The sequence below is a fragment of the Kogia breviceps genome, chromosome 8 (genome assembly GCF_026419965.1).
Source record: "Kogia breviceps isolate mKogBre1 chromosome 8, mKogBre1 haplotype 1, whole genome shotgun sequence".
NCBI classification, from domain to species: Eukaryota; Metazoa; Chordata; class Mammalia; order Artiodactyla; family Physeteridae; genus Kogia; species Kogia breviceps.
Window position 1 is genome coordinate 112600117 of NC_081317.1, and position 68824 is coordinate 112668940.

A 68824-nucleotide genomic window follows, 5' to 3' on the forward strand; every position below is an offset into this window, starting at 1 on the left:
TTGGTGAAAAACTTTATCAGTTCATAGAACCTTTTGAAGAAAAATTTGCCCAAGCAGTGTGTTTTTTGCTCGTAGACCTGTATATGTTAACCTACCAAGCTGAGAAAGCTTTACATCTTCTTGCTGTTCTAGAAAAAATGATTTCACAGGGCAACAATAACAAAAATGGAAAGAATGAGACTGGTAATTACGGCAACAAAGATGGGTCTAATCATAAAGCTGAAAGTGGAGCTCTAATAGAAGCTGCAAAGTCAAAGATACTATTTTTGTGTTGAAGTATATGTAGGAGGACAAGGGACTTTACTGGCCAGCCATAGTTTAAAGGTAGTTAAAGCTGTTACAAGTTTGAAGTTTCCCTCCTTTTTTCCTTCTGATTTTCCCCAATCTGATTTTGAATTCTCAAATCTGGTGCACCTTAAATTATAATAATGGTACCATTTTAATTTCTTCAGTTTCTGTTACTAATAATAGTTTGGTTTTTTATAAGCATTGGGATTTTGGGAAGTTTGCATTGTCTTATTCTTATCAACCAGTTATTACTTGTGTTACACCCTCATATGCCTTGCTAATAGGAGATTTACAGATTGAGTTTACTTCTGGTTCCTTAGGATATAATATAACTTGTCAGAATTGTATTTTTAGTGCTTGCATTCTGCCTATGAAAGGAAGTTTTTCTGTTATGATTTTAAAACAACCTTCCTATGTAATGCTGCCTGTAAATATTTCTGAACCATGGTATCATAGTACTAGCATGCAAGCTTGGCTAGAATTATCTGAAGCTTTAGAAAGACCTAAAGGATTCATTGGAATATTAATATGTAGCATATTAGTCTTAGCCGCTTTAACAGCCACAGCCGCTACCGCCGGTTTAGCATTAAGTAAAACTGTACAACAAGCACATTGTTAATCAATTGTCTAAAAATACCAGTATTGCATTAGCATTACAAAGTCATATTGATACTTAACTAAAAACTGGGGTTGATGAGTTAAAAAATGCTCTCATAGGTTTAGGAGACCAAATTATGGCTTTAAAATTGAAAATGCGTTTGATTTGCCATGCTAAATATACTTGGATTTGTGTGACTCAACACGCTTATAATGAAACTGACTGGGATTGGAACAAAGTAAAAATGCACTTTTTAAGTGTATGGACTGATGGACACATTAGTTTGGACATACAAAAACTTAATGCGGAAATACAAGCAATTCAAGAAGCTCATCTACAAGAAGACGGGCCCCAACAATTAATTCAAGGACTCTTGGATGAGCTTCAACGGTTAAACCCAATGCATTGGTTTCAAAATGGACTCACAGGATTGATTACTGTGGGGTCATGTGTATTGTTGATGTTAATTGCATTACCTTGTTTATTACGCTTTATTGTTGGCCGTCTCGCTGCTCTTCGTCAGGAGGTGTATGGGTTGAAATTGCATTATCAAGCTTTAAAAAATAAAAGAGGGGGAAAATGTGGCGAGCATTGTCCTCTGAGGAAGGCGCCATTGAGACCCTCATGGGCCTCGGGGCCCGATTGTACTCTCCTTGGTATGCATCCTGGACTTTATGGTATGAACGTAAAAAAGGAGATGGCCTTTGGCCAAATCGCTCCAGGGACCTGCTCAGTTACTGGGAGTCCCTGGTTGTTCCCTAAAGCTAGGAAAAGCAACCCTGGAGGGGAAATTGGTGCTTTTGAGGGAGAAGCCGAGCAGCCAATCAACCAGCTGATGCCGATAAGGCGTGACTAAGCCGAGAAGCTAATCAACCAGCTGATGCCGATAAGGCGTGACGAAGCAAATTCCCTGCTTTAGGGGTATATATACGGCTACGCTTTGTTGTTAAACTTGCCTTGCAACCATCAGTTGCTTGTGCCCTTCTGATCCCATACCTTGGTGCGTTCAGTTCCCTACCCCCTCTCGTCGACTGTTGCTGCACTTTGAGGACCCGCCGCGGCTGGCGGCATAAAATAAATAAATAAAATAATAAATAAATAAAATAAAAATGCTGAAAACAGCAAAAGCAAATAGTTGAATAAATAGCTCATAGAAAATACTCCAACTACATCAAGTATCAAAGGTCAGAAGCAGACAAGAGACTCAGAGATGACAAGGTCCACTTATTGATAGAAAAAGAGTTACAGACATTGTTAAAATTAAATTAACTGAAGAAGATAAAAGTCCAGTGCCAAAAACAGAGTTGAGTTTCCTAAACCAGAAAACAGAGAAAGAGAGTAAGGAAATCAGGAGATTATCAAGCAGAGTAATCAAGAAATCAAAGGCTAAGATGCAACTCTCTCCCCCCAAATCTCTCTCGCTCTCAAATCCCAAACATTTCCCTATAAGATGTAGAGATAGAAATCATGAAAAAGGACACTAGACAGAAACACACTTCCAGAAAGAATTTTATTAGTCCATACTAGCTGAAGCACACAAATTTATGGCCATGTGGAATTACACAGAAGTATGTAATTTGATTTGAATCACAACAGCTATTACATCAGAATGTTTTCATCAGTAATGATAGCATTAGAGCAGTGCCTACATTGATAAAATTAAGCAGTTTTCTTGTAAAATTTTTTTTCAACCAAAGTCTACATCGATGAGTACAGGAGATGAAGGTTAAATTCATGTTTTAGTTTGTTCTGGGATTTTTTTTTTTTTTTTTTTAGTTTTTAATTTAAATATACTCACTTGAAAATTAACTTGAAAAGCTAACTTTAAATTATAAAAGGATCATTTCTAAACTCAGGATAAAGATGTTCCTGGCAATTCACAAGAATACCAACATATCTTCCTTTTTTGCTTTTTTAAATCATTCCCTTGACAAAGTTAGAGACTATAATCTTCTCAAAATTGACTACCTTCTTTGCTGACACAGAAAAACCGTAACATTATATTTAGCATATTTCTTGATAAGGGAGGTAGACAATGGAATAGTCTACCTCCAAAAAAAGCCAAACAGGTTTAAATACCAAACAGGTTGAATACAAATGCAATGTTAAGAAAAACATGAAATACATTTCTGAGTATTTTATGTCAGAAATAGTACATATCAGATTAGTCCATATTGGTTTTGCTAGAGTCGAAGCACCTTCCTATTTAAGTAGAGAAGCGTTTACACGGAAGTGAAAATAGGGACCTAAAATATAAACTTAAATACATTTTGTGAGCCTTGGTAAAAAAAAATTGGAATCTTTTCAAGTCAGTAAATGCATATGCACAGGCTGAGCCAAAGTCTGTTAAACTTCCACAAAAGCGAAGTTTGCTAAGTACATTTCTAACAAACAACATAAACAAAACTGGGAAGGAAATACTGAACCAATACCAGCATGAAAGTAAACAAACATTTCTAACTTCAGAAATCACCTTCCCAGGAGCTGTGTAGGTGGCAAATCACACGTGGAATGAAAATGAATTTTACCCACTTATGGAAGGAGAAGGAAAAAAGAGTTGAATGTACAACCACTTGATTGGAAAGGATACATGGTTGGAAGAATTCAAAGATGACATACGTTCCATTTTGTAGCTGAATTTCCTTTCATTCGCTCCAGATTTTACTTTATTTATGAGAAATTATAGGAGAGTCACTTAATTGGTGCATCCTTATTCTTCATTGTCAGAGGAGCTACAGGGACATAGCAGAAAGGATGTAATAAATTTGTGAGCATAGCCATGTAGTGGACCCAAATATAGCACAGTGTTTTGGAAAACGGGAGAGAATAGGTCAGGTCTGCCATTCTCCTTTTAGCTGTCCCGAAGACCCACCAACACACAAAGAGGATACACATACTTACCACTCACAGCCCTGGTGTTCAGCCAGGTTTGGTTGTGTTCCGCCTTCTGGTCAGTCTCTAATTTTTATTGTCATCTCACTAGGGTGACCATTGCCATAGTTTCCATAGCCATGATCTTGGCTCTTTGGCATATAAATCTGGGTTGCATAACAACTACGCTTCCCTAGATCTTGTCTGCAAACAGACGTTAGATTTGCCTCTGCCTGGGGGATCCTTCTTGCCTAATAGTGCCCACTGTGGCATTCCTATCGTTTCTTTCTTTCTCAGACATTTATTGAGAATATATTAGGTGGTAGGTGCACTGTCCTAGCCACCAAAGAAACAAAAGCACCCACATCATACCTCATCATACCGTGGAATTAGAGAAAGAACTAGAAGGAACTACCCACAGATTTCTTATCAACACCCTAGACTTATTAGCTTGTTCTATCCTATGTGTTCAATTGCAAAGGCATATTTTGAAATTGGTTTGCTGGCCATTTCTCATGAACATGAGTAAAGAATGAGTGTGATTAATTGAATAACAGTGGGAAGTATTAACTTGTGTGTTCTCCCAACACCCCACCCACCCCCGACTCCAATCCAGTAGGCTAGAGTATTTCCCCTTGGTAGCTTAAGGAAGAGAACCCAGTAGGATGTAAAGAACAAAACAAGCTGATTCTTTACTTTTGAGCTTCAAAAGCTGAGTTCTTATCATATGTAATACATGGCGCCTACATGTCTGGAAACGTAGATAATATTATATTTTTGCAGATTGAAAATGTCCTTAATGATGTTATGCAGAAGTTGCCTAAGTTTCTAGACTTTATGGAAACTCTGGGGATTTAGAAGATTATTGACTAAGCTCGATTCGTCCCCATGCCTTAGGAGAGAGAATTTCCCTGGATGAGGTTGAGGAGAAGTTCAGTTGGAAATAAAATAGTAAGATGCTAAGAAGGGTCTGAGAGATCTGAGCGTAGGGGAGACCTGTGCTTAACTTTCCAGAAGAAGCCAAGAGAGTGGGGCTGGACACAAGTTGTAAGAACCACCAAATCCATGCTTATCATGGGGTGAAGGCAGTGGTGACATGATGCACTGAGGCCAGGAAGACCTAATACTGCTCTGCAGAGCAGCCCTAGCGGACAAGGTAGGATGAACTCAAGACTCTGAACTGAACTTACTGGGGGAAAAAAAACACAAAAAAACAAAAACCAGAACGTATTGAATTTACTCTGAGTTGATCAAGATTTACTTTCTGCCATGAGGTTAGATAGTTGGAGTGTGTGGTTCTCTTGTAGAAAAAATACAGTTAATTTTTTATATACCTGAGTTTTTGATCTGAAATAGCAGATCCACAACATGTAGGAAGAATCACACTACACCTCACAAGGCATTTATAGCTGAATAATGAAGAAGAGAATTTACAATAAGATGAAGAACTCATAAAAATCTTAAAGAAGAATGACACATCTGTAGGTGTTGAAAGTCTTAATGTTAAGTTAGAAAATAAAGGTAAAAGCATACTAAAACAAGTACACGTACATTTTGTTGATGGTATAAATTGGTGCAAACTCCCACAATAATTCCACTTCTGAGGACCTAAACTAAGTACATAATACAAAATATATTCGAATGTGTACATATGAAGATGTTCATTATGGCATTATTTACAGTTCTATACAAATTCACACAATCTGGATATCCAGCCCCAACCACAGGGGTGGGTGGAGATGAAGACCATGGTCCCGGAGTTAAATCAGAGGTAGGGTGGGGGGTGGAATCCAAGCAAACCCATTGATGTGAGTGGGTGGCATGGGTGCCCAGAAGTGATCATTAATGAGCAAAAATTTGGAAGCTCAATAAAGCAATTTATGGAAACCTGCATAGAATCCTAACGTAACTGAAGAGAAGAACATTAATCCATCACATTCCTGCCCTGACACTCAAGATAAATTGGAAGGGATAGTTTCGGGGCACACACAGAATTCTGAGACAACTTGAAAATTATATCCTAAAGTTTCAAATGTTATTAACATTCTTGATGAAAGCCTCCCATCCCTCATGAAGACAGTACATTTTTGTTGTTAAGCAAATGGGTGCAAAATGCATCAGCAATCCTCTTATGTCTTGTATTCTGTGTTCAGCTAATCCATCAATTAAGGAGACGTGCTTAAACTGTTCAAAGACAATCAAGAGTGGTTGGTCCTCAGCCCAGTGTGGTCCAGCTGAGCTGATGTACAGCCGGCCCAGCTGCAGGCCCTGCCCAGACGGCGTCCACTCAGTGCCTGAGGTATAGACACACTGCCCTATTTGTTTTGGCAATAATTGTCTCCTTGCCCTGAAAGAGGCCCGAAAATTGCTTCTATGTTTAGAAACAAGATTGCTCTGTTGAGGCTGCCGGTCCGAGTCTCACCTCTTTATAGAAGTCTGTTATTCCTAGGACTCCGTTTCCTAATTTAGGCTTTTGTGGTGTTTGGTTGATGAAAAGGCACTTGTTAGGAAAGTGCAGGGATCCTTGGCAAGTGTGTCTGGGAAGCTACCATGGCTATTCCTGAGAGGATTATTAATCGTGGGATTTTATCGCCTACTATTCTGGGTAAACACCACGATAGATTCGAGTTTCTGTATTGTTTTGATTGAATAAGAGGGATAGTTTAATTGTTAAAGAAAGTAGATTTCAAACCAATAAATGAAAAGTAAATCAACACACACAATTGTCAGTTGCACATACAGAGAGGAAAAGGTGGCCTTTCGTGCTCAGTAAGTATCTCTGTGCACTTGAAGAAGGGGTTTATTGACCATCCATGCATGGCCTCCTCTTTATACACACAGGAAAACCACCCAGATATTCATGAGTCCCCACAGCAGCCGGGACCCAGCAATCTCCATGGACATCGGGGTCATACTTTTTAGTTCCCAGTCGACATCACCCATGCGTTACTACTTGGGTTCTCCATAAATATTTCCCATTAATTTAATCTAAGCCCAGACTTTTAAAATCCCAGATAGCTAGTTCACTATTTACATTAACCATATGCTCTCTGGCTTCACACACCACAAAATCACCCCTGTTACTCAAGGAGGTGAAATCCATGAGACAGTTGTATACACAGACGGACGGTAGAGATTTTGTGTTTTATCATGACCAACTTCGGTTTATTGTCCCTTTAAGTTATGATGAATAAAAATCTTATTCATTGCCTTAAAGAGAAGGATCTGTCTCTCCAAAGAAATTCTCAGCGGACTCACGTAAGACAGATGCCAAAATTAAAGCCGGCTAGATTTGTTTAAATTTTACAATGAAAAATGCATTGCATTTTTTATGGTGCTGTTCCCCTTCTCACCACGAAGCCTCCTCCTCATACAATGCTCCCCGTCTCAGTCCATAGCAACCCTCCTCTTCCAGCTACTCAGGCCCGAGGCCAGGGGATTAGCCTGGACTCCACTCCCCAATACATCAGTCAACTCGGTTGGCTCTATCTTCCAGACCCATCCAGAGTCTGACTGCTTCTTACCACCTCCGCCGCTGCCACTGTGACCTCAGCCCCCACTGTCTCCCATCTGGATTATTTTCAGTAGCCTCTGGCCTGGACTTCCTGCTTCCAACACCTTTCTCTTCATTCTCCTTTCGAGAAGGTCATGTCACTACTCCACCATTTAAGTACATGTCAAAGACCTTCATAAGGTCCCTGTAGGCTCTCTGACATCATCTCCATCATCTCAGGCTCATTCTCCTCCAGCCACTTTGCTACTCCTAAAATACATCATCTGTTCTCCCCCAGGGCCTTTGCACTTACTATTCCTCCAGAGGACCACTTGGCTTACTTTCTTCAGGGCTCTTCTCAAGTGTGATCTCACCAAAAGAAGCCAAATCTCACCATCTCATGTAAAATGGCTACAGCCTTCTACTACCTCACATTCTTTCACCTTGCTCTACTTTTTCTTCATAAAATTTATCACCCCCTACATACTAATATTTATTTACTGATTGTATGTCTCCTCCATAACCAGGCAAATAGTCGGCAGTCAATAAACATTTCTTGAGTAAATGGTGATGATAACAATAATAATAAAGATCTGTTTGGCACCTGGATTTCCTACGAAGTGGTAGTAAGAAAGATAGGAGTGCAAACATGTGGTATCTTCAACATAACAACCCATCACTCAGTAGTAACCAAGGACTTCCATAGAAGCACAATACAAAAAAGAAAATGAGCTACATCAACTTACTGAACTTTAAGCCTACAGGAACACAATTATTTTAAAAATGGTAAATTCATTTGAACCTGAAATAAATCCATACATCTCCCAGATATTGAACACCAGGCAAACTTGAACCAAGCTGACATTTCACTTGTCTTATATCTGGGTGGTGAAATCTGCCAAGATTTTGAAAAGAAGGCTTTTATCTCTCATGTAAGAAGGTGAAAGGTTGCATCTGGTAGAGGAGGAAAAAAGCTAAAATGTTTAGAATGTGCTGGGTACTTCTGTTTCACGCTGGAAACTGCCCACCTTTAATATGTATGTTAGGAGTCATCGGTATTACATTTCTGGACTTTGTGAGGTACAGCTGGTATTCTTATATCCATCCCTATGGAGAAACAGAGGCAGGAAGGGCTGGCAGGTAACAAGGTGTCCTCTGCAATACCCGAGCTCATCCAGAGGCTCCTGGTGGAAACTCGAGTGGGGAGGATGTAGAGGGGACCAAATCATGGGAGGTGAGGACAAGAAGTGTGTGATCAGAGCATCCAGACAAATGGAGACCCTTTCACAGAAATGTGTGAGTCTGACCACTTCAGGCACATCAAGAGTCTTGAGGGCTTCCCTGGTGGCGCAGTGGTTGAGAATCCGCCTGTCAATGCAGGAGACACGGGTTCGTGCCCCGGTCCGGGAGGATCCCACATGCCGCGGATGCGGCTGGGCCCGTGAGCCATGGCCGCTGCGCCTGCGCGTCTGGAGCCTGGGCTCCGCAGCGGGAGAGACCGCGACAGTGAGAGGCCCGCCTACCACAAAAAAAAAAAAAAAAAAAAAAAGTCTTGAGAAGAACCTATAAAATGGAAGAATTGAATGAATACAAGATGAATAAGAATTTAAAGGAAAAACACCAATAATAAGATTCCCGGACAGACATCTTCGCATCAAGGTCTTGAACTCTCTCAAACTAGAACAAAAGACAGTGAATGTGACCCCAGTGGAAGCCCCTGCATGGAGTTGGGGGACCATTCTGTTAAGTCAGCAAGTGTGAATTTACCCATACTCTTCTGATGTAAACTAGAAACCCTGGGTATCACACACTAAAGGGAATGTGGGTTTTGGGGGTTGTTTCATAAGGGAACCCTCACGAACTTGGACTTTATTTGTAATAATACTTCCTTAAACTCCTGCTCTACTGCCATGGTAGGAGGAGGGTTGCTATAACAATAGTTAACCTTTCATCAAAAGAACTACTGTAGACTAAACACTAGCAAATCACCTTATGTGCATCATTACATTTCTTTTTGTTATTGACGTACAGTTGATTTACAATGTTGTGCTAATTTCTGCTGTACAACAAAGTGACTCAGTTATACACATATATACATTCTATTTTTATATTCTTTTCCATGATGGTTTATCTCAGGAGATTGGATATAGTTCCCTGTGTATACAGTAGGACCTTGTTTATCCATTCTAAATGTAATAGTTTGTATCTGCTAACCCCAAATTCCCAGTCCATCCCTCTCCCTCCCCCCTCCTCCTTGGCAACCACAAGTCTGCTCTCTATGTCTGTGAGTCTGTTTCTGTTTTGTAGATAGATTCATTTGTGCCATATTTTATATTCCACATATAAGTGATGTCATATGGTATTTGTCTTTCTCTTTCTGATTTACTTCACTTAGTATGTTAACCTCTAGTTGCATCCATGTTGCTGCAAATGGAATTATTTTGTTCTTTTCTATGGCTGAGTAACATTCCATGGTATCTATGTACCACGTCTTCTTTATCCATTCACCTATTGATGGACATGTAGGTTGTTTCCATGTTTTAGCTATTGTGAACAGCATTGCTATGAACAGAGGGGTGCATGTATCTTTTTGAAATAGAGTTTTCTCCAGATATATGCCCAGGAGTGGGATTGCTGGATCATACGGTAGTTCTATTTTTAGTTTTTCAAGGATCTTCCGTGCCGTTTTCCATAGTGGCTGCACCAACTTACATTCCCACCAGCAGTGTAGGAGGGTTCCCTTTTCTCCACACCCTCTCCAGCATTTGTTATTTGTAGACTTTTTAATGATGGCCATTCTGACTGGTGTGAGGTGGTACCTCATTGTAGTTTTGATTTGCATTTCCCTAATAATTAGTGATGTTGAGCATCTTTTCATGTACCTACTGGCCATCTGTATATCTTCTTTGGAGAAATGTCTATTAAATCTTCTGCCCATTTTTCAATTAGGTGGTTTGTTTTTCTGTTGTTGAGTTGTATGAGCTGTTTGTATAGTTTGGAGATTAAGCCTTTGTCGGTCTCATCGTTTGCAAATATTTCTCCCATTCCGTGGGTTGTCTTTTTGTTGTTTGTTTATGGTTTCCTTTGCTGTGCAAAAGCTTGTAAGTTTGACTAAGTCCCATTTGTTTATTTTTGTTTTTATTTCTATTACTTTGGGAGACTGACCTAAGAAAACATTGGTATTACATTTAATTCTTGTAGTGATTTTATGAGGTAAACTTTATCTTCTCTATGTTATAAATGAGAATTTTCAACCATAAAGAAATTCAGTAACTTTCCCAGGGTCATACAAGTATTAGATGAAAAAATATGAATTTGCTGACACTTCACAATTTTTTAACCTTCAATTTTTTAACATTTCTTATGGTCAAACCCTGGTAAGTGGGAACACCTATCCAAACCAGGATTTGCGTAGTCAGTCGCTGTGTAAGGTGCTTCCCATAGAGTGAACCCTGGTGTGAAATGAGCCAGTTGTGAGCCAGAGAAGATAGAAAAGCCAGGAAGAGTGTTCATCGGGCACCATTTTAATGAAGTCACGTACCTCTACAAACTCCCTCCAGTTAATAGGATGTTTGAAACTAAGTGACTCTATAGATCAAGAATTTAACCTGCATTTTCATATACACACCTCTCTTTGGCCTTATGGGAAATTTAGGTTTTAAAATGTCTTGGTGGCATTTGACAGTTTCTAAACATTATTCACGCACGTGAAGTATATTTATTATGAGTAATACCACTGAGAATTTCTTATAAAATTCTATCCCTAAAAGGAAAGTTATGTTCTGTAACAATAGCAAAGAATGCATTCAAGATAAGCTGACTAAAGAAATTCTTTGCAGATTTATACCATTACAATGACCAAAATGGTTTAATTTCATCATTTGGGCATTTCAATGAAAATGGTGTCAACTGAAAGAAGAAGTTTTAAAGAAACCCATAAAACATTTCTGATTTTTAAAAGATTTAACTGGCTTAACTACCAAGTGTTTTCCTGTTGTCTAGTACTTTTAAAGATTTTAAGTTTCACTGAATACCAGGAGGATGATGTGTATCTAAATGTAACTACTTAATACTACCTGATAAGAAAGATCTGCCACTAAGAACTGGAAAAGTCCATGAAAAACAAACAACTTCTCTTTAGAGCGTGATTCAGGACCTATTAAGAAGATTGCCACATAGGTCTTCCTGTTATTTTTCCTGCAAAAAAAATTATTTTAAAACTACAGTATTCCAAAGAATTATGTAAAACAGCTATAATTTGCTCATTTATATTTCTGTAAGAAATGTTGTGAGAATTTTAATTCAATCTCTTTTATTTTTATAACAAAATACAAGCAAAACCATGAGTTGCTTTCTTGTGGTTTTCGGGGGTTTTATCCCATGGGTACTTAACAATAATGGGAGAGGGAACAAGTACGTGTTGTTTGTTAACTCAACATTCTCTGGGATTAAAAAAATGACCTATTTGAAAAATTATTTATCCTTTCTGCCTGAGGTTTTAACTCCTGTGGAGGGATCTCTTTATTCTAATTCCCCTGAGAATCCAGTGACTACATGCAGGCATTATTTCCTGATTTATAAAATAGGCCTTAGCCACCATCCTAAATTTTTACCTGTGAATATAGGGTCATTTTCTCTTCTGATTTAGTAAAATATAAACATATGAATGCTTAATCATTACCTAGCTGAATTCCAACCAACAACTTTTTTTCTCAAGTAGGTGAGCAAGTGGCATGTTTTTCCCACGTTTATTGAGATATAATTGACATATAACGCGTGAGTGTAAGGTGAATACCGTGGGGATTTGATACTCTTACAAATTGCAAAATGATGACCACAAGAGAGTTAGTTAACACTTTTATCATCTCACATAATTACCTTTTTGTGTGTGTCATGAGAACATTTAAGATCTACTCTGCTAGCAGCTTTCAAGAATATAATACAGCAGTGTTAACTATAGTCATCATGCTGTACATTACATTCCCGGGAATTATTTATCTTTTAACTGGAAATCTGTACCCGTTGACCAGCATCTCCTCATTTCCTCATCCGCCAGACCCGGGCAACCACCATTCTACTCCCTGCTTCTATGAGTTCAGCTTTTTTACATATACGTGATATCATACAGTATTCGTCTTTCTCTCTCTGACTTAATTCACTTAGCATAACACGTTCAAGTTCCTTCCATGTTTTTGCAAATGGCAGGATGTCCTTCTTTCCTGTATGTATCACATCTTCTTTATCCATTCATTCATAGACAGACAATTAGGTTTTTTCCATTTCTGGATTATTGGGAATACTGCTGCAGTGAACATGGAGTGCAGGTATCTTTTCAAGATCCTGATTTTATTTTCTTTGGATATATACCCAGAAGTGGGGTTACTAGGTCACATGATAGTTCCATTTTTAACTTTTTGAGAAACTTCCGTACTGTTTTCCATAGTGGCTGCTCCAATTTACATTCCCACCAACAGTGCAAGAAGGTTCTCTTTTCTCCACATCCTCACCAACACTTGTTCTTTCATGTCTTTTTGATAATAGCTATTCCAATAGGTGTAAGAGCTTCTCAAATCATTGGCAATGATTCCTTGGATATGACACCAAAGGCACAGATAGTGAAAGAAAAAATGGACAAATTGGATTTCCATAAAAAATTTTGTTCATCAAAAGACACTGTCCAGGGCTTCCCTGGTGGCACAGTGGTTGAGAATCTGCCTGCTAATGCAGGGGACACGGGTTCGAGCCCTGGTCTGGGAAGATCACACATGCCGTGTAGCAACTAGGCCCGTGAGCCACAACTACTGAGCCTGCACGTCTGGAGCCTGTGCTCCGCAACAAGAGAGGCCGCGATAGTGAGAGGCCCGTGCACCGCAATGAAGAGTGGCCCCCACTTGCCACAACTAGAGAAAGCCCTCGCACAGAAACGAAGACCCAACACAGCCAAAAGTAAATTAATTAATAAGACACTGTCCACAGAGTAAAAAGGCAACACACAGAATGGGAGAAGATATTTGAAAAGCATATATCTGAAAAGGGATGAATATCCAGAATATATAAAGAACTCCTAAAATTCAACAACAAAGCCCCATACAGCCTGATTTAAAAATGGGCAAGGACTTGAATAGACGTTTCTCTAAAAAAGATGTTATGAATGACCAATAAGCATATGAAAAGATGCCCAACATCACTAATCATTAGGGAAATGCAAATCAAAAGTACAATGAGATGCCACCTTATACCCAATCTTAGGATGATGACTATCAAAAGACAGAAAATACCAAGTGTTGACAAGGATGTGAAGAAATTGGAACCCTTGTGCACTGTTAGTAGAAATGGAAAATGGTACAGCTACTGTGGAAAACAGTACGGAAATTTTTCGAAAAATCAAAAATAGGATTATGGCATGATTCAGCAATTCCACTTCTGGCTCTACACCCAAAAGAATTGAAAGCAGGGCCTCGAGGAGATATATGTTTAACTTCACTGGAGCATGTAGCTGAAATGTACATAATCTTCTACCTAGAGTTGTAGGTGTTAAACCCACTCGGAGGTTCACTGAACACTGGAAAATTTTCTCAGTGGACCAACCCATTTGCGGAACCAGGTGTTTCTGTAATTGTGATGCCATGGAAAATATTCATAGTGCTCTAAAGGCCCTTAAACTCTCAGTCCACCTGTGCTTTCTGGTTGAGTCCAGTGGCTGCTTATGCTTTTCAGGGATCTCCTTGTTTATGTAGGTGCATTTTTTTGTTTCTGTACTTTGCTACCTTTTAAAGAGGAAAATTTATAGAAAAAGATTTAAGAAGCTGATGTTGGGAGTCACTCACATTTCAGCCAGGGGCACTGCTAACATGCAGGTGTAAACCAGTGAACAGGTAAGGAAAGCATGATGTGAGCTGCAGTCTCTGAAGGATTAATTGTGTATGTCCATAATGAATGTATCCCAAGGTGCATTTAGACATCTGCTATAAATTAAAGCATTTTCCTCCTTTCCCCCCCCTCTTTCCAGTTTCTCTATGTCATTTATATACATACAGTAAACACAGTCTATATTTGGATGTCATGAGAATGAATGTCCCTTATTCATTGTTAAATATAATTTTATAGAAATGTTTATTTTCAGGTAACAAATACACATCACTCTTCTAAATAACTGATTAGTTTTATATTTGAAAATAGTCCATTTCTACTTGAGTACTATATTAAAGACATATTTTAATTTCTTAATCCTTATTTTTCCCATCACATTATATAGTAATACAACCACCTCACCTACATCCATGCCTGAAAATTTTTTTCAGATAAGATAATTTTCAACTGTGTTAGTTTCCTCATTCTGAAAAATTTGGAAGATATCCATCATTAAAATTCAATTTCTAATCAAAATAAATTTTTCTTAACTATACATTCCAAATAATATATATTATTCTGTTTTCTGTATTTCATACTTTGGAGAATGTTAGCTAATTACTTTTCCAAATAACTTATATTTAGGTAATACTTTCATTGTTTTTAATACTGTATAGCCATACTAGGGAAACTTTTAAATGTTGATATTTAATTATAATTTTATTCTTATAATGCCATGTTCTAGATTTTTTAGCATTTTTTAGTAACATTTTCACAACTAAGTCAAAATATATAATTAGAAATTATATAAGAACATATAGGAATGGAAAAAGTATAATTTAGGGGTGAAATTTAATATAATACTGTGTAAATAAAAACCTTTCTTCACACATTTTAAGTAGGAAAAAATGGAGGTTTGTGTCAACAAATTATTATTTTTTAAGAAAAATATGGCATTTTTCTCATGACTTTTTGAAGATTTATATCTATATCTACTCATTGTTTGTCATTCAAAAGAAAAGAGAAATGTTTTCATCAAGCTGTTATTTCCAAACATTAAACAATTTAGCAGCATTTTTCATTCAGCATATCATGCCCCTGGTGTCTCTTCCTCATCTTATAAGGACACCAGTCCTATCGGATTAGGGCCCCCCCTGTATGACCTTATTTAATTAACCTTAGTCACCTCTTTAAAAGCGCTATCTCCAGAAACAGTCATATTCGGGGTTAGGGCTACAATGTATGAATTAGGGGAGGGGAGGGGACACTATTCAGTCCATCACACAGAACGACTGGAAAGAACACAAGATTTGTATTTAGAAGGTACAAGTTCTGTCAGCTTTGTACTGTTGGGGCAAATCACTGTAATTTCTCTAAGCATCTCCTTTCTCACCTATTAAATAGCAACAATAATTATTTTATATCAAATTACTTGTAATCACTCGACTCAAATTTCAAATGGTTTATTGTGAAACTCTCTGCTGGCCAGAGGTAACAGAAAGTGAGGATCATTTCTCAGTAAGTTAAGGTGAAATAGAGGATGCCGTCAGAAATTTCTAGTTCACATCAGAAGTTGCACGTGTTGTTGGCAGCCCCAGGGCCAGAAACAATTTGGGAAACTGTTGACCAGCACAGTGTCAGTTGAATTCACACAAAAATCTGGATTTCTGATTTAGCCTCTTTCTAAGCCTGGTGGTAATAGACCAGTCCTGAGTACCAAGGATGAGGTCTTTCCCTGGATCCCGAACCCCTGTGTCGGCACGCTGACAATTGCTGTCCATTATTGCACTTGGGCTGTTGCTGATGGACATGTAGCCTTACTTATGCTGGGTCACTAGGTCGTTGTCTTTTGATCAACCAATTACATGAGAATATAGGTGATTAAATAAAGAAGCAATAAAAAATAAATCTTTGTAGTTTAGTCCCAAGAAGGGATGGAATAAATAAAAAGTCACAAAAAGTTACAAGAAGGGAAACAAAGAACATAAGAAGATCCATTCAGTAACAACACAAGTAAACTAGGAGATCCCTGCTGACACTTGCAGATATTCTGATTCTCACCATAGGAATGATCTGCACAAGCTTCACAAACACACTCACTGCCAACGTACCTACACCCCACACTGAACTACGAACAGCCTCTCTGTTGCTGTGAGCATTCTTCTAGCAGTTTCTTCAGCTGTTGTTTTGATTGAACTGCTCGCCCTGCTCTGTGGACAGTGCTACCACTGAAACCCCGCCTTCACTCACTTGAAAATGAAGATGAATGCTTGCGAGAAAATAAGACTGACTCTGAAGGACTTCACAGAAATAATCGGCGTGAGGCACGCAACCTGCACATTAGCGGGTGAATGGCTGGATTGGAAGGAACAGGGAAGGACAGGGCTGCCTGGCCGCGTTGCACTGAGTCATAGCTTTGAAACAAGGCCTTGAGTCAGAGCTATCAGGCTGGGGCTTCTGTTTTCCTGGCTCTGATAAGCCAGTCTCTTTTTGTCCAGAGGTTGAGCCTGTGATTTAACATAGCAATGACAGCAATAGTTATCCCCAAAAACATCCTTCACAACTCATTTCTAATACAAATCACTTATTCTTTGTGAAAGATGAGTGAGTCATGCAAGGAACAGACTGCCCATTAGTAGTACATTGTTAATTTGCTCTTTAATTAGTTAAGTGGCATATAATTATTTGAGGTCAAATAATAATTAAATTTTTGTACACCTTTTTTTCCCTCTGGTAAATTCCTACTGGACCACCCTCCATGATAAAGGACCTCTAAATAACACACAGGATGCTGGCTGTAGAACACAATGAAGTGTGTGATCTTTCCCTACAAAAGTCCCCTTTAAAAAAAAAAATCTCTCCATGAAAAGAATCATTTTATCATCATTGTTTAGAATTCTCCTTTTAAGAATAAAAATCATCCAATAAAAATATAATAAACTTTACACTTCTAATTAAGTGAGTTATCTGAAAAGAAAACATAAAATGCATCAACTTTTCATTTTTACTATAACTAACAGATATTAGTTAGACTTATGAACATTAAAGTGGGCTTTCCTCTAGGGAACTCTACCAAGAAAATATGGAAGTATTACATAAAAGTAAAGTTGGTTTCCTCCACTACCTGAAGTTGAGTAAATCATCTAAATTATGCTCAGTGTTTCTTTTTTCCAGAAGCAAGAACTTGATTGTTATTTAAGATGATGCAGCTAAAAATCTCACAAAGTTCACTTAAAAATTAAAATTAGAAATTTTCTCATTTTGACTTAGGGATCAGAGAACCCATGTTCATAATAATAGTGAAATTTTCAAGTATATTAAAAGAAAATATGATTTAGGAAATGAATTTAAGAAAAGCAAGATTAATATCATATTCATAAGCAGTAGAAAAACTGTCTTCTGATTAAAAAGAAATATTAACAAAAAAAATTATCAATGTTTCACCCATAAAACTATATTCTCCATGGTGCTGCCCTCGATTAATATCTCTGAGCTGATTAAGCCCTGGTGCATACCATAAACTTCTAGAAGGAAAATACCTCACCCAAAAATGTATGTTGATTATATTAACATTTGTAGAAGAATTTCAACAGGCACTTGGCTGCTGTTGACCCTTACTTAGCTAGGCCTTCATAGCTTTTGTCAGTTATTAGAAAGAAAGGTCTCAGGAAGAAACCTTACAGGAAAGATACAAGGTAGCCTTATCTAGTCATTAAAACAGGGCTTCAAGGACCTTTACCTTGTGAGGTTTTTTTTTTTAATTAATGTAGACTCCTTTGCACAGAATTGGCATGAATTAATGAGGCTTTTCAACAAGTACACACACTGAACACCAGACAAAATTAATAATCCTTCTCTCATTGTAAAAACAGTGGGTCACCAATGATACTGAAGCTACACATACACCAACTACAAAAACCTAAATTTTGACTCTTATAGAAAGAATCCCAACATCAGACTTAAAGCCAGGAGAACTACGACAGAATAGTCTTACCCATAGAAATAACAATCCGAATGCTAGTGAGGCTTTTCAATAAGTACACGCACACTGAACACCAGGGCCAGACAGTAGTTAAAGCAGTGAAAACAGATTTGGTTCAGGAACTTATATCAGGAATAAGTCAGCAGACGTACAGTGTTCATAAATGGACAGAGTTTCAATAACTAAGGCAGACTCCATGCTTTTGCCCAGGAATTCAGTCTGTACATCAAGACTTTGGTTTAACTCCCAGCTCTGCTTGCAAGTTAACTGACCTGTTAACACTCATCCAGCAAACATCTACCATATGGACACTATGTGCCAGGAATTGTGTTCTATTCATGGCACCTAAGCAAATAACATAAATCCTTATAAAGTACAAACTCGTTTTGTTCAGGGGAGGAAGAAATCATGACCAGGGAAGGAGATGCAAGTAAAACAATTCTAACAATACAGTATAATAAATGCCATGATAAATGCATATATAAGTGATTGTAATTATACTTAAAAAGACCAGGGAAAGCCTAACCAAAGTGATACTGAGGCGAGTTTCCTCATAAGGAACTCACTTAATAGAGAAGCGGATGCCTGGGAATTGAGACTAAGTGTAGATTGAAGGTAGTAAAAAGAGAAAGTGATATATATATATATACACCTTATCATTTCTGTATGACTTCTCTATTATTAATACAGAAAGAGAAAAGCAGAGAAAATAATATGAGAAGGGAAAGCAAAAAAACTTACTTCTTATGCTACGTCAGGTGTAAGGTACTTCTGCCAAAAATACATGACCTAAATTCTTAAAGCTCTTTGTGTTGTTCGAGGGCAAGTTATGCTCAGAGACTGGGACTGTCTTTGCCAATGCGGGAACTATAATAATTTCACAAGCCAACAGCATACAGGATAATGTCCCTTAATGAGCCAATAAAGAAATAACAGAGTCCGAGCCAATGACAGATTAATTACACTATTGTTCCAGGCAAAGGGAGATGAAAGGAAGAATGTCCCGATTTAGTTGAGGTGTACCTTTGTCCCAGTCGGTTCTCCAGAGAGACGGCTTAACCAACCCAGAGCTGACGTCCAGTTGCCATTACAAAAACTAAAGTCCCTTGTTGCTAGGGAACCAGGTTGCCCGTGTGGTGGGCCAGAGGCCACTGCTCAGAGTTCACCACTGCAAAGCAAATGTTCACCTTGCCCAGGCAGGAGCTAATGTCCCTAGGTTAGCTCGAAATTCCTGCTTTCCTACAGGCAACAAATTTCAACTAGCCCAGCCTTTTATTTTGATCTTTACCTTATATTTTTAAATAACTTGCTTATAATTCTATTTCTTGATTTCTCAAATTTATTTGTTTAAATAGACCTTTATTGGAGTATCATTGCTTTACAATGTTGTGTTAGTTTCTGCTGTACAACAAAGTGAATCAGCTGTACGTATACATATATCCCCATATCCCCTCCCTCTTGGGTCTCCCTCCCGCCCTCCCTATCCCACCCCTCTAGGTGGTCACAGAGCACCGAGACGATCTCCCTGTGCTACGCGGCCGCTTCCCACTAGCTAGCTATTTTACGTTCGGTAGTGTAGATATGTGGATGCTACATACCTATTGACTTTGTCTTGTGGAAATGAGGTTTGACCTTATGTAGGTTCCCCACTCACACATACACACCCCCCGTCAGTTACCTCCATTTCCTGGTTAATTAGGTCATCATTCTTAGTTACATCAGTGTTCACTTTTCACCTTATGATGAGTATATAAATATTATTCCTGAGCTGAGCCATGCAATTTAAGGCAATTATTTGTTTTTCTTGTCCATCTTTTTCCCTTCAGTAATAATTCAGTCCATACTTTGCTCATCTTTCCTAGAATCATACATCTCCCCTCTACAAGCTCAAACCATCAGGTGTTTTGGGTGTTTCATTCTCTTGAAGAAAGCCCACTAGAGCCGTCTATTCTGCTCAGATCTGGACCACTTGCCCTCTAGGCCACCTGCACAGCCATTGTCCTGGAATCTCCCTTCATCCTGTATCCTGTGGTTTCCCTTACATATTCTGTTCCCATGTTAGAGTCTCTATCTCCTGGATACCAAGGCATCCCATCTCTCACTTCTGTTAGATCTCTCAGAGACTCTCTGAGATAAGGTATACAGTAGGTTACTTTTTGAAGTTCCCACGTGTGACAAGGTCTCTCCTCCTCCCTCACCGCTGACTGGTAGTTTGAGTGGATATAGAATCCTAGGTTGGAATTTTCCTTCAGACTGTGGAAGCATCACGTAACTATGCCCTCCTGGCAGTACTGCAGTCAGAAGTCATCTGCATTCTGACACATAACCCCTTATCGCATGTGATGTGTTCTCTTTCTCTCCCTCTGGGAAGCACTTAGAAGTTTCTCCTTTTCTCTGGGTCTAAAACCTCATGCATCTTACTTAGCTCAGACCTTCCTCCATCCAGGGTCCTTGGCAGCTGTTGGGCTCCTTTACTTTCAAAATATCCTTCCATTCTGGAACATTTTTTTAAATTAATTTTTATTGGAGTCTAGTTGCTTTACAATGTTGTGTTAGTTTCTGCTGTACAGTAACTGAATCAGTTATACATACACATATATCCCCTCTCTTTTGGATTTCCTTCCTATTTAGGTCACCACAGAGCATTGAGTAGAGTTCCCTGTGCTATACAGCAGGTTCTCATTAGTTATCTATTTTACACATAGCAGTGTATATGTGTCAATCCCAATCTCCCAATTCCTCCCACCTCCCCTTCCCCTCTTGGTATCCATAAGTTTATTCTCTACGTCTGTGTCTCTATTTCTGCTTTGCAAATAAGTTCATCTGTACCATTTTTCTAGATTCCACATATAAGTGATATTATATATTTGTTTTTCTCTTCCTGACTTACTTCACCCTGTATGACAGTCTCTAGGTCTATCCACGTCTCTGCAAGTGGCAGTATTTGGTTCCTTTTAATGGCTGAGTAATACTCCACTGTATATATGGAGCATTTTAAAATCTTTTCTTGGATAATTTCCTCCCTTCCATATTCTCTGGTCTGCCTCTCTAGAAATTTTTGTTCGTTTTGTACCACTTAGAATGTTCCTCTAACTTTCTTATCCCTTTTCTCCTATTTTTCATTCCTTTGCCTTTCTGTACTAATTTTTGGAATATTGCTTCAATTGTATTTTCCTATCCTTTTACTGAATTTTCATTTCAGCTGTCATAACTTTTAACTTCCAAGAGCTCTTTGTTATCTGGATGTAACTTCTTTTCTTGTTTTTGTTTCACAAATGCAATGTTTTCTCCTATTCCCCTTAAACGTTAATGTCAGGGTTTTGTTTGTGTGGTTTTGAGATTTTCTTCTCCCTGCAGTGACAATATTTCTTTCAAGCTCCTTTTTTTCCCATGTTTTCTTTTTCCTAAATTTGGAAAGACTGGGAAGCTCAGTTATATACCCAGGAAGTGCAACAGCCAGGATCTGCAACCAGACTGTGTGATTTCAAAGCTGGAACCTCTCCTATGCACCCTATTATACATAATCATTGAAAACGTAATACAAAAATTTATTAACTAATCAAAATGGAATAAAAATTTAAAAGCTAATTAAAATTGCCTCAGTGAATGAAATACATTGCCATATTTTAGAGATTACCAAGCTTAAATTTATAAATGAAAAGGTTAAATCTATAAATAAAAAGCATATAGGAAAGTTCACATTGTTACAGGTAGAAATTATATTAATATAATATTTGCCTTTAACTACTATGTGTAGGGGACTGTGCTAAACACTCAGCAACATTTATCTTCTTTAATCATAAAAACAGCAGTGGTTTTAAAACAGAGGAATGAGAACTTAGAAAAGTTAAATAAATTGGCCACAATTACACATTTGTGAAAATCAGGCTTGGAAGCAAGGTCTACCACACTCTTCATTCCCCACCATTGTACACGTTACCTCCCCAAAGAGTCCAGGCTGGCTGCCCAAAGGCCAGGGACTCTACGCTTCATCATTAATTTACCGTGACCATTCACACTTCATGGAATCTGTCACGACATAGCCTCTCTCCTCTGTACAAGTAGAAAGTTGTGAAGGTGGTCTCAGCCAGGTTCACCAAGGAGCAGAACCACACATCTGGAACCACAGCCAACTTTGGTCCTCACACATCATCAACCTGTCCTGTAAACAAACAAATGAGGTCAGATTGCAAGGCAAAGAAATTCTAGAATCAAACTCAACAGGGGTCTCAATTTGAGCTAACATCCTTAGATACCCTATTAAATGAAATTGGAGGTTGCCTTGGAGGTCACGGAAAGCAGGATCTGGGATCTCCAACGGGGCCTAAACTGTCACAAGGTTGGTTAGACATGATGCATTAGTGAAAGATCTGTTTTTGTCTTTTATAAGAGAATCTTAAATGAAAGAGCAAGAGAATAATGTTTGACAAAGAGAAGGTTTTCTAAAGGGTTTTTGGCCTATTTATTTAGGAAAGGGCAAAAACATTTTAAAGACGTACTCAATGTATGAAGATGATACGTGAAAAAAGGAACATCATAAGAAGTTTCCCAAAAACAAATACACAGTTTTGTTTTTGGTATGGAGGTAATGAGAAATAAATATTGTAGGCGTGGAAGATGCCCAGGTATTACAGAGGTACCAGAATATAATGAGAGAAGTGTCTGGAATACCAGCACGATGAGATGAATGACTGGCATTTGAAAAGTTTCACTGTTTTGAAAAATAAGTCCTGACTTGCAAGAGGATGGCGTGGGAGTGGAGGCACCCTTGTTCCCATGCCATTGCTCTTACATCCATATGGGCGTTGTTAAAAACATGTAAAAACAGTCTATGTGAGCAAACGTATTAAACACCTTCTGGATTCCAGTATGAATCTCTACCATCCCCAGTATTTCTGGGAAAAGATAAAGAGACAGTACTCACAGCCACCCTGAAATTCAGACGCTGACCGAAAAAGACCTGCTTCCAGAAGGCAGGTTGCTGCCCCAGGCCTAGAAATTGGCCTCATAGGTTGTCCAAACCATGCTGCAGTGCTCTCTGTGGCTTCCATGGGAACGTGGGTGCAAGGTCTGTGAGGAAGCAATTGGATTAATACATGGTCTGAGCACGGAATCACTCTGCGGTCTCTGGTGCGAGGGGAGCCCGAGAGAGTTACTGTCAAGTTCGTATGAGATTAAAATAGATCTGCAAACGAGTGGAATGCCGGAGCACAGGCTCAAGGAATGTAAATGGAGATTACAAAAGGAGGAGTGACTCAGGCTACCATGTTACCAAACTCCAAATCCAGCCCCCTTCCACCTGCCTTAATAGCATCTCTTGACCAAGTTAGGACCAGAAGCCCAGTTACATTCCTGTTTGGACACGTATTACGTGGGGCCAGCGTAGTCAAATGACTTAGTCTCCCCGGACAGGAGTAAGCACCACCATCTGTCCAGGGGGAGGTTTATTACAGTTTAAGCAGACTTCTCACCGTGACATTTGCCACCAAACCGGCTCCCACAGTGAGGATTGTGGATGACAGAGCTCAGAATGCCACCTCTAATGACCTCAATTTTGTTATGCTGCAAGCAACCCACCATATCTTCTCCGAACTGACTGGGTTTTGGGGGGGGGAAGGTGCAATTCTATGACTCCCCTTTCTTGTGATTTAGTAGCGCCGTGACTGTGTTAAGCATTTCATTGGAAGATGTAGGACTACCGAAGTTTAACTTCACTAATGTCTCCTTTGCTTAAAGATAAAAATCCCAGTTTTCCCTTGAGTTCAAAGGACTGAGACAGTAAGTTTCATAAATACTCCATTGAAAAACCGTGTGCTTAGAAGGCACTGAGAGGGACTTCCCTGGCGGTCCAGTGGTTAAGGCTCCGGGCTTCCACTGCAGGGGGCTTGGGTTCCATCCCTGGTCGGGGAACTAAGATTCCTCGCGCAGTACAGCGCGGCCAAAAAATAAAATAACAGAAGGCACTGCGCCTCAGACATAGTGGTTATAAGGGCAGATATTAAATGCAGAGTCCCAGGCTTTGTCTCCAGAGATTCTGGTTCAGTAGATCTGGAGTGGGATGTCATTGTTTAATAATGTGCCCAGGTGTTCCTGATACAGATGATTCAAGACCCCTGCATGAGAAACCCTGCAGACTGATGGAAAAACAGCTGTGCCCTGGACACATTAAAACCTAACAATTAGACTGTAATGTTCCTATACGTGGTCCTTCCACGATCACTGAGAAATTCACAAAGCAGCTACATGGAACTTGTTATATACTCTGTTCCAGGAGGATACGAATTATCCCTTTTCTTTTTGCACTACAGAGAAGTATCTTCTCAACATGTACTAGGATCTCTTTTCTGAAAATAAAAATGGTGGCTTTTATTTAATAGTCACACTATATCATAATTACATAACTCATGAAAATGACCTGAGAGCTTTAGGAAGCATGATGATGAAAAAGTAAATTATATCCATTTGATGTTTTCAGCGTTTTCTGTGTTCTATTTCCCATCCTATCTTGGAGTTGAACTTGGTAGCTAGGTCTTTGAACTTCAAAGGAGATCCTAGTTAGAGGCTGGACCCTTCAGTGTCATCACTAATGGCTACTGTTATCATTGCTGATGTGAACCTATGAACTACTAAACCAGGCTTGACTTAATTCATATTAATCAAGATGTCAGATAGAGGCACTTACCCTATCTCCCAGTTGACTTATAGGTCTCCTATTTTCTTCCCTTATAAAAGGTGCCATCATATCAGTTGAAAATTGAACTGTGGCTTAAAGTCAAGTGGTTAAATCAATTAAAGCTATCCTTAGATGTTTCAGAACGCAATGCTCAACTTACCACCTAGAAGCTAGCATACCAGAGGAGAAAAGCTAACACTGCCAGAGGAGTCCATGAGGGACCGTGTTAAAGACAAAGAGGAGAGGTCAGGAAAGAGGGTGAAAGATGTGGAGAAGTGATAGAAGGTAAAAGAACAGAAGAAAGTGAGAGCTAATTTAGTGACTCAGGAAGACACAGTGCCTGATAGTAGCTGTTCAACATATTTTGTGGGATTTTAAAATCCATGGAATTTCTTAAGGCTATGATCAAGTCGCTTATATTCTATATGGCCCCATTCCCACCCTATGTGAGATGCTGATGATACTGCACAAGAGTTATGATCCAAATAACCTGGAGTGTATTTTATACCCTCACACTTGCAGATGCAACCAAGAAAACAGGTGCTTGACTCTTTCAATAGAATTTTTACGAGGCAAACTGAAAGGGGATCTGATAGTAGGCCAATAGAAATTATATTACTATCCCAAAAGAAATTTAAGTCTTGTTACTTTCTATTTCCTTTATTCTACCTTTGTTTCCAATGAACCTAACATATTTATAATCAGTAGAAGCTGTATTTCTCACCTCAGAAGACGGGACGATGGGAAAGAAAGCACGGAAGTGGCACTGAAACAACAGTAAATTTTTGATAGAGTAAAAAAATTCGATTGTCTTATTTCTGAAAACACTTTTAAATACAGATGGAGTGAAAGCCAATTTACCATGAATCCAAAAGCTTAAGTTTCAGGGTTCCTCACTTGCCGTTTTAGAGAGTAATGAAAATGGTAGTGTGAAGTTTATCAAAGAACTTCAGAGCATCTCTATACTTTAATTTTATAATAATGATAATGATTCAAATAATAAATAAATTAACAACGACCGAGGGATTACTGTGTGTCAAGCGCTCAGCTAACTACTTGATGTGCATGGTCTAATCGAATCTAATCAAAGAAAATCACACTGGAATGTAAGAGACAAATGCCACGACACCGTCAAAGATTAGTTGTGTCTTGGTTCTCCGTCTATCAGAGATGTCAGTCCGTCGATTCGTAGATCACAAGCAGCTTGAAGGCAGTATGGTGTCTTATTCATCTTTGTCATTTTCATAGTATCTAGAAATATTAAGCTGTTAGTCAACTAAATGATTGAATTAGTTTTTGTAATTGTGCTGTCTACCCGCTGACAATACTGGTGGCTGTGGAATACAAAGAATTTAAAAAGATTCCTTAATTTCAACGTGTGTGTATGTGTGTGTGTGTGTGTGTGTGTGTGTGTGTGTGTGTGCAAAAAGGGTAATTTAACAACTGGAAAAAAAATAGCTGTAGGCAAGTAAAAAGCAAACCAAAAACATCTCATCTTAATCTTATTGTATGCAGGACATTTTGGCTAAAAGATAAAAAGGAAACTGAAGTCAATAATAATCTTTACCCCCAGAAAAGGGCACGGCCATGTTTTTTTTAACCAGGCCTCTGCTATGGTATGGGGTAGGCGGGACCAAGTCACTTTAATCCATGTTGAGATGGTTCTGGACTTTGTGGTAGCCTTAGGTCCAGTTTACCACTGGTTTCATCTCTTCCGCAGGACCTGGCGTGAGCTCCAGGGAGACACTGAGACCTCCCTCTGCTTTATGGTTCAGACCTCAGCTTTCCAAACTGTGTGACGTTCATCTCCATCCGGCTGCCTGTGCCAGCCTTCAGTGGGCTGCTGCTATGGACTCGAGAAAGCCTGGTGTACCAGACAGGAGAGGGTGGGACACCCTTTCAGCCCTGGGCCCTGTCCCAATCTTTGGCACTCAGCAAAAGCCCTGGGGGAAAGAGATGGCAGGGAGTGTGGACTCACTTTGTGACAAGGCTCTCTGGAGTTCTAATCCATCACACCAGCCCACAGGCGGCTATTGAAATTCCATTCAACGTTGGACTCATTTCTACTTACCCCAGTCAATGGTGTATTTGCTTCTGAAAATAACCACTGTCTCTTCTCTCTTAGGAAGAGCTTGTGACTCTCTAGAATTTACTTCAGCTTCTCCGCATCCTCGGCTCTCTGGTGAGTTTTGGAAAATAGATAAGCAAGGATTTTACAGCTTATCTGGATTGTTCTTATTGTTGGTCAATGAATATTTATTAAGAGACTAGAATATGACTTCTACCGACTTCTCCAAACTTCCCTTTCACTATTCTAGTGCACTCGTTTTTGTTACTCTTTTTTTTTTTTTTTTTGTTACTCTTGACTCTTCTGCCTTGAAATATGCCACATCCACCCCGTGGAGATGGTGCCATCGTCTTCCTCAAATCTCACCTGCCCAGCGAGGCATTTGGAAAACCTCTGCTGCCCGTGGGCACTAACCCCACTCTCACAGCTCTGAGTGCCAGGAGAGCACTGCTATGCCAATGCTGCCCCACGATAGAAATAAGTATATACCTCTCTCCTTTCCAACAAGAGGAAAGCCCTCTGAAGTCAAAGGCAATGTTACCTTCCTCACAGCATCTAGCAAAATGCCTTGAACGGAGTAGGGCTGATGGAGTCCTCAGAGAATCAAAGGACTCCAACGTTCGCGCCAACAAACCAAACCCTAGGCTCCCCATTCTTGGGCTTGTTTATGTCTTGGAAGATGACCAGTCGCTTTCCCTGTGAATCAGGGTTTCTACCGCAACTGGTCTCAGGGGGACACAGCAGAGCGATGACGTTCAGCAGGTCGGAACTGCCCTGTCGCTGGTGTGTGGCCTCAGCGCTCACGGAGCTTCTCCGGGCTGGGTGACTGAGGTCCAGCTGAACGCGTGTTCACAGCGTATATATCGGTGTATACAGCAGAATAACCCAGGGAAATTCCCAGCGGATTTCTAAGGAACACATCTACATACAGCTCTTGTAGCTGTACAGTTATAATGTACTGAAAACACTGACCTCATATCAGGTGGAATACTGACTACAGGAATAAACTAATGCCTCATTTCTCTTAGAAATAATTTTTTATTGAAATACAGTTGATTTACAATGTTGTGTTGGTTTCAGGTAAAACTTGAAGGGCACAGAGATAGACCTAAAAATCGAGATAAATAAAGCAGATGAATGCATAAAAAACATCATATAGCTATCATCTTCAGAGGAAAAACAGGAGGAGAAACAGAAGGTATAATCTTTCATACATCCTTAAGAAAAGATTCAAAACGTGTGTCACAAAATCATACAATCTATTAAAAATCAATTTTAAAATGTACAGTTGGGGCTTCCCTGGTGGCGCAGTGGTTGAGAATCCGCCTGCCGATGCAGGGGACACGGGTTCGTGCCCCGGTCCGGGAAGATCCCACATGCCACGGAGCGGCTGGGCCCGTGAGCCACGGCTGCTGAGCCTGCGCGTCCGAGAGGCCACAACAGTGAGAGGCCTGCCTACCACAAAAAAAAAAAAAAAAAAAATTAAAAAAAAAAATGTACAGTTAATACTTGAGGCTCAGACTTATGAAAGGGCTGGGAAAGCAAGTGGCTTTCATTATTTCCAAAAGCCTCTCTATGCCTTAGGATTAAAGAAGTTAACTCTAATTTATTTAGGTTCCCCTACCAACAAATGGTAAATCATCCTCTATGTGATACTCAATTTTCTAAACATACACTTCATAGTGGGAACTTGTACAGTGTCCCTAATAGATTTGTACCATTTTTCTCCTAAAAGAATTTTAGGCATGTTAAAGAATTCTTGCTATTTCACCAAAAAAGCCAGGCACACGGTCATTAAAATCTTCTGTGGCATTTAAACTTAATATGACTAAGACGTGGTTATAAAATAAAATAACACTCCATATTGGGAAACCTTTTAAAAAGCTGAATGAACCTTTTTATTCTACATACATCAGACTCTTAATGGCTTTTCAACAGTTTGGACCATTTTGTGCAATTGCCACAGCTGCTTCACATTAGTGGAGAGGTTTTGTTATAGAGGCTTCGAGTACAAGCTGCGAAGTCAAACTCCATAGCCCCAAAGTCAATTTTGTTATTTATGCCTTTTGGGTCTCATGGTTTTGTTTTGTTTTCTACTTAATGAAGACTTTCCAGGAATTTTCCTAAAGTAAAAACAAAAAGAAATCGATATTATGTGCTCCCCGATGAAAACACCAAAACAATTCAAGTCAATTATTTATTGAGTGTCTAATCAAACCTGGCAAGAGGCCTATTAAAATATCAAAATATATCCTCAGAACTTCTGAAATCCATGCTTTGTCATTTCCCTGAAATTGTAGAAACAAGGAAAATATCCCAGCTTCATTACGTTGTTTTGTAAAAGAGAACAATTCATATTGAATATAGCCTTTCTTTTCGATTTTAATCTCAGAATTTAAAACAAAATACTTTAACAAAACTAGTTTTATTACTTGGTACTCAGAATATGGCTTTGAAGTGGGTACATCATAACTGTGAGTCTGATCACTTATCAAGTAGGAAACACGAGGAAGCCATTGCTGCATTTCTCCGTAGACCGCATAGCATTTACATTTGAAGCCAAGGAAAACCTTTACAGTGGTTTAATGCAGGCTTAATAAGACCCACAAGCCTTTGTTTCCACTGACCTTACCTTATGCAGAAAAGCTCTCCGCTTTTAGCCTAGATGACTTTGATCTGAATTAAAATTATCTCATTCTTCTGAAAAAAATGATAAATGTTTCTTAGTAACGTTACTAAATCCTGATGGAGATCTGTCCTTAAATAATTAAATAAAATCCTGGCTTTTAAATGTTCTTAAAATAAAAGTCTGTTAATCCCAAACTCCTAATTTATCCCTCCCCCAACACCCCAGCACCCCACTTTCCCCTTTGGTAAAGTTTGTGTTCTATGTCTGTGAGTCTATTTCTGTTTTGTAAATAAATTCATTTGTACTATTTTTAAGATTCAACAAAGAAGTGATTTTTAAAAAAGAAGTGATAGCATATTTGTCTTTGTCTGACCTAATTCACTTGCATGATAATTGGGATTAAGAGATACACAGTACTCTATATAAAATAGATAAAAAACAAGGACCTACTGTATAGCACAGGGAACTATATTCAGTATCTTGTAATAATCTATAATGGAAAAGAATATATATATATATATATATATATATATGCATAACTGAATCACTTTGCTATACATCTGAACCTAACACAACACTGTAAATCAACTATACTTAAAAAAAAAAAAAAAAGCCTGAATAATTCCTGAGGAAGGTAGAAATTTGTTAAAATCCACGTGCCCCCAGCTTGAGAGCAGTGTGGAAAATGGCAAACAGGCAATTGCACAGTAGCTGAAATAGACTCCTTTAGTATTTTTCCTGAAGAATTTAGTTCCGTGGCCTACATTGATAACATTATCTAAACTTAATGACCTATGTCTTTTTAACTTTGTATTTTCTTTCTTAAAAACAGACACAGGCCAGAATATTTTCATAACTGGAAAAGGGCCTACTATTTGAGATTACATATTTCACACATGGATCTCAAAGACTGTGTTTAGCGTTAAGTGATTTTTCTGATGGCCAGTGGAAAGAGAAACTATAGCTGGTAACCAAGATGTCTTTGTCAATTTGATTCGTATTTTATGCATAGGAAAAGAATTATCTTCCTATCCATAAACAAACTTAGGTTAAAAAATAATTAATGTGTGTTTGGGACAATCTAAATTTATAAATTAGATCTTGTACATGACCAGCTATATCAACAATTACAGAATGCAGTTGTGGGGGACAGCCGGGGTGGGGAAGAAAGAGAAAAGGAAGGAAGAAAAAAGAAAAGAAGGAAGGGAGTGAAGGAGGAAGTACGAGAGAAAGAGAAAAGGAAATCGATTCTCAAATGCTCATTTTACAGGTTACATGTGCACATTACCTCAAAAAAGGCAAAGAAGATTTAGTTCTCTGTATTCTTATAGGATTACTTAAAATTCCACATATTTGACTATTTTTTATTATATATATATATTTTTTAACATCTTTATTGGAGTATAATAGGTTATAATGACATCATTATATACATACACACACACGAATTCAGCATCCTTTTCTCCTAAAATTTATGCATGTGGGCAAAGAAAAGGCAACATCTATATAAAATCCAAAATTCCTCAAAGTGAAACTTGAAAGGATTTTCATGTTGGATGTCTGCTATTTTAAACCATTATACTACAATCCTATTCAGAAAAGAAGTCCAATAAGTAAATTTTGTTTGGTTCTTCAATGTTATAAGCTTAAGGGGTCTGAAGTCTTATTAATTAAAGGCTTGGCTGGCAAATATATTTTACTATTAGAAACTCCAAAATTTGACACATTTAAACAAAAAGTATGAATCAAATTAGCATTCTCTGTCGACATATGTAACATCATAGTATGCTTTCATTTTTGTAAGCAGAATAATTATGTTTGCTGTCTACTGTGAAAATAAAGGAAACCTCATTTAAAATGGAATCCCTAGAGGGGTGGGATAGGGAGGGTGGGAGGGAGGGAGACGCAAGAGGGAAGAGATATGGGAACATATGTATATGTATAACTGATTCACTTTGTTGTACAGCAGAAACTAACACACCATTGTAAAGCAATTATACTCCAATAAAGATGTTAAAAAAATTTTTTTAAATAAAAAAATAAAATAAAATTATAATGCTAAAAAAATAAAATACAATGGAATCCCTGAAGGGGGCGCTATCACGCACTTCCATTCAGGCCCCAGCAGAAGGAAGAATTTCTCCTTGCCTGGCCGCAGTCAACTCAATGAGAAGCCATCACCACCCGGCACTCAGAACCCCCAGACTTCCATTTTTCTCTACGAGCAAGCACCTCCCCTCCGTTGTTCTTCGGACTGGCCTACACGTCATCATAGTTTGTCCCGAATTGCGAGTCTCTGATATTCCTAATTAAGCTCATTTTGCTGGTGTCATAACGGCTCTTTTATTTTCAAGGTCAACACTACAAATACATTAACATACAATACCATTTCTAGGCTCTTATACTTTTAAAAAATTACCAATATTTAATAGAAAGCTTACCGGCTGGGCTTCCCTGGTGGTGCAGTGGTTGAGAGCCTGCCTGCCGATGCAGGGGACGCGGGTTCGTGCCCTGGTCCGGGAAGATCCCACGTGCCGCGGAGCGGCTGGGCCCGTGAGCCGTGGCCGCTGAGCCTGCGCGTCCGGAGCCTGTGCTCCGCAACGGGAGAGGCCACAACAGTGAGAGGCCCGCGTACCGCAAAAAAAAAAAAAAAAAAAAAAAAGCTTACCGGCTTAGGCACTAGTATTGAAATTATCCTTATGCAAAACATGGGTATGTAACATTTTAAGCCAAGCCAAAAACTTTTTAAATAGAAAAAAAATAAAACTCTTCTCTGTAATCATGGCTATTGAGAAAATGAGGTATTTTGGCATATTTAAATCAAAATAAACCAATATTAATAGTCTGTTGAATCACTGAGAAACTGAAGCAAACTGTTAATTTAAAAGAATGCTTAATGATAATTAAAATCTAATCAATCATCAAAATTTTGTCTTTATAAACAATTAAGGACTATTTTAACCTTACACAGATTATATATATTTATACTGATTGGCAAGGCTATTGCTCTTTTTATGAATGTGATATTTAATAAGTAGTTCTTGTGATAAGCAGAAACAGTTTGTACTTTCTAGATGTTCTTAAATATGCAGAGGCCAACACATTTCATTATTTATGACATTATTTTTTGTACTGATATCAATACTTGTAACTTTTTTTAATATTGTTCTATCAAAGTATAGTTGACAAGCAATATTATATTGGTTTCAGGTATACAACATAGTAATTCAACATTTACATCTATTACAAATTGATCACCATGATAAGTCTAGTAACCATCCATCACTTTACAAAAATATTGCTGTGTTATTGACTATACTCTCTGTGCTGTACATTAGATTATTTATTTTATACCTGGAAGTCTGTATCTCTTAATCCCCTTCACCTATTTCCCCCAACCTCCCACCTCCTTACCTTCTGGCAACCTCCAGTTTGTTCTCTGTATCTATGAGTCTCTTTCTGTTTTCTTTTATTGGCTTATTTTGTTTTTTAGATTCCACATATAAGTGAAATCATATGGTATTTGTCTTTGTCTGAGTTATGTCACTTGGCATGATATCTTCAAGGTCCATCCATGTTGCCATAAATAGCAAGATTTCATTCTTTTATAGTGCTGAGTAATACTCCATCATATATATAGTAAATGGTACACATAAATGGTATGTATATTAATGGTATATATATATATATATATATATATATATATATATATATATATCTCACATCTTCTTTATACTTTCATCTATTGATGGACACAAGTTGCTTCCATATCTTGGCTATTGTAAACAATGTGTGATGAGCACAGGGGTGCATATATATCTCCTTCACCATTTTATGTGTTTTTAGTGCTTTTGTTTTCTTTGGATAAACACCCAGAAATGTAATCGCTGGACTGTATGGTTGTTCTATTTTTAATTTTTTAAGGAAAACCCATACTGTTTTCCATAGCGGCTGCACCAATTTACATTCCCAGCAACAGTGCGTGAGGGCTCCCTTTTCTCCACATCCTCACCAATACTTGTTTTTTGTTGTCTTTTTGATAATAGCCACTCTGACAGGTGTGAGGTGATATCTCACTGTGGTTTTAATTTACACTCCCCTGATGTTTAACCATGTTGAGCATCTTTTCATGTGTTTGTTGGCCATTTGTATGTCTTCTTAGGAAAAAGTCTACTCAGGTCCTCTGATCATTTTTTTAATCAGATTGTTTGGTTTTTGCTTTCGTGTTGCATGAGTTCTTTATATGCAATAGTAAATAGGATTTTTTAAAAAATTTCTCTTTCCAATAGTTTGTTGTTAGTGTAAAGAAACATAACAAATTTCTTTATTTTGATTTTGTATCCTGAAACTTTACTGAATTAATTTATTAGTTCTAATAGTTTTTTGATGGAGTATTTAGGGTTTTTAATATATAGTGTCATGTAACCTGTAAATAGGGACAGTTTTACTTTTTTATCCTATTTGCATGCCTGCTATATTTTTTCTTGTCTGACTCTGTGGCTAGAAGTTCCAATACTATGTTAAATAAAAGGGCAAGAGTGGGCACCCTTGTCTTATTCCTGATCTTAGAGGAAAAGCTTTCAGCTTTTCACCATTGAGTATTATGTAACCTGTGGCTACGTTTATTGTCCTAGAAGGAAACATATAGTTAAAACTATCTGAAATTATCGTAATCATTACTAGTTTGTTTTTTTTTTAAAAAAAAAGAAAGAAAAAGAAAAGCAACCCTTCAGGAAAAGTCTATCTAATCGCAAAATTTAAGTGGTTTTTTTCTTTTGTGCTCTTTTGTTTGTGATCAAGGAGAGTGTGTGGGAAAATAACCAAAATGTTCCCAAGGAGCTGATCACTGCCCACAGAAAAAAGTCTTCTCAACCAACCTTCAGTTACTTATACTCTCCTGTTTCCTTTACGGTGATTTTAAAGACATGGTTCTCACATATTCATTAAGAAAAACAAGATGAACATTTTACTTTGCACTTTGTTAATAATTTTCATGTTTCCCTATAAAAGACTTTTGAAATTTGGCCTCAATTGTAGTTCATTATTTGGTCATTAAAGCAACTAAGTAAACTGTTTTCCTGTCTTTGTTCATTTAATTGAATTGTCTACTATAAATGTATTTCCTGAAAAATTATAAAATAAATTTATAAAGAAATCAAACCAGGAATGGCAGAAAGTTGTAAACTTACCTACAGGTACACCAGCAAGGGTAACTTTCTAAAACCATTTCTCACACCCCTGGCCCAGAGTTTCTATGATCACATGATGTGAAAAGGTGGTACACAATCAACAAGTCTTGGGAGTAGTTCTTCTGATCCCATCGTGGACAGATGCACGGACTCTGAGACAAATACACAAATCATTTTTTAACTAATTGCCTACTACATATAATAGACAACACATTCGATTTAAAAATTTGTTCTTAAATCCAATGTTTCACCTAATCAATTGTAGTATGACAACACACGTCATTGTTGTTGCTGATTTTTTTTTTTTTACTATATACTCTTCTTTGTAATAATTGACAACTGTCTTTATCATTAGAAAATGTCTGAGAAAAGAAAAATAATGAAAATTTGCATTCACCTTCATTGCCAATGTCTATATATCTCTAGTGTGTCAATATTTATGCCATTAGAAGCCTGAAATCAACAAAGTTGACTCCAGTCTGTCCTTTCTAGAAATCCAACAATGTGTACTTATTTTGACAGAAGAATTCTTGGTTTGAACAGTTTCCTCAACCAAAAACTTTATTTTGAAATATCTTAAATATTTGTTGAATATCATCACAAAGAACAACAACAACAAAAATTCATACCCAAGTAAGACTTTGTTGAACCCATGTGCTCTGAAAATGCTGAAGCCCAGTTAGACTTGGAGCAGGAGAAATATTAAGTGATAACTTTGTGAAATCATATAATCCAGGAAGTTTATTCTCATTACTGTACACAACCATAATTTCTTTTGCTTCTAAACATCCTGCTTCTAAGACGTTCATAGAAACTTACGACCAAAGAGGACCAGAGTGTTCATATAATCCAGTTATCACTTATTGAATAAGTTATACAATCTCGTCTTCCACACTCCCAGCAATAGAGAACCCACTATTTATTATTAGCTCCAACTTTTAGAAACTTCTTTCTTATACTCATTTTTGTATTCTTATATTTATTAAGATCAGTCTCATTGTAATCTCCTACATTTGATCTCCTCCTGCCATCTGAAAATATTAGCCAGAATAATCATTACCATTTCTTGAGGTCTTATTATGGGCCAGGAGGGACAACAGGCCTTCACATAGATTTCATCATTGAATCTTCACAACTAAACTGAGAAGTAATATTGCATCAGCCCCATATTTTCTAGATGATATAAAGGGCTAATCTGCATGATAGAATGTTACTAAGTAGCAAAACAGTATTTCAAACGCAGATTTGAAGAGACTAAGATTTTCATCATATTGCTGTATTCAGATAAATTTTACATACTTAAAAGTAATGATCATTTCTCTGCAAGTCTACCCTTTCCCCAGCTAAACACACCCAGTACCTCCCACCATGTCACCTGTATTAGTGCTTTTGTGATTATACTGTCCTATCCACTCTGCTCTGGGCATACCCAGTTTGTCAATATCCCAGCAGAGAAAACTACCCAGAAGGGAACACAGCACTCCAAATCTTCTCTAGGGAGAATACAGAAGCATGTGATAACCTCCCTTTCTCCAGATATTAATGTTTCTAGTAATGCAGACTAAAATGGCATAATTTTTTGAAGACTCATTATAGAATGAAACACACATCAACAAAAATTCTGAAATATCTTTTATAGGTTCTGCTGCTTAGTCAATTTCTCCAGCTTGTACCTGTACCCATAAATATATGCCTACATTTTCTTCTTGTAGACTTATATTAAATTTTATCTTGCCTGTATTAATCTATTAATTCCAAATTGTGGAAATTCTTTTCAATAATGAAAATAACATCTATTGTATTTGATATCTCTCAATTGGCTATTTATGTCTTTATTCAAGAAATACTTGAAAGTGAACAAGGCAACTGTTTAACAGAATACAATATAGGAGAATCCTTGTAGAGACCAATTCCAGTTCTAAGCCCCCCCCCCCACACACACACACATTCTTTTTAAAGAGGAATAATAGAGTAAGTCACTGAGCCATTCAAAGAGTTGACCAGATAGTAAATAATCAAATGGATGGATGGAGAAATGGCTCTGAAAAAGTGATATTTTGTTAAGTAAGGTGATGAGATACTAAAGACAAAATTCCATCTTTAACCTAAACATGGGACTCCTGGGGAAGGCCCACTGCATGAGACCCCCCTTCTGTCTGACAAATACTGATGGAGAAAGACTTTATGGAGAGAAAAGTCAGAGATATAACGAAAATCATCTTGCCTTCGATTGGTCCAGTTTTCTAAATGACAAAATATAATACCTTATGCACTAAAGTTTTAACCATGAATTACAGACCTTCCCTTTCCAAAAAACTAGTCAGCAGCATTGATTACCAAAATTCCTTGTTTCCTTTCCCAATCCAAGGAAAATGGGCATATAAAAAAGCCTCGTGCTTTATTTCATGCCCAGAAAGTAGGTGTCTCTGTGTGTGTGTGTGTGTGTGCATGTGATTTCCTCTGGCACACTTTGTGCCTCAACACTCACTAAGACACAGAGTTAAATCTGTGCTGCCCTTTGCCAGCTGCAGAAAACCAAATATTGTGCAGAGCTGCAATTTAAAGTGTATGAAATCGTACAGCTTCCCAAGGTACAGAATTGGAATCTATGAATGAAAATTCAAGAGAATTAAATTTGACACAGCTGAAGGAAAAGTTTTTAAAGATCAGAAAGGGAAACCGATATTATTGAACACCCAGTGTGCACCAAGAAGTTTAAACATACGACAAGTTGGTTCTTGTGTCACTCAATGGTTCTGAACAGCTGACGGAAGAGAATTGAAAAACTCAATTATAAGTTTCAAGCTGCATTCTCTGTTGTGAGAAACAGACATTATTTTAAATAAAAAGTTGAAGTTGTTCCTTTTTTCTAAGTAAACCAACCCATATAAATAAATTTTATATGCACAAAAGCAAAGTAAAAATTGTCTTCTGGAAAAAAAAAAGATCTGGGACAATGCATTACCATAGAAGCTAAACTAGTCTATGTAACAGGGAAAAGTTGACAATTTACTTAGTGCCAGCTAATTCCTCTATAAGCAGCAGAAAAAACAAAACAAAACAAACAAACAACACAACTATGATCATAGTAAGGTTGTACCCTTAAACTCAGATTACTACTATTATTTTAAAGAAATATTTCCCTAAATTATCCTGTCTGACAAATACTGATGGAGAAAGATGTATACTGATTCATATGTGTCTTGATACCTATGTCTGTATTTGTATATGTGTGTCTATACATTCTGCCTTAGTCTCTTTGGGCTGCTATAATGGAATACTATAGACTGGGTGGTTTGTAAACAAAACAAATTTCTTTCTCACAGTTCTGGAGGCTGAAAGTCCAAGATCAAGGCACCAGTAAATCCGGTGTTTGGTGAGAGCCCGCTTCCTGGTTCATACTCGGCTGTCTTCTCTCTCTGTCCTCAGATGGAGAAAGGGGCGAGTTTGCTCTCTGGGGTCTCTTTTACAAGGGCACTAATCTCTGCTCTCATGACTCAATCACCACTCAGAGGCCCACCTCCAACACTTTGAGGGTTAGGTTTCAACATAAGAATTTTGGGGGAATATAAACTTTCAGTCGATAGGGGTGTAAAGAAAATGTTTTTCCATCTCAAGGTCACAAAGAGTTAAGGGACTGAATTTGAAGTAGGTGAAATCACACCAGGGCTGCCCTGCTGGGAGGGTGAGGTGGCCGCTGTGACATGGCAATAGGCTGAGGACAGAGGCAGAAGCTTGAGGTCTGCCCCAGTGAGGCAAGCCAGGAACTCAGTAAAAACACTGCAGTAGGAGAGCCCTGTAATGGGACTCAGTCTCATTCCCGTATATGAGAACATCCACCTTTAGTGGTCAGTTTCAGATTTTTTATTGCTGGAATTTCCTTGCATTTCCCCAAGCCTCTAATAACGTCTTGTTGCAAGTTGTAGCTGCATCCTGCCTTTGTCATGGCTGCATGTATCCCGTGTGGGTGGTGATGCTACATGTGAGACAGAACAGCAGCCAGAGGGAAGCCAGTGTGATTCCTTGAAATAGCAGGAAAGGCTCAAGGGAGAAGCAGAGCAGAAGCCTGGAAAACAAATCTTAGAATGGGTCTGTGAAACACCCAGACCTACTGGATTCCCCAAAATATTCATGATAAGAACATGAGATAACATGGTAAAAGACAAACCGCTTGCTATGAAGTAGAAGTTCAACTCAAACTATTGCAATTTGTACGTAAAAGAGAAATGTGACCTCAGTCTAGTGACTTCTAGACTGAAATCGCACATCATACACACTATTTTCCAGTAGTTAAGTATCATAACAGCCCTTTGAAGTAGATATGTTTTGCTTCATAGAGGGAAAACAGGTTTGGGGAGCTAAGTTCCTACCCCTAAACAATATGGTTCCTAAATATCAACTTTAGCTTGTAGGTTGAGTTATACAGCTCGAAAGCTTCTGTTTGGTCTTTGAACCAAGCTTCTTTCCCAAAGATGAAATTGACTGTATGAAAAGAATTCATGCAGATTTTGAAGGGCAAGATGTCCAGGGATGTTATAAAGGCGATCATGTGTACATGTGGGGGCTGAACCATACAATTAAACATGCTGTGATTCTCATCCTTTGATCCTGTGTTAATTACAAACCACAAATCTAATTTCTTCGGGTAATTAACAAGGCAGAAATCATGGTACATTATTAGCCTATGATTTTTCTACTCCCAAATCAATTGGATCAACTGAAACGAGGAACTCTGATAATTATTTCAAAACAGGAAGTAAAAACAGGACCTTGGATAGCACTTTTTAAAGGAAACAAATGACACCTAAATGAGGCGTCCCTGTTGCCAGGTCTGTCTTGACATCGGCAGCTAGCAGCAGGGTGGAATGTGACGGTTTTTCATGCCTTCAGAGGGGAGCTGGCGTAGAGATTAAGTGTGGTCCCAGAGGCTAGCACAGCACACTGAGGGAAAAAAACCCACGTTCTGCCAAGGTAATGAAAACGCTGAAGGTCTGCCAGGGTTAATTAGTAACACAGTGAGGAGACCCTGTTCACCAATGGTCACTTGGAGGTGAACCAAGAACCGCCTGAGCAGAGCTGGGTTCCCTGCCATCCTGGTCGACCGTAAGCTGCAGCTACTGCGTGCAGAGAGGCAACAAAGATATTTTATCTTGACCTTCTTTTACCAAAAGCTCCCTCTCTTTCTTTCAAATATATGACTCGGGCTTCCATGGCGGCGGAGTGGTTAAGAATCCACCCACCAATGCGAGGGACACAGGTTCAAGCCCTGGTCCAGGAAGATCCCACATGCCACGGAGCAACTAAGCCCAAGCGCCACAACTACTGAGCCCACGTGCCACAACTACTGAAGCCTGCGTGCCTAGAGCCCATGCTCCGCAACAAGAGAAGCCACCGCAATGAGAAGCCCACGCACCGCAACGAAGAGTAGCCCCCGCTCGCTGCAACTAGAGAAAAGCCCGCGTACAGCAATGAAGACTGAGCGCAGCCAAAAATAAATAAATAAAATTAAAAATATATATATATATATATATGATTCAATATAGAAAATACAGTCCCCAAATCTCCAACCCTTGGACTTCAGACTGGCCTTCAGCTCTATCTACATTCTTCCTGCTCGGCCTGTCTCTTAGATCTGATGCCCCAATTCCTCCAAAAGCTTAATTATACTATTTTCATAAGAATTTTTTCTTCAAATCCAGAAGAATATATGTAAATATTCACAATTTTTAAATGACAGACCTAATGGTCTGTCCCCTCCAAAACTATTCACAACTGCCCTCCTCTCTTGCCCCCCTTGATACTAAATAACTCAATATTTTCAGACGTCCAAAACTCTTCTCTAACAAAAGCTATCATTTGCTTATTTACATAAAATAGGAGACCCTTTTTCTGGGAAGGATAATTTATGAAAACATAAAAATGACTATGTGTTTTGTTATTTGAGGATTTACCAATAGATTCTGTACCAACTTATTTGATTTTTTTCAGAGCTATGTGGTCTCCCAAATTCCAGAAACTCTCTCAAATAAACTGCAACAGACTTAAACCATGAGCAGAAGTTCATCTTGTCAGTCAACAAGCATTGCTAGTGTGCTTGACACATGGGCAAATAAATCAAGAAATAGACTGCATTCCAACTGTTATCTAAGATGACTTGAAAATGATCTGAAGATAATTAAAAAAAAAACTGGCAAGCTATCTTAGCTCTATGAGGGGAAAATGGGAAGAAAATTAATTATGTCTATCGGAAAAGCGTTGCTAAACCCTTTGCTATGACTTTGCTTTCTCTTGGGATTTCTCAATAGCTAGTTCGGACAAATGGGCGGGGCCAGGACCAGGATTAAGTAAGTGAGGCCTTTGCCTTGGCCGCAAAGTTCAAGAGGGTGCCAAAAAGACCCAATAAGTAAGAGAAATAATCTGTATAAGTAATATTTTTAGAAATCAAAATGAGTGCAAAAAACTTTATGATGAACAAATTATCAAAATTTTAAACATGGACAAGATCAGCTAATGGGCATTAGCTAAAAAGCAAAAGAGAGAATGAAATTATTTGACATAACTTACAGTGATCCATCAAAAGTCAACTATAATTTTAATTTTTTTCATAAAATTTAAAGTAGAACTACATACAGTCCAGCAATCCCACTGCTGGGTATATATTCAAAGGAAACTAAGTATCTCAAATACTGTATCTGCATTCTGGTGTTCATTGCAGCATATTCACAACAGCCAAGACTTAGAAACAACCTAAATGTCCATCGACAGATGAATGGATAAAGAAAATGTGGGAGACAGAAATGATAAACACAGTGGAATGTTATTCATCCTTTAAAAAGGAGAAAATCCTGCTATTTGCAAAAACATGGATGAATCTGGAGGACATTATGCTAAGTAAAATAGGTTAAATAGAGAAAGACAAATAGTGTATGATCTCACTTATATGTGGAATCTTAAAAAAAAAAAAAAGTCAAGCTCATAGAAACAAAGTAGAAAAGTGGTTGCCAGGGACTGAGGGGTGAGGGAAATGGAGAGAGGTTGGCCAAAGGGTAAAACTTTCAGTTATAAGACAGATAAGCACTAGAGATCTAATGTACAGCATCGTGAATATAGTTAATAATACTCCATTATACACTAGAAATTTGGCAAGAGAGTAGATCTTAAGCATTCTCATCACACACATAAAAAACGGTAACTATGTGAGGTGATGGATGTGTTAATTAACTTGACTGTGGTGATCATTTCACATTGTATGCATAGATCAAATCATTACATTGTACACTTTAAATATATACAATTTTATTTTCAAATATACCTCAGTAAAGCTAAGGGAAAAAACTCAACTATGGAACAAAATATGTGCAATGAGAAGAAGAAAAAGAAAAGGTATCTTAACAACTGATATCAGAATCCCTGTTAGAAAAGAAAATGTCCTCCATTGACAAAGCAACACCTTGATCAGCATTTCTGGCTGTAGGATGACCTCAGAGCATGACCATTATGGGTTGGAAATGAGAAAAGAGAACCACATACTTAACCAATACAGAGGGAATAATTGTCAACGTCTCTGACCAGCCTGAAGGAGAAAAGAAAGAACAAGAAGACAAGAAAGGTGATAGCTAGGTCCCTGTGAAGAGGGGCGCGAAATTTCTTAATGGCTAAAGAATTTTTAAGGCTGGAACTACCAATGGTTCAATTGTAAGTTACAGATTCTGCTGCCCTTGGATGTAACTTCTACCTTCAATGGCATTACACTGTCAGGAAAGTCTGCCATATGTACGTTCCTGAGTCAGAGAAGGAGGGAAAATCCAGGCACTGACTATTGATCCAGGTAAGGAGTGGTGCTAGAAAGCGAGGCTGCTTGGTCTCAGTGCTGGCTGTCCATTTTATTTTCTTAATCTGTCTGTTCTACTTTCCATGTGCAGAAGCAGGGGGACGAAAACATTCATAAACTTGTCTAAGTTAAAGTAACTCGGTAGGACTTCCCTGGTGGCACAGTGGTTAAGAATCCGCCAGCCAATACAGGAGACCAAGTTCGGGCTCTGGTCCGGGAAGATCCCACGTGCTGCGGAGCAACTAAGCCCGTGCGCCATAACTAGTGAGCCTGCGCTCTAAAGCCCATAGTCACAACTACTGAAGCCCGCCCCCCTAGAGCCCATGCTCCACAACAAGAGAAGCCACTGCAATGAGAAGCCCCTGCACTGCAATGAAGAGTAGCCCCTGCTCGCCACAACTAGAGAAAGCCCACACGCAGCAACGAAGACCCAACGCAGCCAAAAATAAATAAATAAATAAATAAATTTATAACCAATAAAAAGAGGAACTTTCAAAATAAAATAACTTGGTGTATGATAATTAATAGATTATCTTGCTCATCTCACGTAACATTTTCATCTGATTTCACTCCAGTCTTTAGTGAGGGTAACAACCCTTTCACTTTTTGTTTGCATTTTCTTTTTTTTATTGAAGCTTACTTGAATTACAATGTTGTGTTAGTTTCAGGTGCACAGCACAGTGATTCAGTTATATATATACTTTATACATATAGATATATAAAGTTATATTCGGTTTTATATTCAGTTATATATCTATATGTATATTCTTTTTCAGATTCTTTTCCCTTATAGGCTATTACAAAATATTGAGTAGAGTTCCCAGAACTATACAGTAAGTCCCTGTTGGTTATCTATTTTATATATGTGTTTATATGCTGTGTCTTTTCCTATGCTTTCAGTTGCAACATTACTAAATTATTTTTTAAAGACATATCTCATGTAACAATTACTAGTTGTATTTTGCTTTGTGATTCAATCAGAATCTTTTCTTTTTGTGGGTTCACTTAGCCCATTCATATTTATCAATAAATTTTTTGGTCTTGTGCCTGCCATCACATGTGCTGTTATGCTTCAAATTTCACTGCTTTCTTTATTCACTGTATGGTCTACTTTATTTGTTTGATTTTGTTTTGAATATGTGTCTTCAAATAATTTAGACAATTCATATTTTTGTTCTAATGGTTGGGAAAGTTAATTAATACATCTGTCCCCTGCTTCTTCATATGGAAAGTAGAATAGGTAGATTAATAAAATAGAATATATATGCATATATGTATATATAATATATTTTGTATACCACTGAATGTGGCATATCAGACTGATGAATAAATTAAAGATAAATTAATAAAAGATGCTAAGACAATAATTTACACTAATAGAGAAAAACATCAAATCAATTTAGACAATTTTAACAATATCTGTCAGGGATCTCTAAAGTATAACTTCTTTTAGTTCAGTGCTTCTACTTGCAGGGAAAAACAAACAAGCACAAAACTTCACATAAAGATTACTTTCACAATATTTAGTGTGTACATACAGATACTTAGTATGTCATGGAAGATTTAAAGTTTGCCATAATGAAAACCTCACAGTGACAGGGATCTTTGTCCTTTTTTATTCATTGTCTCTAGAAGAGCACCAAAGGCACACAATAAATATTTGTAAAATGAATGAATGAAATCTTATATTTTCTACTTGTGATGGTCTCATGAATTTTTATAGTTTTAATTGCTTTCATTTGATCATTTTTTTGATTCTCATAATTTTAATTTTTTCATAATTCTGATATTCTACAACAATGCTAAATAATAAAGGTAATAGGAAAAAACTTAATACTAAAGATAATAACAGAAAACATTTTATGCTACATTTCATAGTAATTCCTCTATTGATTTACTGTAGAAAATGATGTCGTAATCTCTCTCTCTGGAAGAGTGAGAGATACATATCACTATATAAAGATTCTAGTAAGTCCAGAAGAATAGAAACATGTTTATCTTTGTTAGTACTTTTTAAAATGTACAACGTGTTGAGCTTTGTGAATTTCTATTGACAGGAGTGGTAAAATTCCAGGCCTGGTGTGTACATAACCTGTCACAAATATGAACCAGTGCTTAGGCAAGTTCTGTTTATTCCTTTCATTAGAAATACTTCATTATGTACCAATTCTGTGATGTAATTTTGGTGGAATTAAACTTGAAGAGTTCAAAATTTAAAAAAAAATAAAAATAAATAAAATGTCTGACGTTGTACCCCAATGAAAGGTTTTTGGAAGTAAACATAATAAAACATTTTGATACACTAGGTTACTTGGGAGCAGCTTTTGAAATGCTGACATAAACCAAGCCTCAACTTTCTGCTTGTTTCAGCTTATAAAAATATTTTGGATAAAAAATACAAAATTTAATTTTTCTCTTTCTAAATTGTATAGAAGTACCACAATTTTTTCCACCTAACCTATTTTTTTATGCAGAAAAGTCCACTCTGAGCTGTGATTAGTCTATTGCTTAATGCAAAATATTCTTATCCAAATACCCGTGTTTTAAAAATAATTTCTTTTACTTTCAAATGTAAAAATCTGTTTAAATCACAGTGTGATAAGTAATATGTATTCATTGCAAAACACATGAAAGAGTATGAAGAAGAAAATTAACATCATTCATAATCCCACCGCTCAGAGACAACAAGGGTGATATAAATGTCTATCCATTTATCCATCCATCTTCTTATGTACATACATTTAAAATGCCCCTGTATTTGTATGTCTTGCTTGCTTCTTCCAACATATCATGTGCATGTTCTCATATTATTATATATTCTTGAAAACCATGAATTTTGCAGCTGTGACAATTTATCATAAAGACATAAAAACTTTTTAACTTACTATTAATATTTAGCTTATTTCTAGTTATTAGTTGTATAAATAACACTGTGCAGAAAGACTTGGATGTAAATCTTCATGTGAGAATCATGTATTATTCCTCACATGGGGGAAAAACCTGAGAGGCCAACTATGAGGTTGAAGCATATTATCCTACAAGGTTATGGGATCTTTCTTTCTTTTCTTTCTTTCTTTCTGTCTGTCTTTCTTTCTTTCCTTCTTTCCTTCCCTTCCTTCCTTCCTTTCTTCCCTTTTTTCTTTCTTTCTTCCTCTTTATCTTTCTTTCTTTTTCCATTTGCATTGAAATGAAGAGCTCTGAGATCCTACCTCTTTCAGTTTGTGCAAATTATAAAAATAGACATACTCTGGTTTTCATTATCAAAAGTCACCAGAAAGAATTTCTGCCTTGTCATGGTACTGGAGAAAAGCTAGCCTTGACCGATTTCATTTCCCAGAGTAGCGTGGTCCAAACGCTCACTGACACCGAGGAACCATGAGGAACACAACACAGTGCATCCTCCTAACGTAACAGATGGCAGGTGTGTTCAGGGAAAGAGATGGCAGTGCAGGGAGGGTTCGTTCATATGAATTACACGCCGCCTGCACGTTCCACCTTGCAATCCCTCTACCATTGGGCCATTCTGTCCCTTAAGAAATGATATACTGTCAAGGACACTGTGTGGAAATCAGAGGAGGAAGAGGTGTGGGACATGTCTCTCTTACTTGCAGAAAATTATCAGTGGGATGGGACAGACTCTGTTCCTGGGGGGTTTCCAGATTTACTGTTTACCAGTTGATTCATCCTCGAAATTGAGCTGTAAAACATCAAGACAAAGGATGGTCTTGCTTACCAAGTCTGTCCCCCCACAGGGCAGCATGGTGTGCTTCCAACACTTTATAGGCCTCCTCCAGATGACTCAAGGGATGGGAATTTCACCACCCCTTGTGGGAGATCCTTTTATGGCCTCTGAAGTCTCACCCATTAGGACAGTCCTCCCGATGAAGCCATTTTTTCCCCCCTTTTCTTCAGTTCATTCATTGCCCTTAGATAATCCCCTAAAGACCACCTCCACAATCCCTCTCCCTCTGTGGGGCTTATACTTTCAATTATCTGCAAACAGCTATCAGGGTCCACCCCACCACACATGCACATACCCCTTAGCTCTACGGCCAACTTACACACATGTAATTCTTTTAATCTTTCCTCATACATCAAAACCTCCAGCTGCTTAATCATTTTAGCTCCTCTAATAAGCAGTGAATTTGAAGGGGGATTACAGTCTCCTTCTCCAGCTTTTCTCGTGTCAGCTGTATGCCTTCTCCTCAACCACATGCCAGATTTCTGTGTGCCAACAGTCATTCATCAACGGAAATGAGGCTTCTCTGGAATGCTGTGTTCTATAGCACAAAAAAGGAGAAAAATCCCTCCTACCCATAACTCATTGCTAGGGTGAATCAATATTTATACAAACTAATAAGGAGGGGAAATCTGAGAGAAATTTAGGACTACCCAAGTTTCCGAACCACCGAGAAACTTTTTAACCATAAGTAAAAATTTCAAAATACTCTGTCCCGTTGAAACGTGGACAGCAGACTAATTGAGGAAATTCAATCACCTTTAGGTAAAGGAAGTGTTGAAGGGTTGGCTACTCACTCCTTTCTTGATGAAAAATTAGCTTAGGTGAGAGCCCAGAACGCAGACACCTTCCCCTCTTGTTCTTTAACCATGGTCTGAATCGCTGGTGGTTTCCATGGTCCCTCAAGGGACTCATATACAAAGCCTGACTATAATAGGAAGCCTCAGTCTCATTACACAACCTCAGACGGCTCCAGTCTTCAGAATGGTTTTCCAGCTGCCCCAAGAACGCTGCATGCTCTTCGAGTCTCCAAAACCCCACCTATAGCTCCTCTACTCAAAGGCATCTCCTTTGCCCATCTTCCTTTCCAACCCTCATCCATCCATCAAAACCTAACTTCAGTCCCATTTCCTCCAGGGAACCTGCCCTTTCCTCTAGGCCTCATTATGTTTCATGTCTATACCATTAAAATAAGCTATCTTGCATTACTCCTTCCTCTGTTTGCTTTGAGAGTTTGAGAGCTTTCTCTCTCCGCGGCTTTACAAACCACCCGCCTACAACAGGGATTACGTCATATTTTTTCATTATCCCCCAAAAGAACCAACAGACTGCTCTCCACAAAGTGGGAACTTCATAAATATTTCTTGATTCCAAACGCAGTGAGACCCTCATAAGATAGCTCCCAAGCACTGAAAGGGTTTTAAGGATTTGTAAAATAGTACATATGTTTTGTGTTCAAAATAGTAATGTTCAAAAACTGCTATCTTTTGCCTTCATCTCTATTACTGAAGAGTGAAAAAAAAGTAGCAGAGCCAACAGCTACATATTCCATTTGAGATACCCAAAGTTCCTTCTCATCGTTTCTGGAATTAGGTCTGTACGTGGCTAGGCTTCTTTTGTGTGTGTGGAGAAACCACCAGAACACTGATACCAATTTAAATACTGCTTCCTGTATTTTGAATATATGTTTTAAAAATCCAAAGTGATGAAAGTACATTTAATCCAAAAAGTGAAAACTTCATTCATCACTCACTCAAAGGAATGACAAACTATTCCTTTCAAAACGATCTGACTTAGAAGTAGATACGAGACCTAACAAAATCTTCTTTATAAGTAAAAATGCTCTACGTGCCTAAGTAGAGGGATACACACGGGTATCACCTTACATGTGGATTCTTATGTCACCGAAAAATTGCATCTTATTTTTTTCAACCATCTTCAAGGAGCCACCTTCAATTTAAGAGTATTTTTGGATTCCCAGGATCCATACGTGTTTCCTCCAGAACAATCTTCTTAGTCTCCCTGCCTACCATCCATTTCTACAACATAGAACCCTACTGGGCATTACTGTTCCCCGAATTTAATCCTCTTACTTCATGGTGACACTGACTCACTTCCTTAGTGTAAACCATTACTCCACAATTCTCAGCAAAACTGGATTTCAAAAATAAACACAGGAAAAGGTAGAGATTACGGACGTAAAGATTAGTCTTTCAAATGAACTGATTCCCTCATCTAACTCAACGTGAAAACTCCAAACGAGTTTGCCCACAGGGTTCCTCATATGAGTACACGAGGGCATTCAGGATTAATTCTAAAATGTGTAAGACGCTTGCACCGCACTGAATATACATAAATATTTGTGATGTTGTCTCCACCAATTCTTTTTAAGCACAGAAGAAATAAATGCTAAAACAACCAAACAGCAAATATTTTGGTGCAGAATTAACCAAATGGTGTGTTTTCTTCCTTAGCGATGTGGTTTGTATCTGTAGGCTAAGATTGAGATAAGAATAATCATGTCATCAGTATTTGGATTTTCATGTAAAGAACACTCATTAACCTCCAGTCAGTAGAATAAATCATTATTTTTAGTTGTTCATCTCATATTACGTTAAAATCGGGAAAAATTCATTCATTTGGCCAGGCAGCCAGTCAGCGAGGGCTGGAATTAGTAGGATATTAGCCGTGGTGTCACTGTAAACTTGCTCTTAACGGAAGTTTTGTGTTTACACAGTACATAAAGAATGAAACTGTGGCAGTAATATTTCAGATTTTCTCTCCTCCTAATAACACGACTGTTAGCTCTACGGCAGCACTGGCCAATAGCACTTTCTGTGATGAAGGAAATGTTCTCTATGTGAATTATCCAAACATTAACCTCCGGCCAGACATGGCTTTTGAGCACTTGGAATGTGTCTAGTGCAACTAAAGAATTAAATTTATAATTTTATTTAATGTTAGTGCCTTGGGTGATAATAGAAGACAAAGCCTATAATAAAGGCAGGAGGCCCTCCATTGTTGGTAATCCACCCATTTTCAAAAATTCTTGTTTTATAAATGAAAATTATTATCATTATTAATTGTGAAATCTGTTACAAGTAATTTACCTGCCATATATTTGCAATTTGCAGGATTCCTTCAAAATTGGTATCTACACTGATAGAAGCATTATTTCTCCAAGAGAAAATGAATGAAAAATCCTTTAAATGCAATAAGCGTAAACAGAATCCATTTACAGCCTCGTGTTCCTTTTTCCTCATTTTCCAACTCTCCCACAGTCCAAGGGTTAAAAGTCTAGTGAGTTCTTCCAAGAAAAGATAAAATCTAGGCAGCTGGGAGAAACGCACTCTGTGCTGGGATTCCAGTTTGCTTGTGGCTGTCTGGAACCAGAGCCCATGGTTTCTTTTACCTTAACATGGCTTCTCAGCCATCAGACAACCCCGAATGGCCCCTTGTTGAATGAACCCAACCTGGGCCTTCTCCTGAGATTTCTGTCACTTCATGCGTCATTGGAGCTGCTTGGGTCATGTTCAAACAAAAAATCCACACCACTTCTGGTCAGGGTTCTGCAAAGACATTTTCTCTTTGCCAAGGCCAGTCATGATGGGCCAATCTGTAGGCTTCATAGTTTGTTTAAAATAAGGATAAAGTCTTAATATAAAAATTAACCTCGTGAAAGTAGAATTTTCTTTTCTTCTGTGTTTTCAGCCTCAAATGAAGATGCCTATTAACCTAATGGGCTCTAAAAGGTTGAAAAATACTCATCAACTGTTGTCATCTGTGTGAAGCAGAGCCAGTATTCATGTGCCAGTTGGTGGGGGAAGAGGAAACAGAGAACATTCACTCTATTCTCACACCATGTGCATTTCTAGATCTGTTTGGGCCTTTTTGGTGGGGGGGGGGGGGGCTGCTGCATATTTTTTCCTTTGTCTTGCCAGTTTCACAGTTTTAGAAACACTAATGATGTAGGCGGTGTCCCTTTCAGTCTACAAATTGACAGTTGACAAGCGGTGGAACATTCTGAAAGTTTTCCATTCCCTAACTCGGCACCGTTTAGATTTTGCTTCCCGACCCTGCCGTGGTGGCATAACCCAGATCTCAGTTAACTGGGATAATCACCCCTTGTCGTTAGAGTCCAGGTCTAGGTGAGTCCGTGGCGCCAACCAAGACCTGGGAAGGGGGTGCCATGGGCGCTTTGCTGTCAGGTACCCACTGCAGCGCGTCCCAGTTGCTCTTCACTCACCAGGCACTCAGGTGGCCACCATCCCTTCCCACACGACATTTCTGTCCCTGGGGTCCGTCACCATGTGCCGCCATGTTGGTCAGCCTGCTCCTCGGGAATCTCTGGGGGGCTGTCTGTATGTGTCTCCCAGACCCACTGGGCAGCCTGTCCTGCTCTGAGGTCCTGTCGCCTTCAGGAGCTCTGCGTCCCCTCTGCTCACAAAGCCCACAAATCCATCTGGCGTGTTTACAAATCCTTACAGAATTAACTAGATCTGGTTCCAGCTCCTCTCCCAGGACTCACCAAGCTCTCTCTCAGCACTTCTCTCCCTCCTCTCCTCCCACACTCCATCCAGGGAAATGTTTTCTGGTGTGACAATAAAATCCCTCATTCCCCAAATCTTTTTTTTGACTACCCCTCACACCTTCTCTCTTCTCCCTCTGGCTTTGACTTTTGTAAACTAAAAGCACAAAGATTTTTGCTCTGTCACATCCCCGAGGCTGTGAGCACTAAACGAGCTAGCTATTTAAATGTGGGTCTAAGGTGGTACTGATGGAAACAGGCAGATATGGAAAGAATCTTCTGAACTACTAGGAGACAGGAAAAACTATTAGTTAAAACAATTTAGGGCTTCCCTGGTGGCACAGTGGTTGAGAGTCCGCCTGCCGATGCAGGGGACACGGGTTCGTGCCCCGGTCTGGGAAGATCCCACATGCCGCGGAGTGGCTGGGCCCGTGAGCCGTGGCCGCTGAGCCTGCACATCCAGAGCCTGTGCTCCGCAACGGGAGAGGCCACAGCAGAGGCCCGCATACCGCAAAAAAAAAAATAAACAATTTAAAAAAGTCTACGACAGGTAGTTCCATTTGCAGGAGGTTGGGAGGGTGACAATTATGTTCTGCTTAGACGCAGAGAACTGATGAGGCCATGTAAGTGCACATGATTGCAGTGGTTGGTGAGCTGTTTCCTCAAGGGACTCTCATCCCAGATCCTGGGCATCTTCTTCCAAGATGTTTATCTTCCCTTGCGAGATAATAAAACAAGACCTTACATCTGAACTTTCTTCTACAGTAACAAGTGAGTTTCTCCTTAGATCTGTGGCCGGGAGGCTGCAGAAGAAACTCCTATACCAACCAGGAAGTGAGCTAAATAAAAACTACATCTCTTCCCAGGTTGATTGTTAAGAGGTGGTCCTGCTTTCTGTACCACAAAGGGACGCTAGTGCAGAGTCTTTGATGTTTCAAAACAGTGATGCGTTCTGCAGTTCAGATTTGTGAAAATGTGCTTTCTGTCTGCCTTGCCTTGGGGTAAAGCCCAAGAGGACGTGTAGAATTCAAAGGTGGCCCTCCTCCACCAGCCCCTTTGCTTCTCCCTGCCGCCCTCACTTTTCCATGGCCTGGGGGGAACAGCTACCCTCTTGTTCCACCAGTCTCTGTTGCTGGAATCCTTTTATTCACTAAGACAACACACATTTATTGATCTCCTACAATGTCAGGCTCTAATCGGTATTAAGAAATGAAAATGACAGTCATCCTCGGGAAGAATTTACAGTCCAACGCTGGAAACCTTCTCTCTTTATCTCCTTTTTCCTTTACTGGAATCCTGCAGACACTGTTGTATATTTCTAGGAGACATTTTATAAAATTCTTCATAATTCTATCTCATGAGCCCCTCTAAACTGGAGGATGTTTCCTGCTTCTTCTATCTTTCCAACACAGCACCCATATCATTAAATGTTTTTACTGACTATACATTATCCATACTTCTCTTGGATGATAGATAGATACATATTGTTGCCAGAAAAATGCAGTTTCAAAATCCAACATGAAATAGTGAATGGTTAATATTCCCATCAAAAAACTAATGAATATTCCTTTTAGAAATTGAAATTTAAAAGCCATCAGGGAGGGCTTCCCTGGTGGTGCAGTGGTTGGGGGTCCGCCTGCTGATGCAGGGGACATGGGTTCGTGCCCCGGTCCGGGAGGATCCCGCGTGCCGCGAAGCGGCTGGGCCCGTGAGCCATGGCCGCTGGGCCTGCACGTCCGGAGCCTGTGCTCCACAACGGGAGAGGCCGCAACGGTGAGAGGCCCGCGTACCGCAAAAAAAAAAAAAAAAAAAAAAAAAGCCATCAGGGAAGATAAAATAGCAACATTATAATTATGCTTATAAATGCTGTCCTCTGTGACAACTAAATTGGAAAAAAATGGTTTCAAGGCCAAGAGCTAAAGTTTCCAATATCGTTCTTCAATATTTTACTCAGTATTTTCACGACTCCATGCTCGCCCATAAACATAACATTTATCATGTCCGGATTTAAATCCCAGATTATTATCATAAACATAAGGCAGGTAATTTTATAAGAACATTATCTGGTATGTATTGACATGAGTGGGATATTTACATAACTATAGTATAGTCACGTTATTACTTCAAATGTCAGAAGCATTGCACTTCTTAACACATGTACAAAAACGTTAGTGTTTGTTCTTGTTTCGTTTTTTTTAACTAAGTAGGCCATCGAGACTATTTTTCACACATTTTACAGCAAAAACCTGACCTCAAAATACGTCGTGACTCATCTGGCAGCTCTTTTGTAATTCATTCCTACACTATGAGAGATGAGCGGGGTAGACAAAGATTAAATACATATAGAAACAAGAATTTATATTTATTATTCCTATTTCAGGAACATACCCATGTTTCTGAAATATTTCTAGCAAACTGCTGACATTTTGCTGCATGACAATCTAATTTTTATTTTGGCCTGAAGTCTTTCTGCGGCTGATCTTTGGGAAAAGGCACACTGTGGTTTATTCACTTTGGAAATGATTCCAGAGTGAAGAGTGCCCTCCAAAACGAAGCTGGCTCTAGCTGCACATAATATTTTCCCCAGAAGTGCCTAATAAAGTCGACTAAAATAAGAAAGTCCTCATTATTTCTGATAAACAGTAGAGACTGGAAATTCATATTTCATTTTCGTACCAGAGGTGTGGAGTTGAGATTACAGTAGTGTTCTTCTTCTGTGCGGTATAATGGCCTATTATTTTACGAATTCCTATTTACTTTGCGTCGGTAGCTTAACTCTGAGTACATTCTACCTTTCTTCTCTTGCCAGCTAAGTGGGGGAAAAAATGACCTCACACCCTACCAAGTGTCAAAGCTGCCTTAAAATATTGGTATTTAAAGGAGGTATAATACCAGTAAGTCTGGGGCGATTAAGAGTTCTGAGTGAGGACGTTCAAGGCTGTGTTATGTAGTTTGTGACAGAAATCTTAAATTAGTGTCGCAACACAGATGGCATGCCTTGCCCTCAGACTAGAAAAAAAGTGTTGTCAGACCCTTAGCCTGTGATGATGGCACTTAGTAAGTATTGCTCTAATGATGGGGCAAAGAATATATGGGTGCCTCCGATTCTGATTTTTTTTTTTTTTGGGTCAGAACTTTGAAGTTTTTAAAGCTCTGTTCTCTTCCTCTCTGCCAGGCTAATAAAAAGAATTATTATTACTACCACATTTGTGTCTTTTGGATTTTATTTTTGGCTAACGCAAGCACTTTTACAACATGATCTTGGTTGAAGGAGCAATTAGTATTAAGGAGCCTTATCCGACAATTACAGCACTTACGGCAATTATAATAGTAACTGAGGACGATGACGCCTTAGCTGAGTTACCCCAACGCTGCATTTTTCATTTTGCTTTTAAAGTTATCGAGGGCTGAACAGTGGAGGTTCCTCGTAACGACTTGGTGGCCAGATTGGAGGTCTGAAGCCCTGTCTGCCACACTGCGAAGCCATCAAAGGAGGTCTGTCCCACCAAGCTCTCCATTTTCACAACAGGATATCTGGTTTCTTTTATGAGGGTACAGCTACGTTAATTTGGTTTAGTGGTTTGTTGTAGGTAAGCGGGCTCTTCACAGCACAAACACCAAAATCCCCTTAAAGCAGTCTCTTGTTAATAGCTGGGGATTGGCAGATTTGCATTGTAAAGTGTGATTCGGTTGGATAAATATGTTTAGTCTAGTAAGCACTTTAGTGATTGAGTGTCTGTTAATGGATAAAGGTGGATTATGGTGAAACCTCTACGGGGCCGTCCCATGGCACTTAGCATCCGGAGGCTCGGAGCGGACGGAAAACAAGCGGGCACTACAGAACCGCTGAAGGGCTATAACATGTTTCCAATGTTCGGTGCTAATGCGGGGCTTTCAAATTTCAAATATTAATTTCAACAGAGGAGAAAAAAAAAAAAAAACAACCCAGCAAATTAGATGGCAGGGCTTTGGTTAACTTCCAGCAGTGACAAAATAGGGATGTCCCACATGCACGCTTAAAAGCTGACAGCTTTCCCTGGATTTAAAAGCAGAGAACATACCGAGAGGAAGTTCAGGGTAGCTCATTGACATCCGAGAATGAATCCAACTCCTGCTGAAATCTTTGCCTTCGGATATCCTGAAAGCAGAACAAGAGTCAAAAATTTTTTTAAAAAGACTTTCAAGTTATTGTTAAAGAATGTTACCATGCCTGTTCCTCTGTACCTACGTGTACACATAGTGTTTTACACTTTTCTGAGAACAACAGACCGTTGTAAGAATTGCAGACACTAATTCCTTCCCTCCCATCTCCAAGCAGCTGGAAATGAAGACTTTTCCATTTCTTCCTTTTGAAAATGAGTACCGCAACTATATATATAAATAAAACATGGGGAAAACCTTTGTGACCTTGGTCTATGCAAAGTTTTCTTAAGACAGGAGACAAAAAACAATCATAAAAGGAAAAATTGATAAATTAGACTTCATCAAAAAAAAAAAAGAAAGAAAGAAAGAAAATGAGTACTGGATTCTTCAAGAAAATCACCAGAAAATGTCACTTTTTTTTTTCTTCTCAGGTGAACATGCATAGGTATTTTTATGAGGTGAAAATATCAGCTTATTTCAAGGATGTAAATGGTATTTTAACATCCCAGGCTCTGGGACAGGGATGTTGGAACGAACGTCTGCTCCCAGCCGCTCATGAAATGCTTAAGACTTCAGGAACTAGTATATTTTTGCAGATTGGCTTTTCTACTGAAGTTAAACATATTTCAACCATCTTTCTCCAAGGCTCTTCCGATCCCTGCCCGGGGTTCACCAATTTTTATAAGCATCAGGTCATGGGCATTTATTTTCAGGACACCACCCCCTCAAAACCTTCCAATACCAACCGTTCATCCATTACCCTTCAGCCTCAGGTTTCCCTACAGTAAGTGGAATCAGGAGACACATAAATCAGGAATGATATTCGCAAACCTGAGAGAAAAGTGGGGCTGAGCCTTCAGTTTTCTAGATATCAGAGGAAAGTGTTATTCCAACACAAGCACTAACAAAGACCAGGTGAAAGTCTAGAGTCTAGTGAGGTGCTAGCCACTAATTTATTATATGACCTCGGACAGATCACAGCCTCGGTGGGTTCCAGTTTCCAATACACACGGTGTTGGCGATTAATATGACGTTGCTGACACCAATTCATTGTTATTAATGAAATGGGATAGTTACACATATATAGGTCCCAAACCTAGGTTTTTAGGAAGGAGAATTTTCCTTATTGTTGTTCCATAAGACATAATTTCTATTTTGAGCTCCAGTCCCACTGGATGGAGGAAAATATATAGTTACATATAACCCTAAAATATAGTTATTATTATAAAGCTATAATATATATTATATATAGTATTTTATATATTATAGTTTTATATAAATATAAATAGCACATATATAATTATAATTATATATATAGTTATTTCAGGGTGACTCACTCCCTTTCACCCAATTCCTAGAATTGTACCTAAGCTCCAGGGCCCTCCCAAGTGCCAGAGGTGTGTCATTTGTGGGGGAGAGGGGCAGAAGGTCTGGTGTCTGTACCTCATCTGCTCGTGTTGATACCTGCAAAGGCACCTCACCCTCATCTGGTTTCCAATTCCCGTTCACACAAACCACGGCCCAGTCTCCAAATATCACCCGAGATCTGTCTCAGGGATGTATGTAAAATCATGGGCTTTTCTCACATCTCACTGGGGCATGTGGAAATCTTCATCTGACTACTATGTCTGAACACCCTGATGCAGCCATGCCTGCTCTCCTGGCCCTCTGGCACATCAAGCAGAGAACTTGTCTTGCTACCACTGGTTAGGCAAAGTGCAAGTCCCCGATGCCCTCGGAGCCCTGAAACCCACACTGGGTTTTATCTCATGACCCCATACAACTGAGTCCTGGTGCAGCACTTCAGAACCTCAGCTGTCTTGCTTGTATTTCAATTCATTCTCTCTTATGGAATCTTTATTTGGTCTGGTAGGGATAAAATTAGGTCTGACTAATCCCATACTTTATCAAGAAACACAGGGTGACGTGTTCAATGACAAACCAAAGCTGGTGCCATCAGCTATGTTTGCACATGATTCTAGAAATGCAGTAACTTTAGCATAAGCTGTTCAGACTGCTATTAGCATCCTTCAGTTGACACCAAGGATGGGGATATCCACAAATTCTCCAGTCCTGTTCTTCCTCATCACATCAGCCTGGACCAGGAACTCGAAGCCCAGCAAACTGTCTTTGCATGGTATTTTTGCCTACCTCTAATCTGGAACCCAGAGTCGAAGATGATTTAGAGCAAGAACTGTGCAGAGAATGAGCAAGCAGTGTGATACAATAATACGTGTCCATGTGAAGAAGCGCCAAGAGGCGCTGGTGTTGGATAGACTTGAGTTAGGATCTTGGCTTTGCCAGTCTATAGCTTTATTCGTTTTCTCTGGTGTGCAGTAAATCACACAAACTAGGCAGCCTGCAATATCACCTTTTATGTCAGCGCTCTGCAGGTCAGCAGTCTGGGCATGGGTGGTGGGGCTGGCCTCTCTGCTCAGGGTCTCAGCCGCTTCTGGGTTCTCACATGGAGCTCAGAGCCCTCCGCCGGTCAGTATTCTGATCCTTGTGGCTATTGGACTGAGGCCTTGGTTTCTTGCTAGCTCTTGGCCGGGAATGATCTCAGCAACTAGAGGCTTCGTCCAGTCCTTGCTATGTAGCCTCCACCGTAAGCCCTCTGTCCATTGCCTGCCTTCAGCGGGGCACCGCCCCTTCTAGGCTCACCTGAGGTCAGGCGCAGACAAGACAACCTCCTTTCTGACTTATTGAAGCCAGCTGATCAAGGACCTCAGTACACCTGCAGAATCCCTTCTGCTATACACCTTACCTTCACTTAAAAAAATTCCACATTTCAAGTAACAGTGAATGAAAGTATTTTCCAAATGTTCTGGTTTTACATTCTATGTGATTAGAATTTATAAAAATAAGAGTTAAAAATATAACTTCAAATAGATATCTTTGGTTGTTTCTGATATTGTCCTTTATTAGCTTTCTTTTCAAACGTATTCTTTGTCAAACTCTTCTGGTTAAGATAAATTAAGGTGACAGTCCCTTTGACTTGAAAACCAATCTTATGCTCCATTATTTGCAGGAATTTTTTTAAGTGGGCAGTCTTAAAATTTAACTTTTTAACATATAAATTTATATCAAAAAAATAAAAAATTGATATAAAACTACTCTTATCTGTGGCTGCAATGTGACCTGGGTCAGTGTATATTAAATCTTCAAATATCAATTTACAAATTTATAAAATGAGGACACGAAGAATTTTATAGGGCTAAATTGTATGAGAATTAATACTTGGAGATCTTTGCATATAAGATCAGTACATATACAATTAAACTTTTGCTCAAACTACCATAAAACAAAAGCTTGTAACATCAATCCTGTTTTTTCTTCCAGTTTTATTGAGATATAATTGCCCTACAGCACTGTATAAGTTTGTGTACAGCATCTATACTATATTTTTTAACTAGTCCTTAACACAAACTAAAGGGTCTTGTCTTTCACCTACAATTTGAGACTATGCTTTGACTGCAAATCTAGCAAAAGAGGCATATTTGATGATGGCTTTGAAAAAGAGAGTGCTTTGGGTGCAGAATTAGCACTTTAAGTATTACATAATCAACATTTATGTTTCTCAAAAGATATAAAAATAAGCAATCCTGTGACATAACAGAAATACATGTAATTTTACCGTTTAAAATTACAATGTTATATGAAATTATATATAACTTAGTTATACAAAATTAGTTATGTATCAAAGATAGCCCCTAGGGCTTCCCTGGTGGCGCAGTGGTTGAGGGTCCGCCTGCCGATGCAGGGGACGTGGGTTCGTGCCCCGGTCCGGGAAGATCCCACATGCCACGGAGCGGCTGGGCCTGTGAGCCGTGGCCGCTGGGCCTTCGCGTCTGGAGCCTGTGCTCCACAGCAGGAGAGGCCACAACAGTGACAGGCCCGCGTACCGCCAAAAAAAAAAAAAAAAAATAGTTACCTGTGAGGGCTTCCCTGGTGGCGCAGTGGTTGAGAGTCCGCCTGCCGACACAGGGGACGCGGGTTCGTGCCCCGGTCCGGGAGGATCCCACATGCCGCGGAGCGGCTGGGCCCGTGAGCCATGGCCGCTGCGCCTGCGCGTCCGGAGCCTGTGCTCCGCAACAATGGGAGAGGCCACAACAGTGAGAGGCCCGCGTACCGCAAAAAAAAAAAAAAAAAAAAGTTACCTGTGAGGGCTTCCCTGGTGGCTGGTGGCGCAGTGGTTGAGTCCGCCTGCCTATGCAGGGGACGCGGGTTCGTGCCCCGGTCCGGGAGGATCCCACAAGCCGCGGAGCGGCTGGGCCCGTGAGCCATGGCCGCTGCGCCTGCGCGTCCGGAGCCTGTGCTCCGCGACGGGAGAGGCCACAACAGTGAGAGGCCCGCGTACCCAAAAAAAAAAAAGTTACCTGTGAGGGCTTCCCTGGTGGCTGGTGGCGCAGTGGTTGAGTCCGCCCGCCGATGCAGGAAACACGGGTTCGTACCCCGGTCCGGGAGGATCCCACATGCGGAGCCGCTGGGCCCGTGAGCCATGGCCGCTGCGCCTGCGCGTCCGGAGCCTGTGCTCCGCAATGGGAGAGGCCCGCGTACCGCAAAAAAAAAAAAAAAAAAAAGACAGCGCCTAAGGTTGCTACAACACTGTCATGCTTAAAAATAACTGAAATTGACTCATTTAGAAATAGTTTTAACATGTACCTGCTCATATGTAAATAAGACGTGTGGGAATAAATTACCTTAAATTCACAAGGAGACATAAATTCCCCATCTTTCACTTAGTAAGCGTCCAACTATCTTGACGCATGTAGTTGCAGATTTTAAATGCAATCAGTATTTTTTCATTAAAGAAATAAAGATTTGCATAAGTGTAAAAGAAATCTGCAGCTAATTATGCTTTTTCTCCATCTTTTCATTATATATTTGCCACCAAATCATAAAAAGCACTGTGAACCTGAAAACCAGTGATTAGTTACCATATAATTAAAACTTGAGATATTATACAACAGTTCACATAACATAGTTTTGTAGACTTCTGTGTGGAACATATATACAGTTTCATGAGTTTGATTCCTTAGACATAAAGCATTACACTTAAGAAATATTTTTCTGCCTAAATTGTGTTTAGAAATCTTTATTTCTCTCAATTATTCTTCCAAAAAAGAAAAAAAAATGTGCTATTTTCCTGCTGTAAATATTTTATGTTCAAAAGATTTGGCCAAATGGAAAAAGACATGGTTATAGTCACATCTGTAGAAAACAAAACAGAAAAAACACTGGAATTAGATTTTTGTGAATAAAAAACAAACATAAAACCCCCCAGAAAAATAGGTTGCAGCCAGATAGGTAGGTGCTTTGTTCCTTGCCCAAGCCCTGTCTGAGAGAACATGAAACACAAAGGGCGTCCACATATCTGGAGGAAGCAGCTGCAAGAGTGATATAGGGCCTATTCTTATAAGGAAAGGGCACCAGCAAATCTGCTTGAGCATGAATATTAGATTTGCTGAGTTCTGCGGACATCACCATGGGAGATAAACATATTAGGAAAACTGGGCCTCCTGTGGCTGGAGAAATTTCCAGATGAGAGGAGCGATGCCCATCCTGACAACCTCGGGTCCGGCTGGCGGCTGCAACCCCGCCGAGTGTCATCTTAAATACCACTAGTCCAGAACAAGTGGATCAAAATGAACTCTGAACCTTTGTTTCCTTCCCAGAAGGACTAACAGCTGCCTGCATCTGGAAACTGTGCGAAAGTTCTTTACAGCTGTGACATAATAAACAAGCTAAAAAAAAAAAAAAATCCACACGATCTACTGTTCCATTTACATTCTTGCCCCTTCTCTGGCCTCATTAAATTGTAATCTCACATCTAATTATATTTTATCAATTTATTATTTCTTCAACTTGAGAATTAAATTGAAAACATATTGAAGCCAAAAAGTAAATATCTCACAGTTGTTCTTTCTTGTTTTGTGTAAGTGCGTGATGACCAGGACCTGAGTTGTATGGGGCAATCAGCGTGGATGGTGTGCTTTTCGCAGTAAATGGGGCGGGTAGCAGGGGGGCGGGGGGGGAACCAACATGTTCAAGCTGTAGAATATGATTTACCAGCTCTGCAGCTCTGGGGTCTACATTTTCATAAATATAAGTGACAAATTATCAATAAATCACTCTTTGGTTCACCATAATGCATAATGTTTATTGAAACCCAGTTCCAATAAATATGACTCTCCCTTTTTAGCCAAAGCATAAGAAACAAAGATGACAGGAATTACAAACAGAAATGAAAAATGGGAAATAAGCGCCTGGCCAGCAATGAACCTTCTTTCTTTCTAATCCAGCCTTAGACCACTGAATTCTGGAAGATACTCTCATATGTGTACACTTGCTTCAAAATGCCATTTAATTTTCATTTTGACTTGAAGAATTTACAGAATGAGGCAGTAAGAGTAATGTCTGACCACTGAATGGTTCTACTTTTTTTTTTTCCTCATTCATATGCAGAAGATTCAAAGAGATTCCACTGAAATGGCAAGAGCATGAATTAAACTGTCAATGACATGTCTTGGTCTGAAATACAATTTCCCCATTCTTTTTCCAAGAAAATGACCTGTAGAAAAAAATAAAAAGCAGTCAACACGTCCTAAATATATGTAAAATTGTCCACTGAAAAAATGGAAAGGGGTAAGAGAAGATTAACATTGGAAGTAACTGGTAATTTGCCTCTGAAAGTTTACACACACATTGTAGCCTTTGTTCCACGCATATTCCTGCAAGAAGACGGGGGGGGGGGGGGGGGGGGCCGGGAACGGGACGACGACGACTAGGGACTTATTACTTATAATTTACTTATAATTGTTATTCTTTATTTATCACATATTATGATTGTGATACACTTTTACGCACTTTGTGATTTATCTTCTACGTTTTAAACGTGAGATTAAGGCGCGTCGCAAGCCGCTGCTGTAACTCGAGATTAAGGCGCGGCGCGTTGCAGGCCGTGCTGTTGTAACACGAGATTAAGGCGCGTTGCAGGTCCTGCTGTTGAAACGCCCTATAACTTTACAAACTCATTCGGCAGCTGGAAGCAATTGACATCGGGTAGCATTTGACTTGAATAACACTTTAAAAAGTCAACTTGAATCTTAATTGAAATGCCCTATATTTCACATTGGAGATATGACCCAGTTCTAGCCTTTTGTTTCCTTTTACAAAGCAGAGGCAGCGAAGTATCATGCTAATTATGAGACTATTTATTATGCGATTGTTTATTATTATCAAAGCAGCAGCATTCACCCTAACAAAGACTTTTTCAAACCGACTCTCTGAAACCTATGTCTGCGTTTTGTATATTTATCTTTTTCTGGAAAATTGATACAATAAGTAAAATTTTTCAATGAGCAAAAAAATTGCCATAACCTGGACTTGTAAAAATAACGTTTTCTCTTTGGCCTATTATAAATCTTCAGCCTTTTTCCTCTGTCTACTTATTTACATAATTGCTTCTACCTCTTTTAATGCTTAAGTGGTTGATGTATTTGCTTACCTATGTGTGATGCTGCATGTTCTTATCTAAATTGCCTAGTAATGACTTCCATGGGGAAAGAATCTAAAAAAGAGTGGATGTATGTGTATGTATAACTGATTCACTTTGCTGTACACCGGAAACTAACACAACCTTGTAAATCAACTACACTCCAATAAAAATATTTTTACAAAAGATTTAAAAAACTGCCTAAAAACTATTATATTAATTGTAAAAGTGATAGAAAAAGGGATGAATTAACAACCCTTTATTTCTTATCAATAAGAGCCAACTCTCTCGTTCAAGTGCCAGACCACTGTTCTAGCTGCTTCACCACCTACACACAATTTCTGTAAGAGTTAGTTACTATTATTATCTACATTTCTTGGATGGCTGCAAATGAGTCACAGAGAGGTTAAGTAACTTGCCCAAGGCAACATGCTAGTTAAACAATAGAGTCAGGCTAAGAGAAAGAGCTCTACCCAACTTTCTTCACCTTAAGCGTTATGTGTGTTCCTGAAAGTATACATGCCCATCAAACATTTTAAAATTGAATTATATATTAAATGCAAACTGAGTATTTAGTGAAGTGAACCACTTTATGGCCATAGTACTCCAAATTTATCTGTTTATAAATTTAAATTTCATTATATCATGTCGAGTTATTCAGTATTCTTTAGGTACCTAGTGACACAAACACAACTCCAACCCTTTGGAGCAAAATAGAGAGTATTATCACGCCTGTAACTGCAAGGTCACTTCAGGTGGGACCAGACCCCGACGTTCCAACCAGGTGAGAAGACTGCAGTCCCTTTCTGTGCCCTGCAGCTCTGCCTATTTCTTTGCTGATTTCATTCTCAAGTGAGACGTGTATCCACTGGTGAGTCTTGAGTTTAAGTTGTCCCTGCAGTCTGACACAGATCACAAACAGACAGACATCTTAGGAGCTCAAGCCAAATTTCCACGAGATAATCCTCAGCAGCGGAGCTGGGTCACACACCAGTGCCTGGCCCGTCACTGTGCCTGGAGAAAGAAAGCGGAGGGTGTGGTTGTGAGAATCAAGTCTGCTCGAGCTGGTTTAAGCTGAGAGGGGTTTATTACACACATATTCATTTAAGACACACGTATTTCTCAAGGCAAACAGTTCCTTTTAAGGTCATAGGAAATACACTAAGAGAAGGTTAATCTTTTCAGTGTAAAAGGATTGGTTTTTAATGTAAATATTCCACGCTGGTTGTGGAATACTGCATTTCCTCTTTCTGTCATCGCTCCTAGCTCCCAGGGTGACCAACTGCTCCCAGTTTGCCTGGGACTTTTCTTGGTTTGAAAGGTGAAAATCTCACAGGTCAGGAGCTCATCAGGGCAGGACGATCAGGGTCAGTTGGTCACCTACCTCACCCCGGTGCCTCCCGGCAGTGATACCAAACAAAACCGACCAAAACCAAAACTTGATGTCAGCCAAGTCAACGCCGCAGGATCCAGGAAGGGCAAGTGAGGGGACAAAAAGATTTAAAGAGCCTAAATCTCTATAACGAAGAAGATGAAGAGCGGGAGGGTCCAAAGCAAACAGGTTCCCCTACAGAGCACATCAGAGATTATGACATGGGGTCTGGAGAGGCCTCAGGTCTGTTGAGAAGTCCGAATCCAGTAAAAAAGGAACTAAGCCCAAAGGCCCGAGACCCACTGGGCCTTGGGTGATTGGAAGACTCATCTGGAACCCAAAGGTGTGCTTTGCTTTCATTCTGGACTCCGAGGGTGTGCTTGCAGGCTGACAGGAAACGTCTCTGATAATTGGCTTACATGCCTCTCCTTTCGGTTTTAAGGGGGGAAGCACTGAAGTCTGTCAGAGGAAGACAAATATCGTATATTACTTATATGCGGAATCTGAAAAATAGTACAAACGAACTTACTTACAAAACAGAGACAGACTCACAGACATAGAAAACAAACTTATGGTTACCAAAGTGGGGGGTGGTGCCTAAATTAAGAGTACGGGATTGACAGATACACACTACCATATATAAAATGGATAGGGCTCCCCTGGTGGCGCAGTGGTTAAAGAGTCTGCCTGCCGGTGCAGGAAACAGGGGTTTGAGCCGTGGTCCAGGAGGATCCCACATGCCACAGAGCAACTAAGCCCATGTGCCACAACTACTGAGCCTGCGCTCTCAACTGGAGGGAGCCCCACGCACAGAGGCGAAGACCCAATGCAGCCAAAGGTAAATAATTAATTTTTAAATATTAATAAATAAATAAATGGATAGACAAGGATTTGTTGTATAGCACAGGGAACTATGTCCTATATCTTATAATAATCTATAATGAAAAGAATAAAAAAATAATATATATGTATATATATATATCCAAATCACTTTGCTGTACACCTGAAATTAGCACAATATTGTGGATCAGCTACACTTCAATCAATCAATAAATGTTTTCAAATAAAATAAAGTGGGGAAGCACTAGAAATACATACCTACCCTTGCACACCTAGAATCATTTCTGATATTGACTACCAAAATCCTCACACCCGTAGTATATAATTGAAGTCCTTATTAAATCCCTCCCTCTCCCCCAGGCGCTAGACCTATCCTATTGGGTCCCAGACAGGGGAAATCCAACTCCCTTTTCCACCCCTGGAATTTGGGGGCTTTCTCTCACCATGGGGCCCATTTGTACTTGAACTGAAAGGCAGGCCCGTGAGATTATTCCGTGCCTGCATCTAATTTTACTGACCTCCTGAAATACCTCCTCCCCAAGGGAAGAAGCTGATTTATTTCATCAGAATAATTCAGCAAGTAAGAGGTAACCGAAAGTACTTTGCATTCTGCCTGTTGGAGATATAGGAGGTAAATATCCGTGTTCATATTCCCCCAGAGTCCGGCTCTCTGCCTGCTCCTCAGATCTCCCCCATGGTTTACTACAACCTGTACGCTGGGGAACCCCGCATCATGTCCCATCCACACGTCTCTGCCCTGGAATGATCTGGAGCTCCTCAGGTTGCCAAGCCCTTGAGCCTGGGCAGATTCTACCCCCGTGCTCCTCAATACCACATGCGGTCCCTTCTTTCCTCAACAGCCCCTATATTAGACGGCAATGAGATGGAAAAGATGGGGATTATTACGCCTTTATTTTACCAAGAAGGGAACTAAAATCCAGCACGTTGAAGTGGTTCATTAGAGGCCACATAGCTAGCTAACAGAAAAGCCAAGCAATGCCCACCCAGTCTTGAAGCTTTGGTCACGAGGTACTATTATACTTTTTTAGGAAAAAGAAACTGAAGCGCTCTCATCAAATGCCACCCAGTAGGTGACAACCGGCGTAACCCACTGCTGCTGCATTCATGGATGGATGAAACAACCTGCATCCAAAGAGCAAAAATATGTTAACCAGGCGTTCTTCCTGCAATTTAAAAAAAATGTTTCTCAGATCAGATTGTAAACTTGGGAAATAGAACAGTTGACAATTCACTTGCATTTAGGGCTTTGTAATGTACAAAATGCCTTTATATATCTTCATTCATTTATTCCTTTCACCAGTGCGTGCCAGAGTTTCTACTTGATTCTCATAATTCAGGGAGTCAGGGCACAAGTCAGCATTCCTACCTCACATACAAGGAAACTAAGGCTCAGGAAGGTGACTATTTGCTCAGAGTCACATGGTTACTAGCAGCATTGGGACTTGAATTGAATGCTCCCGGCTTCCAGTACCGGCAGTGCTGAGAGTTTTAGCATTCATTACCATGCTTTCCAGGCCAGGAAAATTGTCCTGATTTGGTCAATGACAAAGCACAGCAGCCTTTTTGCTGGGTTATATATTGTTAACTCAGAAGATGAAAAGGTACAGGTGTAAGTTTTCTGCATCAGAGTCACTACACTTTTTACCTTAAAGCTTTATCTCCTATTATGGAAAAGCTTATACTGAACTACATCTTTTTCCCCCTCGAGTGAAGCAAAATAAATTTTTTAAATGCCTATAACACTCACCTTTAGCTCTATGCATTCTGTGCATTTCATATGTTCATTTCAGAATAGCTTATGTTAACCTCTAGGTTACATATTTTTTAAGTTACTTGCTATATTTTGTTTAACTTTTGACTCTAATTTTATCCTGAGAGTACGACGTTTAGATCAGAGCATTTAAGTGTTTATATTAATAGTATGTCTTTATCTTGTTGACGTTGCCCTCGAATGATCTATGTGTTTTTACAGAAGATGTCTCATAAAAAATTCTCAGCTATTGTAATATAAGTTCTCTCTCTTACTCAAAGTATGCTTTTGCTTAAATTTTAGCTAGTTATGTTTTGACACTAAGTCTTTTTTAAGTGTAATCAAAGCAATACAAAATTTACCAAAGTCCTAAAATTACATTACTAAATATTTCCATAAATAACCTTAAAGACTTTTGACAAGGCATTTGAAAAAGTTTCCGACTTTAATATCTGGTTGTTGACTCAGAATCCTTAAAAATACATGAAGTTATTTGGCTTGAAAAATTATACTAAACAAAATCAGAATCTAAATGGGATTTTAAGTCCAGCTCTTAATATCCTTATTTGATTAAAGTACTAACCTCATTCATAAATGTCAGCGAAAATCACTTGATGCTGGTTTATATAATATTCTCATGTTGAACACCACATTAAAACCATCCTTAAAGTAATAATAAACACTGACTAAGTTAATGTGGCTTTTTGTATCTCATTTTAAGAGCATAACTATAAGAGAAAAATAATAAGGCAAATGGAAATGGAAATAACTACTTACTAGCCAGTCATTCCACTAAATAATAAAGATCAAATTAATGATTTCATTCCTTCACTATTACCCCTTTGGATAACAAGCTGTAATTCTAACAGCGTAAGGATGTTGGAAACCTCCACTGCACTTATTTTGGAGGGCATTTGATGGGACAGGGGTGAGGGGATTCAGGGTAAAACCAATGAATAGTAGAGGCATAAGCCCACTGCTATAATTCATTTGCCAAAAAAAAAAAAAAAGGAGTGCTTTACTCATAAAGAATGCTGTACAGGACACTTGGTGGCTGTTAAGACGAAGTCTGTGGATGGTAGGGTTGCAGAAGAGGTATGGGCAAGGAAGCCAAGTCAACACACAGAGTAAGAGCCGATTCTAGTGATTATAAATCACAGCTCCTTCATGATGGAACGGTGCCAAAATTACCTCCTTCCCTGGGGTAGCTGGCTAGTTCCCTGTGGGGAAAGGGACTTTGCCGAGGGCTCAGCGGACGCCTGGTTGCCACCCCAGAGGCCCACCAATCGCTGTCTCTCTCTCTCAGGATCTTCACTAGATATTAAGAGGACGACTAGGATGAACACGTAACTTGGCGGTAATCAGATCAGCTTGGGTGAGGGGGGAGCCCAACGTTACCGGAAGCATTTCATCGCTGTCACTTTGTTCACGAGCCCAGGGAGCAGCTCTGAGCTGGTGAGGAGAGGCTGGCTGAGACTGAAGCGGTCCCGTCTGCGGATCACGGAGCCTACGGACACGTCCTGTCCCAGATCCTCATTTCATCAGTCTCTCATATTCCTCCTGAACTTCCGGCCAACCTGTTAGCCACCACTCACGAATTCCTCCAAGTTTATATCTCCGGCCCTTTCTCCTTCCAAGCAAAGCAAATAATCAGACGCGCTGTTTGTGACGTTTTTCCTCCTGGGAAGATTTTCCCCTCCCCGAGGTCCTGGGCCGCCTCGGAGGAAGGCCGCACTAGTCCAAGTCTAGCTGGAACCAGCATGTCACGCAAAACCACCTATGGGCCACACCTGAATTTTTGCCTTCTTAGTCAACTGATCAAAGGAAACTCCTCAAGGAACCCGGGGTGGGTTGAGGGTAAGAGATTAGAGCAGCAGAGGCAGATGCCAAGATAAGCTGAGGCACAGAGCAGGCACAATGTGTGTACATGCGCCTTCGGTAACTTCCTGAATGCCATCTCTTAGGTACCGCTGTCGCTTGATGATGGACTGCTTCCGAGCAAACCCAGCTTTACGAAGTTTGGGATTAAAAAGGCAGTTCAGGTCAAATGTTCAGTTGGTGCATCTTGGCCAGGGCCTAGTAAAGCTGGGAGCAGTAGCTAGTTCTCAAAGAGGGAAGGGATTTGATTCCCAAACCCTAAGAGTCTTCTCTTGGGGGTGGCCAGGGGCATGCATACAACATCTCTATTTTTCCACAGACGTTCTGTGTGCCATTGGCTCTTCCCAGGCGTGAAGCCCAAGTAGCAAAATTTCTTCTGCTTCAGCTTGGACCATCTTCAGAGCCTTTTCTTGCTCTGGGACCCACTCAGACCTGACAGCTTCATGGTAAATGGGCAGCTTAGCACATTCAGATGTAGCTTATGTTGCTGCCAGAAGCCCTTTTTGTCTGTTTGTTTTTTTGTTTTCTTTTGTTTTGTTTTGCGGTACGCGGGCCTCTCACCGCTGTGGCCTCTCCCGTTGCGGAGC

At 39.3% G+C, this 68824-nt stretch overlaps 1 long non-coding RNA gene across 2 annotated transcripts; it reads right to left on the bottom strand.

The window, feature by feature from the left end:
• Positions 1–34646: 34646 nt before the first annotated feature.
• LOC136794681 (uncharacterized) lies at positions 34647–59098 on the bottom strand. Of its 2 annotated transcripts, none has more exons than XR_010841759.1 (3): positions 59039–59098; positions 54800–54876; positions 34647–34792 (listed from the first exon to the last, which is right to left on the bottom strand). It is a non-coding gene; the product is annotated as an uncharacterized lncRNA (long non-coding RNA). The 2 variants fall into 2 exon arrangements; XR_010841760.1 differs by lacking the exon at positions 59039–59098 and adding an exon at positions 58813–58879.
• Between the last annotated feature and the right edge of the window lie 9726 nt (positions 59099–68824).